General features: G+C 40.8%; 1 long non-coding RNA gene and 9 other non-coding genes across 10 annotated transcripts; 9 read left to right on the forward strand and 1 right to left on the reverse strand.

Annotated features, from left to right (window-relative positions):
• Nucleotides 1–3,956: 3,956 nt before the first annotated feature.
• Nucleotides 3,957–6,020, reverse strand: LOC119794110. Its single transcript, XR_005282182.1, has 4 exons — nucleotides 6,005–6,020; nucleotides 5,860–5,924; nucleotides 4,428–4,522; nucleotides 3,957–4,308 (listed from the first exon to the last, which is right to left on the reverse strand). It is a non-coding gene; the product is annotated as an uncharacterized LOC119794110 (long non-coding RNA).
• Nucleotides 6,021–33,379: 27,359 nt separating this feature from the next.
• On the forward strand, nucleotides 33,380–33,461 carry trnal-uag. The gene has a single exon. It is a non-coding gene; the product is annotated as a tRNA-Leu (tRNA).
• Nucleotides 33,462–34,389: 928 nt separating this feature from the next.
• trnal-uag lies at nucleotides 34,390–34,471 on the forward strand. Its single transcript has one exon. It is a non-coding gene; the product is annotated as a tRNA-Leu (tRNA).
• A 930-nt stretch (nucleotides 34,472–35,401) lies between these two features.
• Nucleotides 35,402–35,483, forward strand: trnal-uag. The gene has a single exon. It is a non-coding gene; the product is annotated as a tRNA-Leu (tRNA).
• A 928-nt stretch (nucleotides 35,484–36,411) lies between these two features.
• trnal-uag lies at nucleotides 36,412–36,493 on the forward strand. Its single transcript has one exon. It is a non-coding gene; the product is annotated as a tRNA-Leu (tRNA).
• A 1,938-nt stretch (nucleotides 36,494–38,431) lies between these two features.
• Nucleotides 38,432–38,513, forward strand: trnal-uag. The gene has a single exon. It is a non-coding gene; the product is annotated as a tRNA-Leu (tRNA).
• A 926-nt stretch (nucleotides 38,514–39,439) lies between these two features.
• On the forward strand, nucleotides 39,440–39,521 carry trnal-uag. The gene has a single exon. It is a non-coding gene; the product is annotated as a tRNA-Leu (tRNA).
• Nucleotides 39,522–40,449: 928 nt separating this feature from the next.
• On the forward strand, nucleotides 40,450–40,531 carry trnal-uag. The gene has a single exon. It is a non-coding gene; the product is annotated as a tRNA-Leu (tRNA).
• A 7,411-nt stretch (nucleotides 40,532–47,942) lies between these two features.
• Nucleotides 47,943–48,024, forward strand: trnal-uag. Its single transcript has one exon. It is a non-coding gene; the product is annotated as a tRNA-Leu (tRNA).
• A 1,936-nt stretch (nucleotides 48,025–49,960) lies between these two features.
• Nucleotides 49,961–50,042, forward strand: trnal-uag. The gene has a single exon. It is a non-coding gene; the product is annotated as a tRNA-Leu (tRNA).
• Nucleotides 50,043–72,089: the final 22,047 nt, after the last annotated feature.

A 72,089-nucleotide genomic window follows, 5' to 3' on the forward strand; every position in this document is an offset into this window, starting at 1 on the left:
TGAAGACCAATAAAAACAAAGGATTTATAGAAATGTTGGCCAACTGAAAAGTATGAACAAGAAAAGTATGAGCATGTACAGCACTCAGTATTTAGTTGGGCCTCCTTTGGCCTGTATTACTGCAGCAATGCGGCGTGGCATGGAGTCGATCAGTCTGTGGCACTGCTCAGGTGTTATGATAGCCCAGGTTGCTCTAATAGTGGCTTTTAGCTCTTCTGAATTGTTGGGTCTGGTGTATTGCATCTTCTTCACAATACCCCATAGATTTTCTATGGGGTTAAGGTCAGGAGAGTTTGCTGGCCAATTAAGAACAGGGATACCATGGTCCTTCAACCAGGTACTGGTAGCTTTGGCACTGTGTGCAGGTGCCAAGTCCTGTTGGAAAATGAAATCTGCATCTCCAAAAAGTTGGTCAGCTGCAGGAAGCATGAAGTGCTCTAAAACTTCCTGGTATGTGGCTGCGTTGACCCTGGACCTCAGAAAACACAATGGACCAACACCAGCAGATGACATGGCATCCCCAAACCATCACTGACTGTGGAAACTTTACACTGGACTTCAAGCAACGTGGATGAAGTGCCTCTCTTCTTTTCCTCCAGACTCTGGGACCTTGATTTCCAAAGGAAATGCAAAATTTACTTTCATCAGAGAACATGACTTTGGACCACTCACCAGCAGTCCAGTCCTGTTTCTCTTTAGCCCAGGCAAGACGCTTCTGACGCTGTCTGTGGTTCAAGAGTGGCTTGACACAAGGAACGCGACAGCAGAAACCCATGTCTTTCATACGTCTGTGTGTGGTGGTTCTTGAAGCACTCACTCCAGCTGCAGTCCACTCTTTGTGAATCTCCCCCACATTTTTGAATGGGTTTTGTTTCACAATCCTCTCCAGGGTGCGGTTATCTCTCTTGCTTGTACACTTTTTTCGACCACATCTTTTCCTTCCCTTCGCCTCTCTATTAATGTGCTTGGACACTGAGCTCTGTGAACAGCCAGCCTCTTTAGCGATGACCTTTTGTGTCTTGCCCTCCTTGTGCAAGGTGTCGATGGTTGTCTTTTGGACAACTGTCAAGTCAGCAGTCTTCCCCATGATTGTGTAGCCTATAGAACTAGACTGAAAGACCATTTAAAGGCTTTTGCAGGTGGTTTGAGTTAATTAGCTGATTAGAGTGTGGCACCAGGGGCCATCAATTTTGAACCTTTTCACAATATTCTAATTTTCTGATATGATGAATTTGAGATTTTCATTTGTTGTCATTTGTAATCATCAAAATTAAACAAAATAAACATCTGAAATATATGAGTTTGTATGTAATGTATGAATATAATATACAAGTTTCACTTTTTAAATTGAATTACTGAAATCAATCTACTTTTTCATGATATTATAATTTTATGACCAGCACCTGTAGTATCAACAGCATGCTGAGTCAAGATGGTAGGTTTTGTTCCAATGTCTGCGATGATTGTCCTTGGTGGAATCAGTACATCTTGTTCAGACTCGTTCTTCATAATGACAGGAACTGTATATGGGGAACTATTTGGAAGAGTAACCAAGCAGTTCTGAATGCAAAGACCTCCAGGGAGAGGTGAAACAGGATGTTCAATGATGCCCCATTGGTCTGTGTGCAGAGCCCTCTAGAACAATGGTGTGGCCTGCAGGAATGAGAACTGGGTTCTTGCTCATCAGTCTCACAACACCGGCACTGCCCCTCTGATTCTGTTGATGTTTTAATTTTAGGAGCTTCAGTACGGCTTGGTATCCCGGGGCACTTGGCTGGAAGGAGGTGAAATCAGTGTCCACATACTGTGTGTATAGGATCTCGAGAGTGTTCATGCCAATTAGCACAGAAGACAGACTTCCTGGACACACATCAGGAACTACGAGTGCAAGTGTTGTCACTGCAAATTCAGACCCCAAAAATTATTTGGGAAATGTCACTGTTGTCTCCATGTAGCCCAAGTATAGTACAGACTGACCAGCAGCACCTTCTACTTCAAGCAAGTTATGTAATGGCTTGACTGGTTGATCACTGAGGTTTTTGTTGTAGAAGGAAATCGGAATCGTAGTCACTTGAGACCCTGTGTCCAACAGGCAGCAGCAATCACATCCAGCAAGATTCACCATGGCTGTACATTTGGATCCAATAAGCCCTTCTGGTAACTTAACTGGATTCCTCTTCACAGTTGATTGTAAAACATTTGCATACTGAGCAGTCTTCTTTTCTTTGGGACAGGTTTGGTCCCCGTCTGTCCCCCAACAGGAACCAGGCTTAGTTTAACGGATGCTGGCGGAAGTTAGTTTGTTTTTGGGCAAAGTGTTTCTTCTTTCTTGCAACCAGAGTGGGATTCGGCTGATTCTCACACTGTGGACGTATATGACCATCCTCACCACATCGGAAACAATAGCCAGGTTTGGGCTGAGATAGGGCGCCATGACGTGTTGGCTGTGCAGGGGGTTTCTCTGGTTTACCAGGCCGTTTACCGAAGTACTGAGGTTTTAAGTGATGGTTGGTCAGAGTTGGCTGGTTGGCAGTCAATAATTTCAGCTGCTGTTGCACATCTGCTAGCTGCTGTGCAAGCTGCTGGGTGATGCTGGTTAGGGCAGCTACTGCTCCTTGCTCTTCACGGTCCGTGGTTGCATACTGAGCATTGGTGGCTACTTTGTGTCGGGAGGACCCTAGATGTTGCTTCATTCGAAGGGTTTTTGCAGCTTCTCGATCCTCTTCAGTGCGCAAAAGAAGCAATAGTTCAGCAAAAGTAGGTGGTTTTGCCTTCTTCTGCTTTAGCTGGAGCTCAGCAATCAAATTGTCATCCCAGCAGCCCCGACAAAACTGGCTTAACAAATGTTGATGGATGTTGGTCTCCAAAGCTCCCCCTCTCTTCACAGCTGCATTAAGAGAAACTTGAAGCCGTTGGAGATAGGAAGACGGTTTTTCCCCAGCATTTTGAAAAGTGTCCATAAATTTGGCGTACAGCTCGTCACCATCTTGAACAGTGCCAAATGCTGAGTCAAGCACATCCAGGTACAAAGCAGGTAAGGTTTCAGAGCTCAAGTTTTTAACTAGGTCTGCAGCAGGCGGTAACAGGCTGTCAACAATTTTTCTTGAGCGTTGGAGATCGGACATGGAAGGGTCCTTTAGAAGTAATTCTAATGCAGACCTCCAGGTTTCAAAGTCTGCTTCATTAGGAGGTCTAGGGACTCGTCCTGAAAACACTCTGAGTCTCTGGTGGTGTGGTGTAGCATCATCACTTTTCACAATGTGCTCTACAACATAACGCTGGACCTCAGGTGGGTGGATATCCAGGTTGGAAATGGATGGTCGTGGCCCAGGTTGTGAAGTAGTACCTGATTGGTAAGTAGATGGCTCCTGTTTCATGCTGGGCACTGCACTGCCTGAAGAAGGACCAGGGGTTGGCGATGGTACAGCTGATGGCTTCACCCAGGGCTCCATTGACGGGGTAATATCCTCTGTGTCCTCTTTCATCGGTGGCACCGGCTGGAGCGAAGCAATGGAGTGACCAATCTGAGTCATCATGGCCTTCAGCACATCCCCATATTCTTTCCCAGTCAATTTGGCTAAGTCCTTCATTTCAGACATGTATAATAATGTTTTATATTTTGCTTCATGCGCCGCACAGACTGTTGCTAAGTCAGAAATGCAATATGTTACTGTTTGATCAGTAGAAACCAGTGTGTGTGGCAGAGATGGTCCTAAAGCTTTGATAGCAGCACCGGAGGAAAACTCTACCACCAATGTTGCATCAAACTCTGAATCAGGTGCAGAAATAATTTCATGGTGTTCAATTGAACCGTACGATTTCAGAAAATCAAGGGCTTCTTCTGTATCTTCTTTCACTTGTATGCCTTCAACTAGTACAGCATTAGGGATTTTGATACCACACTTAAGAAAGATATCCATGATGCAAAAAAAAAAAATGACCAAAAAAAAGATGACTATATAACCTAAATTAAGCACAAATCAACATTCTCCTGGCTAGCTCGCCAACTTGTAGCATTTCTTTATCCAAATGCCGATATAAGGAATGAATAAAATAAAAGTTGTAATCATAGGAATATCAGAAGTCTAAGTTCAGCTCTCGGAGAATGTTGAAGATGTGCTCAATGAGACGCCACACAGAATTCAGGTGCAAAAATTGGTGTAATATATGAAAAAGGAAAATATTTACAATATTTACAGTTGCACACAAAAAGTACAAACAAGACACTTCAATTTTTCTAAATGAACAAATACATAATTTGTAATTAAACTGTGGTCTGCAATTTCCACTTCATATAGTCCCACAAAACTGTATTATTGTAACAAAAAAAGGTTGAAAAAAGATTGTGAACCAAGGATTGAATGATATTGAAAGGTAAGTAAATGGCTGTATGTGGGTTGAGAAAAACGAGCTGCAGTGCCTCCTACCACACTGATGGGAGTTGCAGTCGCTTCTTTCCAGGCTGAGGCACGAGGCCTGTCTCTAGCTCGCCACCCAATATATGGGAACAAAGGAACCTGGCCTGTATAAACATGACCAATAATTAGCACAATGATTAAAAAATGCTTAGTTCCTAATTAATATCAAACATTTATATAGTCATCTACATGTACATGATTTATCTTAACCCCTTGAACCCTACGGACCCACCGGCGGGTCCAGCTGCTACATGACCTCGTAATTTTACCAAACCCCCAGTATTGATGTAAAAAACATATTTGGCACAGTTTGGTGACATTTATGGATAAATGTGCCAAAATGGCCTCTCCGCCTAAGAAATTTCTCACTAATACCATTCTAAAATAAATATGATTCATCTGATTGAGTCCAAATTTGGTATATTTTTACACAACATTTAGATTTAAAAGTCTGTACTACTTTTTTGTGCTATAAATAATATTTTGGTAGTGTTTTGCAATGTTTATTTCAAAGAAAATTTTGGCGAGGTTCAAAAAATACAAAATATTTTGTATTTTGTCCCTAATATTTCAGGCAGGGTCAAAGCTACAATGGTGCTGACACCAGAAAACCATTCTATGACATCTTACCATTACAGACGTACCAAAAGTTTCTTCTTAAATCTAATAGCTTTGAGGCTATAAGTTATTTACTTTTGTGTGTTTTTGTCAGGCAGAAATTTATTTATACACCCTTAGGGTATAAGAGGTTAAAATAAAAATATACAAAACAATTATTCGAGTACTCTTAACAATTCTTTACCATAATAAATGGTTTCATACATAAGTACACTTTACAAATGCATTTCAATATGCCTATATAGGTTTTCAACCAATAACCGTAAAATAAGGTTATTGTTAAATAATTTAAACCCAGTTGGTCAAATGAAAACAAAAACGGGCTAATGCAACATTACAACTGTGAAAGCTAGGCAATACCAAAAGTTTCTTCTTAAATCTAATAGCTTTGAGGCTATAAGTTATTTACTTTTGTGTGTTTTTGTCAGGCAGAAATTTATTTATACACCCTTAGGGTATAAGAGGTTAAAATAAAAATATACAAAACAATTATTCGAGTACTCTTAACAATTCTTTACCATAATAAATGGTTTCATACATAAGTACACTTTACAAATGCATTTCAATATGCCTATATAGGTTTTCAACCAATAACCGTAAAATAAGGTTATTGTTAAATAATTTAAACCCAGTTGGTCAAATGAAAACAAAAACGGGCTAATGCAACATTACAACTGTGAAAGCTAGGCAATATAGTTGTTAGCCATGATTCTAGAAACAATGGAAAACAATATAAAAGTGCAGCTAGCACCCATGCTAAGCTAGCACTATCAACACTGGGTGTTTAGCATTAGCATGCCACAACAAACAATTTAACACTCACCAGTTCCGGTTTTAGAGAGTCTCACAGGGCTCAAAAATACATCAACCCTCGGTTGGTAGAAGTTTCTAAAAGTTGCAAGGCATACCAGTGAGTGTTATAGCAGTTAAGATAGAAAAATATGACTTTAAGTCGGCTAATTGCCTACCTGCAGCAGCTCCATAAAGACACCAGCCCATGCTACATACAACAGTGAGCGGCCATACTTGTTGAAATCTCACCGGAAGTCTCGTGGGAAAATCTCGCGAGATTACAGACTTAGTGCCTGACAGAGTAAGTTTAGAAACGGGAAATAAAGGATAAGCCTTAAAACAGCTTGGTTACACAATCTCCTGGTCAAAGCTTCTAATTCAGTGAAAGGGTGGAATCAGAGTAAAAAAATATCCATGCCCAGGAGGAGGGGGTCACTCCAGTGGCTGGAAGTTGAAGGGGGTTTTGCTGGGAACTGGGCTTCCATTCGGCTGGTGTTTGACTGTGAAGGACCATTTCCAATGGCTGCAACTGTAGATCAAAATCTGACAGCTTATGGTGCCAGTCTGTGCTGCAGTTTGAACTAGGCGGTCACAGTCTTGGTTCTGTTGTTTTCTTTTGAGTAATCAGCCTTAATTTGCTCCATGTTTTCTGGTTATATTTCAGGTCTTAGGTTTTTATTTGTTTCCCTCTGTTGCTCTTTTGTGTTGGTCTCCTTCTCCCTAGCTCCTTTCCAGACTCCTCTCTTCACACCTGCTCCCAATCAGCTTGTTAGTCCTGTCTTTGTTTCAGTCTCCCATTAATACTCTCCTTGTAATTTAGTTTTAGTTTTTTTTCTTTCATTTATATTCAAGATGCATCAAAACTTAAACTGAATTATTCCTACAATCTGTAGTCTTTTGTTGTTTTTTTCATCCATTTCCACAAGATGAGAAATCAAGACAAATAGGGAAAACAAACTGTGTGCAATGACTAAAAACTAAATAGGTTTTCACCTCTCACTCTGTCAGCAACAACCTCAAGCCAGTTGTGAAATCTCCACAAACAGTTTCTGGGACCCTTGGAAAGGGATGTATTCCTCTAACATTTTGAAGTGAGCTGTTTTAGATTTCTGTTGCTTGCAACATTTGTCATATTTCATCACTTTTCACTCACCTTTGTCCACAGATTTTTCTAGTGGGAAATGGGTTATCTTAGGTTTAATCTAGCATGGCTTTATTATTATCCTGTATCTTTTCCCACCTTTTCTAGGGGATTGAAGATTTTATGGCTGAACACAACTGAGAGCCAAGAGTATTATAGACATTTTTTAGGATTGTGTAGGGATTCCTCTTCAATCACATAGAGCAGGTGATTTTGTACAATTTCAGACAACTATTAAACTGGAGGAGAGCACAAGCACAGACACCAGTAGGTACACAATAGACAGCTGATAAATTAGTTGAGCCCAGATTCGCTCTTAAAGGTTATGACCAGTTATTAGTAATACCTCATCATAGATTGCTGTGTATGGCTGTATGTTGCAGTTCTCTGATGTGCGTTTGCACAGCTCAGGCTTGCTCCCTGCTCTTTTCATTTGGTCATGCAGCACACTTCTCTTGCTTTTGACAGTTCTTTTTGTAACTGTTTTTGGCAGCATATCACAGGAAAAATGCATTCCCTCCGGTGTCAATCTGAAGTCAAGTAGCAGGTAATGTGCAGCTTGGAACTGGCTTCTTAAATATGATGAAATGCAGTGAAACACACGGTTCAGATGTTCCCTACTTGTAATTGACTGCAGATAAAAGCAATCGTTCTACAACAACAGTAATATCAAAGAGGACAATTCACTCACAACAGGATGAGAAATGTCACATGCAGTTAAAAGCATTATCAGAGGCTGATATTAAAGCAACAATGATGGTGTCTTGCACTCTTTTCCTTTCTTTTTTTTCCTTTTTATAGCTTGTGTTCATGTAAAAGCTTCTATTATAATTATTTACTCAAAGTGGGGCTATACCACACATAGTAGGACACTGTATTATGCAACCATATAAATACTTCAAATGTGATCCTTATCTTTCCAGAAAAGGTACACTGTTTTAATCTTTCCCCTCAAATTTTAATTGATGAACAGATGACTTAGCAAATGCCTATATTTGATCCTTTTTTCAACATTAAAGTCAAACATGCACTCTGTTCATTGCACACTTCATAACTGATCAGTGGTGCTAAATAAAACATTGTCTTTCTTCGGCATAGATCATGGCGTGGTAAAGCAAAATCACTCACCCATCTTTAGCCTCCTTGTGGTTTGTGCTGTTGAAGATTCATTTCCTTTTATTGCTTGTTTAAAATAACTACTCATTCAATATGTCTGTTCATTTTCTGTGTAAGTCAGCTAGAATTACATTAAAATGCTGGACCGGTTACTTAGATGGTTTTAGATTCAACCTTGTACTGGAACAATTTGATTCCTGTAGCTCTTAAAGATAAACAAATTTGTTCAGTTGTCTTTTTATCCCTTTTTGCATTGTGTAAAATAACTTATCCATTTATTTTATAGGATTCTAAGTTATAATATTTTGACTGTCAAGTAGAATGTGGTAACTTATAATACTAACTGAAAGTAAACTTTAAGATAAACGTTAGATAATGACTTAATGTTTTCTACTTGACCTTAAACATTGGTCTAAGTGTTATTTTAAGCAAAAAGTAAAACGGTGTAGTGAGTTAAAGGTTGAAATCGAGTTAGAATGAAGTCCTATTATTTCAGCAAACAAGACAGAAGAAAACAAAACACTAGATAATGTATGTATATGTATGGGGTTTAAATAATATCACAAATCAAGTAAATCTGTCTGAGTTTAAAGTTCCTGGAGATGACTCAGGGCTGGACTGGGAACAATTTGTGGCTTTGCAGCAGAGACAGGTCCACCTGATATTGATGAAAGGATGGTAAAACCCAGGAACAGTAATCACCTTTTCTTGTGACAGTGTATGAACACTGTTTATTAAGTGTTTCTGTTTAATTGATTGAGACTTACAGCGCCACCCCCCATCCCCCCACCCAATCCTGTTATCCTTTAAAACCCCTGCATCCGACACCACTGTCCCCTAAGCCTATAGCAGCATAACTATACCGATAGCTCAGGATATCCTGGAGAAGAAGTAGAATGTCTGAAACAAAGTTGTGGTGTAACATGTCACATCTAAATTCAATGCTCACCACATGCAGGAGTATACGTTTTTTGTACCGTATTCCTACACAAACAAACCCCTATCACTGCCACTTCATTGAGCAACTGATGTGCTGACGAGTTTAGAACCTTGAAACAGATAAATATAATGTTATGATTGATAATTTCACAGTAAATAGATGTATAGATCCCAGCAGGAAGGGGCCACATTGCCTGAATGTCAACCCTGCGCAAATGCACGGATATACAGTCTCTCAGGGAAATATAATTGCATTAACATTCTTCATCATAAAGAATGGAGAATGACTTTAATGATATATGCAGTAAAAGAGTCTGCACATCTATAGTTGTTTAGTGTGGCACGGTTTCTGCCATCCTCCTTAAAGTTGCTTAGTGCCAGTGAAAGTGATAAAGACCCCCTCGGGCCACTGAAGGGTCATTCAACTAGTTATATACTTGTTCTTTCTCTTCTTATTATTTGATGGCCGGGGCATAAATAGCATAAATATATTAACAACATATTATTGTCATATTGTTTATAACTGTAACATTGTGTCTACTTTGTAAGTTGCTTTGGATAAAAACATCTGTTAAATGCATAAACATAAACAGTTAATGTGTGTTACCACCTAAGCTCCTTAGGCAGTTTGTCTCACTGGAATTTATTGAAAAGTTTTAAAGTAAAGGGACCTACATGCAGATGAGTTCTACTTTTTTATTTTACATGAATTAGCCTGTCTGTTATGAGCTACTTAGTTCGGTCCTCTAAAAATCCAAATAAAAACATAAAGGATAAGTAAAAACTGTGTGACTGGGAGTTTTACTTTTATAGGACAAATTTATTTTGCAGTTTTTTGCTGCACACACTAGATTATGCGTGCATATTGATAGGTATAAACAGAATAACTGTTACAGGGCAGATTGTATCAGTTATTACAAGTTAGGGTGCCATATTGCTTTGATTGATGCAAAAGAATATCAATATACACTATATGTGAAGGCTTTCCAGCCAATTTCCATATTATTTCATTGTTTTATTATGAAAAAACATGATTTCACAAGTGTTCCAAAATAAATATCCAGCAGATGTGCATTTATCCAAATAATTGTGCAGCGTGGTACAGAATGAAGCTGTCTCCTCTACACATCTAATTTGAAAGTCTGCTTTATTTTACTCTACAAAGAGCCAAAGATGAGTATATTAGAATCAGAGTTCGCCACACACGTATATCAGCTTCACAGTTTATATGTGTCCTCATTCTCTGAATGACCGAGAACACACAGTGTCACTTCGAACTTCTTCACCAACATGTTCACAATAAACCATAACTTTTGCATATATTCTAGACACAGGAAAATCATGAACTTCTTCACCAAAATATAAACAATAAATCGTATTCTTAGCTAATAGTGCAGAACAGTTTCATTAACCTTCTATTGCACATTTTCTCAAATACTTTCACCAATCATATTTAACAAACATTTTCAACTGACTCAAATATCTGTTAATCAGATCACTCATTCCCTAGTTAAGATCATTTACTCAGCTTGACAAACTACTCCCGAGCAGAGGCTCATTGTTTCCTCTCCAGCCCCGCGTTCACTCACGGTAGCTACGACCCACGCTAACTATAAGCTAACAGCTTTCAGTCGGCTGAACAATATTCACAACAATGCTACAAATCAGCTAAGATCATTCACTCACGTCGGACATATTCACAAATCAGCTACACAGTTCCCACCCTCCCTTCTTCCGTGCAAAGAGCCAAAGATGTGTATATTAGAATCAGAGTTCGCCACACACGTATTTCAGCTTCACAGTTTATATGTGTCCTCATTCTCTGAATGACCGAGAACACACAGTGTCACTTCGAACTTCTTCACCAACATGTTCACAATAAACCATAACTTTTGCATATATTCTAGACACAGGAAAATCATGAACTTCTTCACCAAAATATAAACAATAAATCGTATTCTTAGCTAATAGTGCAGAACAGTTTCATTAACCTTCTATTGCACATTTTCTCAAATACTTTCACCAATCATATTTAACAAACATTTTCAACTGACTCAAATATCTGTTAATCAGATCACTCATTCCCTAGTTAAGATCATTTACTCAGCTTGACAAACTACTCCCGAGCAGAGGCTCATTGTTTCCTCTCCAGCCCCGCGTTCACTCACGGTAGCTACGACCCACGCTAACTATAAGCTAACAGCTTTCAGTCGGCTGAACAATATTCACAACAATGCTACAAATCAGCTAAGATCATTCACTCACGTCGGACATATTCACAAATCAGCTACACAGTTCCCACCCTCCCTTCTTCCGTGCAAAGAGCCAAAGATGTGTATATTAGAATCAGAGTTCGCCACACACGTATTTCAGCTTCACAGTTTATATGTGTCCTCATTCTCTGAATGACCGAGAACACACAGTGTCACTTCGAACTTCTTCACCAACATGTTCACAATAAACCATAACTTTTGCATATATTCTAGACACAGGAAAATCATGAACTTCTTCACCAAAATATAAACAATAAATCGTATTCTTAGCTAATAGTGCAGAACAGTTTCATTAACCTTCTATTGCACATTTTCTCAAATACTTTCACCAATCATATTTAACAAACATTTTCAACTGACTCAAATATCTGTTAATCAGATCACTCATTCCCTAGTTAAGATCATTTACTCAGCTTGACAAACTACTCCCGAGCAGAGGCTCATTGTTTCCTCTCCAGCCCCGCGTTCACTCACGGTAGCTACGACGCACGCTAACTATAAGCTAACAGCTTTCAGTCGGCTGAACAATATTCACAACAATGCTACAAATCAGCTAAGATCATTCACTCACGTCGGACATATTCACAAATCAGCTACACAGTTCCCACCCTCCCTTCTTCCGTGCAAAGAGCCAAAGATGTGTATATTAGAATCAGAGTTCGCCACACACGTATTTCAGCTTCACAGTTTATATGTGACCTCATTCTCTGAATGGCCGAGAACATACGGGGTGGTGAACTCTGCTGGTCAGGGTTCGACAGTGACTACTGTTCAATAACTAATTTCAAATAACAAAACAACCTGTACTTATTAGAAAATAATTTCCCTAACTCTGAACATAAACGGCATTAAATGTATATTATATTTAACATGTGTTTGATTATAGGTTAGGTATTTCAACCCACTGATGAATCTGTATGCCACAATTGCAGCTTTTATTTATGACACTTGAAAAAACTCTGATTTGGCTCTGCAAAGACAAGAAATCACATTGAACAATCTAGAAAGAGATTCCTAGAATATTCCTAGATACAGAACATGAAAAACCTGCATTGTTCTCTTCTTTCTGCATAAGCTGAAATTAAGATGCCAGCAAGCTATTGTGTAAAAACCTTTTTTTATTACTGATCTATCCGCCTGAACCTGATGAAACCTGCAACCATGTACTCATATGGTCTCTAGCTGAAGAAGATGTTTCTATCTTCATTAAGGGCTGATGTTTAAGTCGGCAAAAAGGTGAATAAGTTACGATTTTGTGTGAATGCGTTTGTCTTTCTGCTCCTCCTGCCTGCTGAGTTTCTGCTTCTTAGCTGTCATCTACATCTCTCTGTCAAAATCCTTTAAGAGGCTTTCATGCCAATTGCTTCCTCTCTGTCAGAACTTTTGATTGTAAAGCTCTCACCCTGTGCCAGTCTATCTTTGCCTCTGCAAATTTAGAGAAAAGGGTAATCCGAAGAAACAATTCCTGATATGAGGAGGGAACCAGGCCCTGGACCTTGATGCCTGAGATGCAAATAGCTATGTCCAAAAAATGACTTGAAGCACTAAGAACTCTAAGTGCAAGGCCGAAACATGAGAGGTCTAAACCGATAAAGTCATTGTGTGAACCTCAACTGTGATATATTTGTATCCATTTTTAGTAAAAATACTAGGAAATATCTTAGACTTAGACAACTTTATTGTAATGTTGTATACATAGGTTGTATACAAAATGAAATTCAATTTTGTACAGCTTTCAGACAGTAAAAGAACAGCAGCTTAGTAGTGAATGAACATTGCCATTCCATGAAGTGCAGCAGTAATCAAATGTAAACCGGGTGGGAGAAAAATCATGGTGCAAAATGCATTGATATGGAAGTTCAGAGCATTGCAAAGACAAATATATATGTAGAAATGCAGTAGTAGATAGTAGTAGAGTAAGCTGCATCTGCTTGTTATAATTCAATATCTTAGATGTAAGGCACAGAAAACAGGCTCCAGCTTTTCACCTTTGGGATCCATGAAACTGCACAATACAAGGTATAATGATGGCAATATTATTCTCCAAAAGCTTCTTGTTAAGTGTAAACCAAAGGATGAAGTCATAGCATAAAATATTTTCAGTCTAGCAGATGATACATTTGTTTAATATATATATATATATATATATATATATATATATATATATATATATATATATATATATATATATATATATATATATATATATATATATATATATATATATATATATATATATATGTTACATTTTCAGTTGTTTTCATTTTTCTTGCAATTAATATTTCAATTTTTTTGTCAAATTTCTATTTTTGAGATCAAGTGGAATGGAACTAAATTTACTCCGTAGATTTCTTTGTGAAATAATGCAAGACCTAATTTTGCTGTTACAGAAAATACTATCAAATAAAATACTGCTGACTAAAATATTTTCCAGCATACAATGAGTCACAAGATATGAAACAAAATATTCTAGCTAAAGAACCTGGCTGCTGTATTATTATATATAATACTGTTGGAAGTGAAGTGACAGGAAAGTATATCATATCAAAATGTGTACAAACATCAGTGATAGCAACAAGCTTGATACAGACCTAAAGAAAAAAACAACTGCTTTTGAGGAAAAGAAAAATATCATCTCCAGGATTAAAGGACTAATGTCTAAGCAGGATCTTGAAAAGCTACTTCCTATTAAATTCAATTCAGTTTATTTATATAGCACCAATTCACAACACATGTCATCTCGAGGCACCAGATCACCAGTTCTACACTTCCTACATTGTCAATATTTGTTAGAATTGATCCCGGCAGCGATGTCTTCACAGGTGTGCCTAAAAGTGGATCAGACAGCTGCAGATGATCCAGAAAGCTGCTGCCTGCATCCTCACTAGAAATGAGAAAGAGGAGAACATCATCACAGTGGACATTTCTAAGGGTCAGAAAAAAAAAATGTCAACCACAGGTAAGTATTAGAGCGTAGGATTTATATTCTGGACGAAAGTGTTCTTAGGTACTTCAGTTGAGCTGAAACCAGAATGAGGCTCATTGCAGTATTTCACAAGATCCAGAACAGTCATGCTTTAAATGTATGGCCTCTTCACCAGAGTTTTTCTGCCAGGATCATCCTACATTGTTATTTTGTAGCTGCGCTCTAAACATTGTCCAGATGCTTTGCATCTGTTTAACATTTGAAGTTACTAAACTTTTAAAATGGTTATCATCCACCAGACACTGTTGGTTTCTGTTTTTTTTATTTGCAAAACTTTCTGCTGTAGAAAGTTTTGTTTTCTCATGGAAGTCATTTTACTCTTCGATATTTTGTGTTGTTATTTTTACCAGAAAATGAGCGAAGCTGAACAGAGACTTATTTAACATGCTAGTGTCTGGAGAAATTGCTATCACTGCATGATCAGTCGCTCGTTAGAGCATTGATGGTGAGGTTACAAAGAAAGCAAGCCAAGTCCCTGACCTCAGAGCAGCACCATGACCTTGCTGGAGGAGCTTGAGGAAGTCTGCTAGCTACTTTAGGATGCTACTGATTATCTTATTTGGAGGGTCATGTGCCATATTCAAATTACACTGTTTCACACACAAAAGTTCACACTTGCCTTATAGAGACTTAACATTTACTGCAATTCATATTGCATTCCTTTCTAGCCTAATTATATCCCTTACAAAGACACACCTGACCTTAAAGCTAATGTAAACTCAATTCACACCTGAGTTCTAAACCTAACCTAACAGGAGAACGTCCCCCATGGGGACCTCATGTTGGTCCCCACAAGTGCCTGTTAGTTCCCACAACTTAGCATATTCCTGGGGAATCGTCCCCAGGAATATCATAGATGATACGATTATGTCTAGGAGGAAGAGAATGATGGGGGCCAATAACACCAATTTAACCAAATCAAACAATTAAAACCATTCCTTGGTTTCTGTAGTATTTGTAGTCTGTTGCAGTACAATACTTTCTAAAAGAATACTACCTTATATTGTATTTTTTGTGTATTAATTGTAATTCAAACTCTATTTTTGATGCTGCTGGAATTTTCATTTTTCTAAGGGAACATTATTAATAAATATTCTGTCTGTCTGCCTCTCTGTCTATTTAGGACCCAACTGTTATGAAATGTTATGTAATGAATGGAGAACTTTTGCTTCTTCGGTTTCTGACTTCCAACACATTATTAGAGGTACTAGTTCATAGAAATAAAGAAAAAAAACTACCAGCAGAAGTATCGTAAAATATTTAAGAACAGCATTAAGACTCAATACAATCTTTACACGTGTTGCTTTCATGATTTTTCTTATACAACATCGTTATGTGTTTTGTTTTATTTCGTTTTATTCACATAAGCCTAATGATAGCCCTTTTTAAAATTAGTATTTATCATATAACAATAGCCTATATTATAGACACACAATGTTATGAGGTATAATCACATGTTAAGAACTTCCCCGTCCTGCTCATTCAGAGCTGTGAATTGAACATGTTTGGGATTGGCTGCTTGGAGAGGATGCTAGTGTTCATTGTTCGCCACTTCTTCAACATTATTTTGAATGTTATTGTTTTGAGTTTTACAGTCTGATATTTTAAGTTATGGCTCCTCCAACATCAACGGATTGTTGGTCACCTCCCGCTGTAAGGGGTATACCGTATTTGGCTAATGACTATCTCATGGCTAACACTTTCGACGACTGGCATGATGCTCACGTACTCCATCCCACAACAGCTGGCTCTCAACAACCACTGCATTCCTTCGTGCATTACAGCCATCAAAGAACATGGACTTCAGCGCCGTCCACATTACATCCACAGAAGTTCCCGTCGAAAGTTTACTTACCATCAGTCTGACCAGCCCACAATTAACATTCCATCTATCTGGACGGCGGTCGCCCATTTCCCGCATCATCAGAGTAGTGCCGCTTTTGGCGCTAAGAACACTGGAAACATGATCTCAGCATGCTCAGCTGGAACAACGCAATGTCTGACTGGAAAGCTGTTGTGGATTTCAGTGTACTACTGCCTCTATAGATATTCATCATAACATAAACACTTAAAATAGATATTTTAATACACAATCCCCCACAAACAAAGCCTCCTTCCTACATGACCACATCACGGACAAGGGATTACACTTCATGCAAAAACGCCTAGCATTTAACTGTAAACCCCCTCTCTCCTTGACAATGCTCCTCATCTACCAGCCCCTCAAACCCGATATGGCTTTCATCTCAGAGATAAATGACCTTCTCACAACACTCTGCACCACCTATGTCAACATTATGATACTTGGAGATATTAATATTCATGTAGACAATCCCTCCTGTCATTTTGCAGCTGAGTTTCGGCAAATATTGGACTGCCTCAACCTTCAACAACATGTCAATGGCCCCACACATTCCAGGGGGCACACAGTAGACCTGGTCATGTCCAACTCTGCCCCCATTAGCAACCTTCTAACGTATGATCTGGGTGTGTCTGACCACAAGACCATCTCAATGGAGCTGTCTCTCCTTTCCCCACAAATCAAACTCAAAAGTCAAATCTTCTATAGAGACCTGGAAAAAATAAACTCGGACACCTTAACCATTGACCTCCAACATCTCTTCTCTGCTGATTTTTCTTCAGTCACCGAGTTGGTTGATCTCTACAACCAATCTCTGAGCAGTCTCCTAGATCTCCATGCCCCTGTAAAAACTAGAACTGTCAGCTTCTTACGCCCAGCCCCATGGTATACCTCCAAACTATGGCAAATGAAAAAAGCTGGCCGAGTCCTTGAGCGGCGCCATAAGGCCTCAAGACTTACTGTTCATAGACAGGCCTACCGTGAACATCAGAAGTCCTATGCAAGGTCCTTGAGAGACGCACGTACACAGTTCTATTCTAACATTATCAACAACAGCCCTGGAAACTCCAAGCAACTTTTCTCAACCATAAATCACATTCTGCAACCGCAAACTCACTTTCAAACAGAAGACACAGAAGAAAGGTGCAACAACTTTATCACTTTTTTCAGCAAAAAAAGTAAATACCATCCACTCCATACTACCCAGTTACTCCACACTGCCTATCCAGACTGCTGACCCACCACATGGGATTTTCCAACATTCCTGCTGTTTTTTGGTCATCTCACAGCAAGAACTTGAGGACATCATCAAAAGGATGAAACCTTCTACCTGCGCCCTGGACCCTTTCCTAACAGTCCTGGTAAAATCCATTTTCCATACCATAAATCCCCTTTTCACCCAGGTCATTAACTGCTTCCTCCAGTCCAGCCAGGTTCTATCAACACTGAAAACTGCTATCATTAGGCCAATTCTCAAAAAAGCCACCCTTGACCCAGAAGTCTTTGCCAACTACAGGCCTAAGTAGTTTCTGCTCGGCTTCAGGACCATCTAAAACAAAATGACCTGTTTGAAAAATTTCAGTCAGGTTTCCACAAGGGCCACAGCACAGAAACAGCCCTGGTCAGGGTCACAAATGACATGTTGATAACAGCAGATGCTGACCCGTCATCTCTTCTTATCCTTTTGGACTTGACTCCAGCATTTGACACTGTGGATCACAACATCCTCCTCCAACGATTAGGCTCCATTATCGGAGCCTTTGAGTCTGTCTATGACCTATTTTCATCATACCTCACTGGAAGAACTGAGTATGTCACCTTGGGAAAGGCAAAATTCCTGGCTCACGACGTCACCTGTGGTGTCCCTCAAGGCTCAGTGCTCGGTCCCACTTTGTTTAATCTGTACATGCTCCCTCTTGGCCATGTCATCACCCAGCATGGGGTTTCATACCATTGCTATGCTGATGACACTCAGCTTAACCTCAGGACAAGCCCAACATCCTCTGCTCCTCTGCCATCATCATCTTTGACCACCTGCCTGGAGGAGGTAAAGGTGTGCACAACTTCCTTTAGCTTAACTGCTCCAAGACTGAAGCCAATTCTATTGGGCACTTCACAACAGGTTCAGTCATCTGACATCACCAGCATCACCTTCTCTGGACAAACTTTTCCCAGGGTCACAAATGACATGTTGATAACAGCAGATGCTGACCCGTCATCTCTTCTTATCCTTTTGGACTTGACTCCAGCATTTGACACTGTGGATCACAACATCCTCCTCCAACGCTTAAGCTCCATTATCGGAGCCTTTGAGTCTGTCTATGACCTATTTTCATCATACCTCACTGGAAGAACTGAGTATGTCACCTTGGAAAGGCAAAATTCCTGGCGCACGACGTCACCTGTGGTGTCCCTCAAGGCTCAGTGCTCGGTCCCACTTTGTTTAATCTGTACATGCTCCCTCTTGGCCATGTCATCACCCAGCATGGGGTTTCATACCATTGCTATGCTGATGACACTCAGCTTAACCTCAGGACAAGCCCAACATCCTCTGCTCCTCTGCCATCATCATCTTTGACCACCTGCCTGGAGGAGGTAAAGGTGTGCACAACTTCCTTTAGCTTAACTGCTCCAAGACTGAAGCCAATTCTATTGGGCACTTCACAACAGGTTCAGTCATCTGACATCACCAGCATCACCTTCTCTGGACAAACTTTTCCCAGGGTCACAAATGACATGTTGATAACAGCAGATGCTGACCCGTCATCTCTTCTTATCCTTTTGGACTTGACTCCAGCATTTGACACTGTGGATCACAACATCCTCCTCCAATGCTTAAGCTCCATTATCGGAGCCTTTGAGTCTGTCTATGACCTATTTTCATCATACCTCACTGGAAGAACTGAGTATGTCACCTTGGAAAGGCAAAATTCCTGGCGCACGACGTCACCTGTGGTGTCCCTCAAGGCTCAGTGCTCGGTCCCACTTTGTTTAATCTGTACATGCTCCCTCTTGGCCATGTCATCACCCAGCATGGGGTTTCATACCATTGCTATGCTGATGACACTCAGCTCAACCTCAGGAAAAACCCAACATCCTCTGCTCCTCTGCCATCATCATCTTTGACCACCTGCCTGGAGGAGGTAAAGGTGTGCACAACTTCCTTTAGCTTAACTGCTCCAAGACTGAAGCCAATTCTATTCGGCACTTCGCACCAGGTTCAGTCATCTGACATCACCAGCATCACCTTCTCTGGACAAACTTTTCCCCTTTCAACATCTGCCACTAAACTGGGTGTTAAAATGGACCCACATTTGACCTTTGAGGCTCACATCAAACACCTTTGCAAGACCTCCTTCTTCCACCTCAGAAACATCGCCAAACTTCTTCCCAAGCTCACTCGTGCAGATGCAGAAAAGCTTGTCCACGCTTTTGTCTCGTCCAGGCTTGACTAATGCAATGTGCTCCTCATCTGGATCCCTGAGAAAATACATCAGAGGCTGCAATACATTCAAAACAGTGCTGCTTGGATCCTGATGAGGGTGCGCAAACATGACCATATCACCCCCTTCCTCAAATCACTTCACTGGCTTTCTGTCTCACACAGAATTGAGTACAAGGTCTCCCTCCTTACCCACCAGTCTATCCATGGTGATGCCCCACTATAACTTAAGGAACTTCTCCCCCCACAGACCTCAACATATAACCTCTGATCTACTGCAACATATCTGCTGAAACCACCAAGGAAGAAGCTTCGTTAAATGGGAGATCTGGCTTTCTTTTCAGCCTCTCTCAGGCTGTGGAACACTTTCCCTGGCCACCTGAGGACCCCACAGTCTGTGGATGCTTTTAAACGTGGCCTTGAAACCCACCTTTTTAGGAGACCTTTTAATTGAACTCTTACCCCCTTTTTTTATTGTCTTTGATTATTTTATCTTTTATTTTTCTTTTATTTCTCATGCTCTCCATGTAAGGCTTTTTATTTAGAACTTACCTGTTTTACTATGTAGCACTTTGGGATTTGTTTAAATATAAAGTACATTACAAGTCCAAAATATTATTCACATAGGCTTGACTAATAGGTCGGACCTCAACAAAGTACTCCCACTGAGCATGGAGAGGCTGGTTGGATAGAATTCTGATGGAACAGAGTAACTAAGATAAATTAAGACCAGTTTATTGCTCCTAACTTTGTAAATGATTTCCAACTGCATTTAATAGGCATGATGTAAGAGCTGGACCTCCTGGGCTAACCCCCTGGTGTTTGGTAAATAGCCCCAGATCAAAATTAAACTGTTATAATCAGAGGCAAACTTAATTCACTAATGGTTAATAATTGTGTATAGTATGCATCCTATTATCATCCATGCCATCCTTTCATCCTCTCTCGCTTATCCGCCAGGATCACGGTGCCTTTCTCCAGCAGTTTATTGGAGAAAGGCAGAGGACACCCGTGACACTCTGAAAAACAGATTTTTCATATCAATAGGACTTTCATGGTTAAATAAAGAAATGTATTTAAATATGATATGTAATTTTTCCCTCTATTAGTTGAGCATTGGTGTCCACTGGATGCAAAAGGAGACCTGAAGATATGCAGCTCCAATGTAGAGCAGTACCTGTAAAAGTCAAGTTGATGTACTGACATACACAGAAATGTGTTTCGCAACTAGTCGCTATGTTTTCTAGCATTCTTAGTGCATTGCGGGAGAGTTTTCCAAGACTGTTCAAGATCTTTTTTTTCCCCAAGTATTTCAAGAAACAAGTCATAAATATGATACATATAGAGCTGATCATTTCCAGATCAGCTTATGACATTAAAGAAAACATTTACCACTCATAGTCCACATAGTCAAGTAATGAACCTTTAGACAAGGGTTCCACAGTTATGGTCCACAAGGTCTGATCTTGTGGACCAGTTTAAGTGTTAGTTCATGACCCTGTAGTTAATATTCTGACATACAGTACTGCACAAAGCTGTCCTGGTTTTGGTTCTGTTCAAGTTTTATCTTTTCATTAGTTTTATTTTCACTTTGTGTTATTCTAGTTATCTTTGATTGTGTCAGTCTCATTTTCCTTACCTCCCATCTATAATCCTCTGGTCACACCTGCTCTTAATCTGCTGATTAGCCTGGTCTTGTTTCTCTCTCCCATATATGCACCTCCCGCTCAGTTACTTTTGCTGGATTGTCATCAATTCTTTGCATCCTTGTTTTGAGTATTCCTGGTTCTCAGTTTTTTTTTTATTTATGTTTTTGGATTTTTGGTTCTGTTACCCTTTTTGTGATTAAATCTGCTAGTAACCACCTTCAGCTGCAATGTCTACATTTGGGTCCTGTCAAACCTCCACCCCACCCTGATACAAAGCAATGTCAAAGGAGGATAATCAGGTTTAGGGCTAGAAGAGATGTATAGACCTGCATTATCAATATAGGTTCCACAAGGGCAATGGAAAACAACCTTTATGTGTACAAAACCTAACTGTCTTAATAACATAGCATATTCTTGAGAAACTGAACGTATACTGTCCCCACGATGTAACAAAATGACCCTCACACAGGTTGTCTACCCTAAGAGAAAATCCTGCTACTCTTTCTGTGAGAGTTCCTTAAAATTTTCTCCCAAAACACAGCAATAGAGCGATGCTGAATGATGGATGGTTGAGCGACGAGTCTAATGGTTCTCTCTCAGGTACATCTAGGGCAGTGGCCGTGTTCTGTCAGATAAGCATACCCCACAAGACCCGCATACATAGTCAATATGCATACACAATACGTCAGGTTTGCGTTTATCCCTTTATTTTTATACTAAAAATAGACTTTAAACTACCTTAAAAGGTGTGTATCTCTTTAGCATGTACAAAAAAAATCAGTTTAAGGTGAGATAGCATGTGATTAAAAAATCACCAAAAAGTAAGTAATTAAATTGCTTTTTTGTACATGACTAAAGGGATACATCCAGTTGAGGTAGTTAAAAGTTCATTTTGTGACAAAACTAAAGGGATAAACTAAAGGGATTAACAGGTATTGACTATGTGTATGCTGGTCTGACCGGGTGTGCTGATCTGACACAATACTGGTCTAGTGGTTATGGCATAGAGCTTGGAATCCAGAGCTTCTGAGTTCAAGCCCCACTCCCACAGACTGCCACTCTGGGTCTCTGAGCAAAGACCCTTAACCCCACACTGCTTTAGGGTGCCGCACAATGACAGCTCCTCAAGGGAATGGGTTAAATTCAGAGTTCATTTCGTTGCTCTGTACTCATGACAGTAAAAGCTGAAAAAAAATATATATATCTTGAGCTTGTGTGTAAATTTTGCCTCTGTATGCATAATCTGCAGTAATTTTGTCACTGAGCAATCACAATGCTGGATGGATTACTTTTAGTGTCTGTGTGTGTTGATGTGTGGGTGAATCCCCCTTAGGGAGGTCTAAATCTTGTCGTCAGTCTTTTTTATGATGATTAAGACTATTGATTATTTGACACCTTAGAGGACAGAATCATTCTTATCGTTTACTTGCACACATAGGTTTATACTATATCACTGTGACATGACCAAAGATTTTTTATAAATCCTTGTGTTTTGAATATTTGTGTTTCAATATGCAGTATATATTGCTTTTATTTGCTGTAACTCGTCCCAAATCATGTAGTTATACCTTTTTATAACAATATATGCTTAAAGAAAATATCTTTAAAAATTAGTTATTGCTCAATTCATCCTTTATCTATAACTGCTCATGCTCGAGGCAGGGCTGGTGCCATCCATCTATGTATTCATGTAGTTCAGTTTATTCTACAATTGGTTGTAAATGGTGTGATAGGGTGGTGGTGGGTTACTAGGTGGTGTGAGGGAGGAAATGTAAGCTTTGGTGTTACCCCTGATCTGAGCACTGCTGTCTGGCAATTTTTGTTTAGTAGACACAGGTCTTGGTCTTAGCACTGGCATTTCCTTATTTGTTTTTTGGTTAATGAGGAAAACAATAGGGTGCAGGTGGATTGCCTTATGCGATGGTTGGGCCTGGAGGAAGTTTGATATGTTTTGGGTGTTGTCTGCTCCATGGTTATGGGGCTTTGACCCATTTCTGTTAGGAATCCAGTTTGTGTGGGTTGTTTTTGTGTTCTCTTTTTCCACCACTAGATGATGCCCTGTCCTCGTTTGGGCCTCCTCGCACACCTGTGGCTCGTTGGGTCATCACCAGAGGATTATTTGAGCAGCGGGCTGTCACTACCTCGACGCCAGAGTGTTTGCCAGTATTGGGGACTCTAGCCAAACTGAGTCTAACCTTTAGCCTTGTCTTTCTAAGTCTAAGCTTGCTTTGTCTTTGTTCTCCAGCAGGAAGCCTTCCTGATCCACTGGATAAGCCTGGACCTTCTACCCCCCTGGAAAGATAAACTGAGTCACAATTGAGCAAGAGGAAACCTCCACATGATCCGTTCAAGTCCTCTTCAGGAAAACCTGGTGACAGTCCGCTCCATTGCTCCTTTGGATCCAACGTTAGTCTGCCTGTCCACCCTCCAACGAGTTCTTTCATCTCTTGATAAGCCCCCACAAACTGGATCCAAAGATCAACCAAGAGTTCCCCTAACGTGTCTCTCCTGCAAATTACAAGCCTCAGTCTTTTTTCCTACGGGCCCTGAACTGATCAATGTGATCTCCCCTTCAGAGTTTCCAGTTCTGGTTCACCAGTCCGCTGAGGTCTAACAGTGTTACCCAGCTGTATATCTCTCAGTCAGTGTTTTTGTAAACCACAATAGACCTGTTAACTTTTTCCCTTGGCTTCTGAGTGTGTTTCTGCATGTGGGTCAGATCGTTAAAGCCCATCATGACAATTTCTCCCTTTGGCACCATATACAACTTTATCATAACAACTTTGGCCACTTCATCTGTGTTGCTGGGAATCACAGGGTCACATAATAATGGAATCAGTAACACAGTTTTTATTAAGCAATGCAGTAATCTAATAATTTTTAAACCTGTAATCTAAAGTGGTGCGTTACTATAACTCGATCTGTCAAAACACACTCTTTCTGCCGCAGTGGGAAAAGATTTTAGTGCAAAGAGGAAGCAAGAGCTGACATGGTGAAATTTTTGACTCTGATCGGCTGAGGGGACCTAATGTGGGGTGGCAAATTCAATGACAACATAAACAGGAAGTGCTCTGTGATGTTGAAGGTTAAATGTATGAACCCTATTTATTTCTGTTATTAAGTGCTTGAAAGACACTAAATTGATTTTCAAGCATTTTTTCCCTTCTAAATATTTTCAGTGTAATTTAAGGTGAAATGTGTCAACATGCAAAAATATCAAGCTCCAAAAGACCAACTTTGCTTTACTGTTATGTTTTATTACAAATATGAAATATAGCTTACATTAATGGGCAGACACTACAGGCCTTTATATCCACATGCTCACATATAAACTCTAAAGCTTATGTTTTGTTGTGGTTTCTTGCAGGTGTGAAAGCAAACTTATTAGGGTTACTCTGTATTTTCGAGTTGTTTTAGTTTATTTCCTTCCTCCCTTCCTTTCTCTCCTCCCTTTCCCTGGGATATATCCCAAAATGTATCCCAAAGCCACTTCTAATTAAGTTTCATACACAAATACCAGGGGGAGCCTTATGTCAACAGAATGACAGAGTATTAGGCTAAAAATATTCTATTTCGAGAATAAAGTCGTAACATTACGAGAATAAGGTTGTACTATTACGAGAATAAAGTGGTAACATAACAAGAATAAAGTCCTAACATTAGGAGAATAAAGTTGTAATATTATGAGAATGAAGTCATCACACCACTACCCGTCTCAGAAAGAAAGCTTCGAGCAGCAACCTGAGTCCGGTCCGACATTCTTCCAGATTTTATGCTGGTCCACTAAAAGATTTCCTTATTTGTCAAACCAGAGCGAAAGCATAACGTCCCATGATACTCAACATTCCTCACTTTAGGGAAGAAAGTGCTTCTTGTAAGAGTTGTCATAAAATACTTGTTTATCGTAATTTTAGGACTTTTTTCTCGTAATATTCCGACTTTATTCTCGTAAGTTTACGACTTTATTCTTGTAATGTTAAGACTTTATTCTCGTAATTTTACAACTGGTTGTCAGTCCTTCGGCAGGTTCGCACACCTTTCTAAGGAAATGGACTGTACTGTAAAACCAGGTAAGTGACTCACTAAGATTATCATCTTCTGTCAGGTGATTGTATGTCACTTACCTGTGTTTCTGTGCCCAATGTGTCAGTGAATGGGCGGTGCCCCGTCCCCCTCCTGCAGACGTCGCGAGATGCACATCCACAGCAGTGCTCGTCTGATCTGTCTATGTTTTCGTTTTAATGAACGTTTTGACTGGCTGTCTCACCTTAAATACTGGGTCCATCTGCCCCCTTTTCATGACAGAAATATGTCATCACAAGTTCCACATGAGATCAAAAGCTCAATGGAGCATAAATGAAGAACGCAATGGACCATATGTGAAATGTATGCAATTTAGTTTTTATAAGAGACAGTAAGGGGGTAGTGACTTTCACTTGCACTGTAACTAGCTACTTTGAGCTAAAGCGATACGCTTGTGCTCTGAGAAGGTTGCAAGTACCCGGTTCAATCCCAGGTGCCCAGAGTGGGCTCTCCTCATCCTCTGCAGCAAGCACATGCACTTTTGTGCCCTTTTGAGGAGGTGTTAACAGTCCAGGGTGTCTGTGATGTGCATCCCCAGGAATTTGATGCTGCTGACCACCTCTACAGCTGAGCAGTTGATGAGCAGTGGAGCGTGGTTAGGCCCATTTTTTCTGATGTCAACGATGAACTCCTTCGTTTTCTCCACATTCAGTCTCATCACCAGCCCACCAGCTGCTCCACCTATTTCACTAGAAGATGCTGTTTTTTAAGCTGGCAAGACATAATACACCCACATGCACATTTTCAAATAGCTTATTGATTCTGAGTTTGTCATTGCTTATCAGCATTTTTCAACAGTAAGAAAAACTAATCTTTCTCAATGAGTAATCAAACCTGCATAGTTTTTTTTTGTTGCTATAATTGTTTTAATAGGCATATTTACCGTGGCATTATTTTCATAAGCTGATGCAGTGTTAGAACAATTATTTGAAGCCAGAGTTTCATTAATTATTCACAGAGATGTTGGGTGAAAATGATGTCTCATCCTCTGTGCACCACTTTATTACAGTCTGAGCCTGATTAATTCAGGCCTCGCCGTTTACACAATTAACTCACATGGTTGTCATTAAGGAATGAAGATGCTCTTTTCTGCATTGTTTAAGCTGGGATAAACTGTTCTCATCTGACAAAATCAAATCCCTGGCAGAAAATTTGTTCTAAAAAATGCACAGTGACAGAAGGATGTGGTACCTCTTAAGGTGATCCCTGCGTTAAAATGGTGACTCGACCTTAGAGTAGAAACAGCAAATACATTTTCATCTCTTTATTTTATGTCAAGTCTTATAATAAAATCCTTCATTAAGCTTTGTCTTCTGATCACTATCTTCCCTGGACAGCAGTGATCTGATTAGCATTCCTAGAAAACTTACTGGTCTAAGGTAGTCTGTTACAGGTCACAGAAATTACCAAAGGACTTCTTTTTAATTACTTATACAATTTGGTCCAAGCAGAAAAATAAAATAAAATAAAATTGGGTCTGACCAAAACAGCTTTTTGTAAAGTCCAGAAAACAGAAGACCTTGAATTCAACCAAAGCGATAAGAGTCATTTTAATAGGTATTTGGATTGGGAAACTGCTGCAAGTCAGGAGGGATTCACCAGAGTCAGCGACTGAAACTTCTGGAAGGAGATTGTACAGTTGAATGACCAGACAGAAACAGAGGGAGATGCCTCTAATGTTGTAATCCGCTTCACTAATGGCGCTGTCACACCTTGACAATTTAACCAGCGTATGATGACATCTCTGAATCTTTTAAAATGCTGGCATAACCTAAACTTTTACGTTTTTTTTTTTATTATTCTGGGCGTATACATATTCATAACTGAGGGGGGCAGCAATGTGCCCGGAGGTGCCTGGCCTGCATTAAAAGCACAAGAAGAAGATTTCCACCATCAGCTGATCCCACATGCCAAACTGCCATCACCTCCCGAACCAGGGACAGACCAAGTCCCTTCGCCACTGTTGAACTCTTCTTCTTTTGGCTCTATTAGCACAGAGTCAAAATGATGAGATCATGCTGATGTTGGAGGAAAGCTAGCATGAGCCTTGCCAGATCCTCCATCAATTGTGGAACGTCTGATCATCATGAAGTCTGGAGAAATACCCCCTTTCATACCAAAACGCTGCCAATACGCTATTATACCTCTGCATACATTGATATGCATTGGAGATAAGTTTTTGATAAGTTACAAATAAGTTATGCACAAGATACTGAGGTTTTGTATAAGCTAGACGCCATGAGTAAAAAGTAACTTACCCTTCACGTATGTCAACAATCAGATAACTTAGCTGTAACCTTTGGATCATGTATGAACATACACTGGCATACGTCAAGAAAATTTTGAGCTTGCTCCAAATTTCTTGATGTACTTGCTATATGTGTTCCAACGTATGCCAACGTTTGTTCCAAAGTTTTAGTACATCGGCTGAAACTCTGGCTAAATCGTCAAGATGTGACAGCACTGTAACCTACTCAGAATTTGAGGAAAAATTGTGAGAGTTTCTGTAGATGCCGGTAGGTGTGTCACATCACTGGTGAACCTCAGAGGATTCTTCAATCTGTCCAGGCTGATTTTAATTCATTATTTGACAGATACTCAGTTGTCCAGGGAAATGCACAGGGTGAGATCTGTGAGGGCAGAGACAAGCAGAAAGATCAAAGGGACAAACCAGAGTTCGAAATCTGAGAGCCAATCCAGAGTCAAAGCCATGTGATCCAAGATCCAGAGACAATCCATAGGGCAATCCAAAAATGCAGATGCATTGCCCAAGAATACAATTACATTGAAACCTGAGTTAGAGCTTGAACATTCAATCCTTCAATTGCATCCAACGCCACAGTACTGAATATTGAATAAGACCAGCAATAGTGCCAGGAATCATGACACGTTTGCTCTCAGCAGTGTTGTGCCTGAACGCGTTCATTGAACGAAAGTTCATGAACTCGTTCATATTTTGGGCGAAAGTGAACTGAACTTACTGTATTACTGCCTGATGAACGTTATTGTGCACTCGTTCATTCTGGTGTCTGTGAACGGCACATTCTCTCAGTTCAACTTCGTTCAATAGGTTGCCAAATTTCTATAGAGCCCTCCAGGCGAAACCCCGGCTAAATCACACCGTAAACAGGCCTTAATATGTAGCGGGAAAAACACCCAATCTGGCAACACCAGCTACCAGTGTCGTAGCCTACAGCCGCGTGCGTCATCAAAACAAAATGCAGCGTGGAAGCCACAGCAGCATGGAGGCGACCGTGGAGGCGACAAAGCAGCAGTATGATCACTTAAAACAGTTTTATGACCAGGTGGTCGGTGAGGATGATGGCAACGATCTTACATTTCTCTGCAAACTTTGCCCGCCGGCTTTCAGTAAAAAAATCCGCACTTAAACCTGCCTGGTATAATTTTCCAGGATTCCAGTATTCCTTTTAGTATGTACTGAAATGAAATTTCAAATGGAAAAAATGATTAAAATTAAAAAAAACATTTGCACCTTAAAGACTACTTTCCTGTTTTTCTTTTAATAATTCCTCATAAAAAAGACCATTCAAGCAGCACATTTTTCCTGATGTTTTTGAGAATATACTGTAGGGGTGAAAGCTGCAGCTGCTACTAGTGTGAAGTGAATGGACAGCAACAAAGCATTAAAGCAACAATGGGGAAATCTGTCCCCTCAATGCTAATGTAAACCCTGGTTGGATAAGGAATCAAAACTGGATATGAAGATGAAATCTGACGCACAGTTTCAGTGTTACAACTGATAAAATAATTGCTGTCTGTGGTTCTACAGTAGGCTATGGTGTAATTGAGCAATATATGAAAAAAAAAGAACTATGAACTAGTTCATTTTTTGGGACCGTGAACTTAGTTCAAAATTTTGAATTATGAACTATGAACTGAACTAGTTCATTTTAAAATGTGTGAACTGAACTTTGAACTAGTTCACGTAAAGAGAACTTTCCCAACACTGGCTCTCAGAAATCCTTTTGGATAAATCTGAAAATCTTACAATTAAATAAGGTTTGTCCAAGCTAATGAAAAATATCTCACAATCTCTTGGAAAATATGATAATTGTGGTTCCCATGTTGGACACGATATAATCCTGCTTCAGAACTTTAAAAATTAGACAGGCTGTATGCCTGATTTGAAGTGTCCTTTACAGGGACAGGGTCTAGAGTTCTTTAGAAATTTGGCTCAGATTCCTCTGAATGCTGTCCTGAACTTATAACTTCAAAATAACTTCAAAATGTTCTTTTAGGAAGTAGCTTGTAATATTTACCTTTTGAGTAACATTTTGTTAATGTTTTCCACTGGACCTTGTGATCACAAATTTCTCACATACACACAATGCAGTTATATGCTATTCGCTAGGAATAGCATATAAATACCTCAGCAGCTTTAGCTCCCACTTCTGTAAGCACTAACATTCATATTGTAATCCTGGCACTAATCCAGACCCGTCCCTCTTGGAATCAAATTTTTTTTGGTTGTTTTGGATCTTTGACATTTGTTCATTATTTTTTGGTGGGAGGTCCTACCTTATTTAGTCATAGTACCTGTTTACCCATCATGCATAAATGCAGTATCCTACCTTAAGTCCAGAAGTGTTTCTACAGTGATTTTTTTTTAAAAGCCTTATTTAAAGGTATAGTGGAGGATTTTCGAGAATTTTTTTAAAAGACCATCCTCTCCATTTAAAAAAAAAAATTCACATGCACAACCATGTACCCACTTCCAAGAGTAAACGCCTATTAAACACGTGCAAGAGCATTCACGAGCCCATTTCCCCCTCGAGCACACTGTTTAAAAGTTGCTGTTTGCATAGCTCATACAAGCTTACTATCCAAAAGAAGATTTGCAATTGTTCCTGTTCCTTCCATGTCAGACTCGTCAACGCTAAGTGAAAATAGAGACGAGCACATAGGACGGTTTTACGTAAACATATCACCAGAATGATTGACAATTAAGAGGACCACTTATTTTGCCAAAGTTTTAGTATCCTCTACTATACCTTTAATAACAAATTTAGCAAAAAAGCACCAGACACAAAAATAACATTTTGCCAAAGTTTTAGTATCCTCTACTATACCTTTAATAACAAATTTAGCAAAAAAGCACCAGACACAAAAATAACAGAGAACGGAGTACTTTGAATAATCCCATCAACACGTCTTCCATTGAGGAAGCAGAGCCTGGGGGCTCCCATCTCTGTTGCTGAAGTCACTGAGGTGGTTAAAAAGCTCTTCGGTGGCAAGGCTCCAGGGGTGGATGAGATCCGCCCTGAGTACCTTAGGGCTCTGGATGTTGTGGGGCTGTGTTGCAACATTGCGTGGACATCAGGGGCACTTCCCCTGGATTGGCAGACAGGGGGGGGGGGGGGTCCCTTTATTTAAAAACGGGGACCCGAGGGTGTGCTTCAACTACAGATGAATCACACTCTTAAGCCTCCATGGTAAGGTCTATTCCGGGGTTCTGGAAAGGAGGGTCCGCTTACTGAAGCGACCTGACCCCGGATAAGCGGAAGAAGATGGATGGATGGATGGATGGATGGATGGATGGATGGATGGATGGATGGATGGATGGATGGATGGATGGATGGATGGATGGATGGATGGATGGATGGATGGATGGATGAATATGCACCTTTAATGTAAGACTTCTTGTGTCTACACAAGCTCTGTCCTTTAAAGTTATTTTGCATCTCCTTATTAAGTCATATGGAGATCAGCTAAACATCCTGCAGATATGTCATTTGCAGTGTTCCAACTCACTATCCAAACAGTAAAAGTATTATTAGTAATTACTTTGAAATTATTTTTCTTTTTTCATATGTGCTTTTATTTGTCTTTTAAATATTTCTATTTGTACATAATTTCATATTTTTGCATGATGAGATTGTTATAAAATATTGATAAGTTAATACTTACTCAGTACTCAAGTAGATTTCTTACCAAATACTTTTTACTTGAGCTAAAATATTTTATACGTATTACTTCTTTCTACTTCACAAACCTCTGAATATTTGTAGTTATGGTTCTCAGGTTGTCTGATTGTCAGACAGGAGATCATACAGGTGAATGATGACATTATGACAGATTGACAGACTGCTTCTATGAGCTAGACTGGTAAAAGTCCTTCAAATCAGGACAAATACAACTTGAAAACTTGTGAAGTGGGTGACGAGAGATGTGCTAAGCAGGATGATACACTATTGATGATAATTGGTCACAGGTGGATGGGTGAGCAATCAGACGCTGCCAGCCAGCCACGCCTAGAAGGAAACAGAAGCAGACAGGGAGTATTATCACAGTCTAACATATAGGTGCATTATTTTACTTTCACAGGGTGACTTTAAAAGAAAAGAAATTGAGAAAAAAGACTGAGTAAAGCATCAAAGCTTTACATCCATTTATTTATATACATGTACATCTTTAAAGTCATTTCTCTGGATACTTTTACACTAAAATGTTTATTTTTTTTATCCTATAATAAGGCAAACCAAGTTGGCATTGAGGTTTCTGCTGACCGCAATGAAGGAGAGGAACAAGCTATGAATCACTATTATGATCCAAAGTGTGAACACACATACACCCTTACACCTCTGTCTTTGTGTGGCCTTTCCATTGCCTTCCTCTCATTTCTGATCTATCTGTACAGGGCCAACTGTGACCCTTACCATAAGCAAAACCATTACTTCAGACCTGTAAATAACCCTAAACTCAATTCACACCTTATTCCTAAACATGAGTCCTGACCTAAAACAGCTGTTCCCCTCATGGGGTCCAGGCATTGGGCCTCAGAACGAGCAGTCAATTCCCACAATGTGCTATTTTTCCAGAAAATGGGTCCCATATTGTATCAAATACAAGAACACCCATATAATCCATTTTACCCAGGCTCTATGTAAAACATTACAATCCTTTCTGACAGTGATGCATAAGAAAAGGAATGAATGGTCTTTGCTCTGTACAGCACCTGTAGTTCTTCCAGGCAGATTAGGGAGACAACTCTCAGACATGACTGAGGATACCTTGGTTAATTTTTAGGACAAAAACGGAGGGGGAAACTATAAATTACCAGCTAGTAAAACCTCAAAATAATCATATAAAAGAATTTTGGTATGCTTACAGGAAATATAGCGCTAATCCAGATTGAGGTCAAGTGTAACGAAGTGAAGCCAAATGGAAATTATGTAAAAAGATGGATTGTCCAACAAGGAGCCATGAGATCAAAGGCAACAGTCATTTTCTCATCCTCAAATCACATACAATGAATTGTACCTTCTTGCTGTGGTTTCAGAGCTTAGGTTAAGGATTACATTTCTGCTGTCATTACAAAAGGATATTGACAAACTGAAGATATCCATCTCCAGCCTTCCTCCTGGAAACCAAAACCCATGAGAACTGGAGCTCCACCAAGAAACCTTAGTGTGAACCTTTGAAAGCCATTGATGGCCATGTCCTTTCCAGGCACAATCACAATACTGGGATCTACTATGCAAGAGGGTGTGCAGATTCCTTGCAGAGGGTCAGCAGAAGAGGGGCGGCACGGGGGGGTGGGGTGGTGGTGGTTGTGGTGGTGGTGGGGGGGGGGGGGGGGGGGGGGGTAATGTCTAGCCATCACTCCTAGATATGATATAGGCCTGATGCTTAATTGCTAATTTTATTCATCTTTCTAACTCTGCCCGGCTTCTGGATAGACTGTTTGGTCCCAGCCATCACTGCCTGATTATTTTTAGGTGCTTGGTGTGAAAATATTCTAGCTTTACTTATGGTGTGGGTCACGTTAGGCTGCTGTGTGAACTTTGCCTGAGTCCTAAGATGCCAGTTTACCCTTGGTCAATAACCACTCTTTATAAGGGGTAACAATTTAACTGATTGTCAAGCATGACATGCACTATAGAGCAACTACTTAAATACATTGTGAAGCATCGGCAGTACAACATTTTACTACTTACCTGGAGTAGCTAAGGTATTGTATCACATTTTGAACAACGGTCTTTGAAAGTTTTGCAGTATCTGAGATTATCAAAATGTGAGATGGAAAAGATAGGCACCTTCGGTAGTGTGGCCGAGTGGTCTATGCCGCTGGATTTAGGCTCCAGTCTCTAGAGAGGTGTGGGTTCAAATCCCACCACTGCCAAATTGTGTTTTTGCCTAACTATGTTGTTGCGTCTCAAGAAATGCTTTATAAAAACTTGCCTTATAATTTCAGACGCTTCAACAGCACTACCCTCACATTTTGCCAAATCTTGTCTTTTCGATTGTCCTCTCCCTTTTGCCTTTCAAGTTGCTGAAGGAACTGAAGGCTTAACATCTCCCATCTGTACAACTCTGAAAGACTTGCTTGACATTAAAAAAACAAGGACATTGATGGGGAGCCAGAATAATTCAATAGTAAGTTGGTTTGAAAAGCAATGTTGCTACTCTATAACTTTTCTGCTGGCATGGTTGCAACACAGATCTCTGTATTTTGGCCATTTGGACTTCCATTGCTAGCTTTTATGAGGAGCCATGTTATTGTGTTTGGTCATTAATCAATCTGATCATGTGGTATGTTGAAGGGAATTAGCTCAAATGGTAGAGCACTCCCTTTGTGTGTGTGAGATGGGCTTGACGCCTGCATTTCCCAAATAGCCTATAGTTGCTATGTTCCAGAATGCTTTTCAAAGCCCTGATGTGATGAACTGAAGGTAGAAGATAGCAAAATGCAGAAACACTTTGTAAGATGCAAAGTGAATGCTTGAAAATGTCCTTGACATCCCATGGTACTTACTTGGTCAAAGGACCTTTAATTTAAACCCAAAGTAAATACAGATCTGCTAATCATTGAATTTTTTATTTTGATTACAAGTTATTGTAAGACTTGATTGTGCATTTTTCACTGATTGTCAAGTATGACATGCACTATAGAGCAGCTACTTAAATACTTTGTGAAGCATCGGCAGTACAACATTTTACTACTTACCTGGAGTAGCTAAGGTATTGTATCACATTTTGAACAACGGTCTTTGAAAGTTTTGCAGTATGTGAGATTATCAAAATGTGAGATGGAAAAGATGGGCACCTTCGGTAGTGTGGCCGAGTGGTCTATGGCGCTGGATTTAGGCTCCAGTCTCGAGAGAGGCGTGGGTTCAAATCCCACCACTGCCAAATTGTGTTTTTGCCTAACTTTGTTGTTGCGTCTCAAGAAATGCTTTATAAAAACTTGCCTTATAATTTCAGACGCTTCAAGAGCACTACCCTCAAATTTTGCCAAATCTTGTCTTTTCGATTGTCCTCTCCCTTTTGCCTTTCAAGTTGCTGAAGGAACTGAAGGCTTAACATCTCCCATCTGTACAAATCTAAAAGACTTGCTTGACATTAAAAAAAAACAAGGACATTGATGGGGAGCCAGAATAATTCAATAGTAAGTTGGTTTGAAAAGCAATGTTGCTACTCTATAACTTTTCTGATAGCATGGTTGCAACACAGATCTCTGTATTTTGGCCATTTGGACTTCCATTGCTAGCTTTTATGAGGAGCCATGTTATTGTGTTTGGTCATTAATCAATCTGATCATGTGGTATGTTGAAGGGAATTAGCTCAAATGGTAGAGCACTCCCTTTGTGTGTGTGAGATGGGCTTGACGCCTGCATTTCCCAAGTAGCTTATAGTTGCTATGTTCCAGAATGCTTTTCAAAGCCCTGATGTGATGAACTGAAGGTAGAAGATAGCAAAATGCAGAAACACTTTGTAAGATGCAAAGTGAATGCTTGAAAATGTCCTTGACATCCCATGGTACTTACTTGGTCAAAGGACCTTTAATTTAAACCCAAAGTAAATACAGATCTGCTAATCTTTGAATTTTTTATTTTGATTACAAGTTATTGTAAGACTTGATTGTGCATTTTTCACTGATTGTCAAGCATGACATGCACTATAGAGCAGCTACTTAAATACATTGTGAAGCATCGGCAGTACAACATTTTACTACTTACCTGGAGTAGCTAAGGTATTGTATCACATTTTGGACGACGGTCTTTGAAAGTTTTGCAGTATCTGAGATGATCAAAATGTGAGATGGAAAAGACAGGCACCTTCGGTAGTGTGGCCGAGTGGTCTATGGCGCTGGATTTAGGCTCCAGTCTCGAGAGAGGCGTGGGTTCAAATCCCACCACTGCCAAATTGTGTTTTTGCCTAACTATGTTGTTGCGTCTCAAGAAATGCTTTATAAAAACTTGCCTTATAATTTCAGACGCTTCAACAGCACTACCCTCACATTTTGCCAAATCTTGTCTTTTCGATTGTCCTCTCCCTTTTGCCTTTCAAGTTGCTGAAGGAACTGAAGGCTTAACATCTCCCATCTGTACAACTCTAAAAGACTTGCTTGACATTAAAAAAACAAGGACATTGATAGGGAGCCAGAATAATTCAATAGTAAGTTGGTTTGAAAAGCAATGTTGCTACTCTATACCTTTTCTGATAGCATGGCTGCAACACAGATCTCTGTATTTTGGCCATTTGGACTTCCATTGCTAGCTTTTATGAGGAGCCATGTTATTGTGTTTGGTCATTAATCAATCTGATCATGTGGTATGTTGAAGGGAATTAGCTCAAATGGTAGAGCGTTCCCTTTGTGTGTGTGAGATGGGCTTGACGCCTGCATTTCCCAAGTAGCTTATAGTTGCTATGTTCCAGAATGCTTTTCAAAGCCCTGATGTGATGAACTGAAGGTAGAAGATAGCAAAATGCAGAAACACTTTGTAAGATGCAAAGTGAATGCTTGGAAATGTCCTTGACATCCCATGGTACTTACTTGGTCAAAGGACCTTTAATTTAAACCCAAAGTAAATACAGATCTGCTAATCTTTGAATTTTTTATTTTGATTACAAGTTATTGTAAGACTTGATTGTGCATTTTTCACTGATTGTCAAGCATGACATGCACTATAGAGCAGCTACTTAAATACATTGTGAAGCATTAGCAGTACAACATTTTACTACTTACCTGGAGTAGCTAAGGTATTGTATCACATTTTGAACAACGGTCTTTGAAAGTTTTGCAGTATCTGAGATTATCAAAATGTGAGATGGAAAAGACAGGCACCTTCGGTAGTGTGGCCGAGTGGTCTATGGCGCTGGATTTAGGCTCCAGTCTCGAGAGAGGCGTGGGTTCAAATCCCACCACTGCCAAATTGTGTTTTTGCCTAACTTTGTTGTTGCGTCTCAAGAAATGCTTTATAAAAACTTGCCTTATAATTTCAGACGCTTCAACAGCACTACCCTCACATTTTGCCAAATCTTGTCTTTTCGATTGTCCTCTCCCTTTTGCCTTTCAAGTTGCTGAAGGAACTGAAGGCTTAACATCTCCCATCTGTACAACTCTAAAAGACTTGCTTGACATTAAAAAAACAAGGACATTGATGGGGAGCCAGAATAATTCAATAGTAAGTTGGTTTGAAAAGCAATGTTGCTACTCTATACCTTTTCTGATAGCATGGTTGCAACACAGATCTCTGTATTTTGGCCATTTGGACTTCCATTGCTAGCTTTTATGAGGAGCCATGTTATTGTGTTTGGTCATTAATCAATCTGATCATGTGGTATGTTGAAGGGAATTAGCTCAAATGGTAGAGCACTCCCTTTGTGTGTGTGAGATGGGCTTGACGCCTGCATTTCCCAAGTAGCTTATAGTTGCTATGTTCCAGAATGCTTTTCAAAGCCCTGATGTGATGAACTGAAGGTAGAAGATAGCAAAATGCAGAAACACTTTGTAAGATGCAAAGTGAATGCTTGAGAATGTCCTTGACATCCCATGGTACTTACTTGGTCAAAGGACCTTTAATTTAAACCCAAAGTAAATACAGATCTGCTAATCTTTGAATTTTTTATTTTGATTACAAGTTATTGTAAGACTTGATTGTGCATTTTTCACTGATTGTCAAGCATGACATGCACTATAGAGCAGCTACTTAAATACATTGTGAAGCATCGGCAGTACAACATTTTACTACTTACCTGGAGTAGCTAAGGTATTGTATCACATTTTGAACAACGGTCTTTGAAAGTTTTGTAGTATCTGAGATTATCAAAATGTGAGATGGAAAAGATGGGCACCTTCCGTAGTGTGGCCGAGTGGTCTATGGCACTGGATTTAGGCTCCAGTCTCGAGAGAGGTGTGGGTTCAAATTCCACCACTGCCAAATTGTGTTCTTGCCTAACTTTGTTGTTGCGTCTCAAGAAATGCTTTATAAAAACTTGCCTTATAATTTCAGACGCTTCAACAGCACTACCCTCACATTTTGCCAAATCTTGTCTTTTCGATTGTCCTCTCCCTTTTGCCTTTCAAGTTGCTCAAGGAACTGAAGGCTTAACATCTCCCATCTGTACAACTCTAAAAGACTTGCTTGACATTAAAAAAACAAGGACATTGATGGGGAGCCAGAATAATTCAATAGTAAGTTGGTTTGAAAAGCAATGTTGCTACTCTATAACTTTTCTGATAGCATGGTTGCAACACAGATCTCTGTATTTTGGCCATTTGGACTTCCATTGCTAGCTTTTATGAGGAGCCATGTTATTGTGTTTGGTCATTAATCAATCCGATCATGTGGTATGTTGAAGGGAATTAGCTCAAATGGTAGAGCACTCCCTTTGTGTGTGTGAGATGGGCTTTACGCCTGCATTTCCCAAGTAGCTTATAGTTGCTATGTTCCAGAATGCTTTTCAAAGCCCTGATGTGATGAACTGAAGGTAGAAGATAGCAAAATGCAGAAACACTTTGTAAGATGCAAAGTGAATGCTTGAAAATGTCCTTGACATCCCATGGTACTTACTTGGTCAAAGGACCTTTAATTTAAACCCAAAGTAAATACAGATCTGCTAATCTTTGAATTTTTTATTTTGATTACAAGTTATTGTAAGACTTGATTGTGCATTTTTCACTGATTGTCAAGCATGACATGCACTATAGAGCAGCTACTTAAATACATTGTGAAGCATTAGCAGTACAACATTTTACTACCTACCTGGAGTAGCTAAGGTATTGTATCACATTTTGAACAACGGTCTTTGAAAGTTTTGCAGTATCTGAGATTATCAAAATGTGAGATGGAAAGGATAGGCACCTTCGGTAGTGTGGCCGAGTGGTCTATGGCGCTGGATTTAGGCTCCAGTCTCGAGAGAGGCGTGGGTTCAAATCCCACCACTGCCAAATTGTGTTTTTGCCTAACTTTGTTGTTGCATCTCAAGAAATGCTTTATAAAAACTTGCCTTATAATTTCAGACGCTTCAAGAGCACTACTCTCACATTTTGCCAAATCTTGTCTTTTCGATTGTCCTCTCCCTTTTGCCTTTCAAGTTGCTGAAGGAACTGAAGGCTTAACATCTCCCATCTGTACAACTCTAAAAGACTTGCTTGACATTAAAAAAACAAGGACATTGATGGGGAGCCAGAATAATTCAATAGTAAGTTGGTTTGAAAAGCAATGTTGCTACTCTATAACTTTTCTGATAGCATGGTTGCAACACAGATCTCTGTATTTTGGCCATTTGGACTTCCATTGCTAGCTTTTATGAGGAGCCATGTTATTGTGTTTGGTCATTAATCAATCTGATCATGTGGTATGTTGAAGGGAATTAGCTCAAATGGTAGAGCACTCCCTTTGTGTGTGTGAGATGGGCTTGACGCCTGCATTTCCCAAGTAGCTTATGGTTGCTATGTTCCAGAATGCTTTTCAAAGCCCTGATAGCAAAGATAGCAAAGAAGATAGCAAAATGCAGAAACACTTTGTAAGATGCAAAGTGAATGCTTGAAAATGTCCTTGACATCCCATGGTACTTACTTGGTCAAAGGACCTTTAATTTAAACCCAAAGTAAATACAGATCTGCTAATCTTTGAATTTTTTATTTTGATTACAAGTTATTGTAAGACTTGATTGTGCATTTTTCACTGATTGTCAAGCATGACATGCACTATAGAGCAGCTACTTAAATACATTGTGAAGCATCGGCAGTACAAAATTTTACTACTTACCTGGAGTAGCTAAGGTATTGTATCACATTTTGGACGACGGTCTTTGAAAGTTTTGCAGTATCTGAGATGATCAAAATGTGAGATGGAAAAGACGGGCACCTTTGGTAGTGTGGCCGAGTGGTCTATGGCGCTGGATTTAGGCTCCAGTCTCGAGAGAGGCGTGGGTTCAAATCCCACCACTGCCAAATTGTGTTTTTGCCTAACTATGTTGTTGCGTCTCAAGAAATGCTTTATAAAAACTTGCCTTATAATTTCAGACGCTTCAACAGCACTACCCTCACATTTTGCCAAATCTTGTCTTTTCGATTGTCCTCTCCCTTTTGCCTTTCAAGTTGCTCAAGGAACTGAAGGCTTAACATCTCCCATCTGTACAACTCTAAAAGACTTGCTTGACATTAAAAAAACAAGGACATTGATAGGGAGCCAGAATAATTCAATAGTAAGTTGGTTTGAAAACTAATGTTGCTACTCTATACCTTTTCTGATAGCATGGCTGCAACACAGATCTCTGTATTTTGGCCATTTGGACTTCCATTGCTAGCTTTTATGAGGAGCCATGTTATTGTGTTTGGTCATTAATCAATCTGATCATGTGGTATGTTGAAGGGAATTAGCTCAAATGGTAGAGCGTTCCCTTTGTGTGTGTGAGACGGGCTTGACGCCTGCATTTCCCAAGTAGCTTATAGTTGCTATGTTCCAGAATGCTTTTCAAAGCCCTGATGTGATGAACTGAAGGTAGAAGATAGCAAAATGCAGAAACACTTTGTAAGATGCAAAGTGAATGCTTGGAAATGTCCTTGACATCCCATGGTACTTACTTGGTCAAAGGACCTTTAATTTAAACCCAAAGTAAATACAGATCTGCTAATCTTTGAATTTTTTATTTTGATTACAAGTTATTGTAAGACTTGATTGTGCATTTTTCACTGATTGTCAAGCATGACATGCACTATAGAGCAGCTACTTAAATACATTGTGAAGCATTAGCAGTACAACATTTTACTACCTACCTGGAGTAGCTAAGGTATTGTATCACATTTTGAACAACGGTCTTTGAAAGTTTTGCAGTATCTGAGATTATCAAAATGTGAGATGGAAAGGATAGGCACCTTCGGTAGTGTGGCCGAGTGGTCTATGGCGCTGGATTTAGGCTCCAGTCTCGAGAGAGGCGTGGGTTCAAATCCCACCACTGCCAAATTGTGTTTTTGCCTAACTTTGTTGTTGCATCTCAAGAAATGCTTTATAAAAACTTGCCTTATAATTTCAGACGCTTCAAGAGCACTACCCTCACATTTTGCCAAATCTTGTCTTTTCGATTGTCCTCTCCCTTTTGCCTTTCAAGTTGCTGAAGGAACTGAAGGCTTAACATCTCCCATCTGTACAACTCTAAAAGACTTGCTTGACATTAAAAAAACAAGGACATTGATGGGGAGCCAGAATAATTCAATAGTAAGTTGGTTTGAAAAGCAATGTTGCTACTCTATAACTTTTCTGATAGCATGGTTGCAACACAGATCTCTGTATTTTGGCCATTTTGACTTCCATTGCTAGCTTTTATGAGGAGCCATGTTATTGTGTTTGGTCATTAATCAATCTGATCATGTGGTATGTTGAAGGGAATTAGCTCAAATGGTAGAGCACTCCCTTTGTGTGTGTGAGATGGGCTTGACGCCTGCATTTCCCAAGTAGCTTATGGTTGCTATGTTCCAGAATGCTTTTCAAAGCCCTGATAGCAAAGATAGCAAAGAAGATAGCAAAATGCAGAAACACTTTGTAAGATGCAAAGTGAATGCTTGAAAATGTCCTTGACATCCCATGGTACTTACTTGGTCAAAGGACCTTTAATTTAAACCCAAAGTAAATACAGATCTGCTAATCTTTGAATTTTTTATTTTGATTACAAGTTATTGTAAGACTTGATTGTGCATTTTTCACTGATTGTCAAGCATGACATGCACTATAGAGCAGCTACTTAAATACATTGTGAAGCATCGGCAGTACAACATTTTACTACTTACCTGGAGTAGCTAAGGTATTGTATCACATTTTGAACAACGGTCTTTGAAAGTTTTGTAGTATCTGAGATTACCAAAATGTGAGATGGAAAAGATGGGCACCTTCGGTAGTGTGGCCGAGTGGTCTATGGCACTGGATTTAGGCTCCAGTCTCGAGAGAGGTGTGGGTTCAAATTCCACCACTGCCAAATTGTGTTCTTGCCTAACTTTGTTGTTGCGTCTCAAGAAATGCTTTATAAAAACTTGCCTTATAATTTCAGACGCTTCAACAGCACTACCCTCACATTTTGCCAAATCTTGTCTTTTCGATTGTCCTCTCCCTTTTGCCTTTCAAGTTGCTCAAGGAACTGAAGGCTTAACATCTCCCATCTGTACAACTCTAAAAGACTTGCTTGACATTAAAAAAACAAGGACATTGATGGGGAGCCAGAATAATTCAATAGTAAGTTGGTTTGAAAAGCAATGTTGCTACTCTATAACTTTTCTGATAGCATGGTTGTGTCATGTTTGGCTTGACGTGTTTGGCCCACATGCTGAACACACTCGGAAACAGGCAGATCTTTGAGGGTTTTTATTGGAAAAAAATGCAGAACGAAAGGGGATTCTGCAACCGCAGACCGAAGCTCAGCACAGGGAGCCGGAACCAAGGAACGTCTCAGAGCGGGGAGAGCCGGACCGGGGAGAAGGCGGGTTGGACTTAAAGCTGGCCAGGTGGAGGAGAAGGCGATCGTCCAGGTGACCTGAGAGCTGAAGCCAGAGAGGGTCCGAGCAGCACCGGGGAGATCCAAGCAACCAGAACAGCGGGGGAAACCTGAAGGAGGTCCGTGAGGGTGGGGGGACCTGTGAGGGGAACCGACTCGGAAGGAACCGGGGGTACCACTCAGAGGAGTCCACCATGAGAGGAATCAGAACACGAGGGAGGCACCACTACGGTAACACTCAGGCGTCCTTCCGCTGTCTGAACGCAGTTCTTATAGAGCACCCCGGTGCTGCAGAAACAACCTGCTGGTGTGCGAGCACCAATCAGTCAACCAGGAACACCTGTGGAGAAGGCAGAGGCAGCAGAGTCCTGACACCACCCCCCCCTCAAGGGTCGCCTCCAGGCGACACAAAGGAGGATGTTGAGGGACGGGAGGAGAGGAAAGAGTCAATAAGGGACTGGTCAGGGATGGAGGATCCAGGGAGCCAGGACCGATCCTCGGGACCGCGACCAACCCAATCCACGAGGTATTGGAAACCCCTACCTCGTGGACGGGAGGCCACGATACGTTGGATCTGGCGTCCATGGTGGTCTAGGGTGGGCGGAGGAGGGTCGGCTGGGGGGCACAAGGGACTGGAGGAGACAGGCTTAATCTGAGACACGTGGAAGGTGGGGTGCACACGGGAGTGAGACGGGAGACGAAGACGGACTGTGGTGGGACTGACAATGGAGATGATTTCATAGGGGCCAGTGAAACGTGGGGACAGCTTGCGGGAGGTAGCTCGGGAGGGAAGGTCTCGGGTGGATAACCAGACTCGCTGACCAGGGAGGTAAGTGGGGGCTGGGACCCGCCTCCGGTCAGCGAACCTGCGATTCTGTTCAGCAGTGTCTTGGAGAGCTTGTATGGTCTGGGTCCAAAAGTGCTTGCAACGGTTGATGTGGTCCTGGACGGAAGGCACAGCGATCAACCTATTGTTGTCGGGTAGAAGTGGGGGCTGATAACCCAGAGAGATCTCGAAGGGGGAGTGACCGGTAGCAGTGGAGACGTGACTGTTATGGGCATACTCAATCCAGGGGAGGTACTTGTTCCAGTCCGTGGGGTTCTTGGAGGTGAGGCAACGGAGGGCGGTCTCCAGCTCCTGGTTCATCCGCTCTGTCTGACCGTTGGTCTGCGGGTGGTAGCCGGAGGTCAGAGTGTACCGGGCACCAAGGGCCACAGCAAACTCCTTCCACACCCGCGAGATGAATTGGGGACCACGGTCAGACAGAATCTCTTGTGGGATACCATGGAGGCGGAAAACATGTTTCACCAGGAGCTGGGCCGTGAGGAAAGCAGAGGGGAGTTTCCGGAGGGGAATGAGGTGGCAGGCCTTGGAGAACCGATCGACAACTGTGAGGATTACCGTCATACCTTGTGAGGAAGGGAGACCGGTGATGAAATCCAGGGCTATATGGGACCAGGGACGTTCAGGGATGGGCAGGGGCTGGAGGAGGCCAGATGGTGGTCTGTTGGAGGGTTTATTTTGAGCACAAACAGGACAAGAGAGAACGAACTGTTTGATGTCCTGGGACATAGTGGGCCACCAGAAACTGCGGGCGAGGAGCGTTCGGGTGCGATGGATGCCAGGGTGTGCGGAAAACTTCTCGGCATGAGCCCATTGGATTACACGGGATCTGACTGAGGAGGGCACATAGGTGCGATTTGGAGGACCGGTTCCGGGGTCAGGGTCGGATGGGAGTGCTTGGGTAATGAGGTCCTGTACCTCCCACTGGAGAGCGCCGAGCACACAGGAGGGTGGCAGGATAGCGACCGGTTCCTTCACAGAGTCGGGGGGAGAGTAGAGACGGGACAAGGCGTCGGGCTTCAGGTTCTTAGAACCAGGGCGGTAGGAGATTGTCAGGTTGAACCGGGAGAAGAAGAGGGACCAGCGGGCCTGCCGGGGGTTTAGCCGCTTAGCTGTCTGGATGTAGGCCAAGTTCTTATGGTCGGTCCAAATAAGAACTGGTTGCTCGGACCCCTCTAGCCAGTGACGCCACTCCTCCAAAGCGAGCTTTATGGCTAACAGCTCCCGGTCTCCGACGTCATAGTTTCTTTCGGCAGGAGTCAGACGCCTGGAGAAGAAGGCGCACGGGTGAAGCTTCTGATCCTGATCCGATACTTGGGACAAAACAGCTCCCACACCAGTGTCAGAGGCATCGATCTCAACAATGAATTGCTTCAATGGGTCGGGGTAGATCAGGATGGGCGCCTGGGAGAAACGGGACTTGAGATCGGCGAACGCCGAGTCGGCCTCGGAGTTCCAGGAGAAGGTGACCTTGACAGAGGTGAGAGCATGGAGGGGGGCTGCGATCTGACTATAACCCCTAATAAAGCGTCTGTAAAAATTAGCGAACCCCAAGAAGCGCTGAAGCTCCTTTCGGGTCTCGGGTACTGGCCAGTCGAGCACTGCCTTGATCTTATCGGGGTCAGATCGTACCCTACCCCCTTCCAGAATGAGTCCCAGGAAGGCAATGGAGGGCTTGTGAAACTCACACTTCTCAGCCTTAACGTAAAGCTTATTTTCCAACAGGCGTTGGAGGACCAGACGGACATGCTTGTAGTGTTCAGTTGGGTTTCGTGAGTAGATAAGGATATCGTCAATGTAGACGAACACAAAGACGTTGAGGTAGTCACGTAAGACGTCATTTACCAGAGCTTGGAAGACTGCCGGGGCGTTGCACAGACCGAAAGGCATTACCTGGTACTCAAAATGCCCAAGGGGAGTCTTGAAGGCTGTCTTCCACTCATCTCCCCGGCGGATCCGCACTAAGTGGTAAGCGTTACGTAAGTCCAGCTTAGTGAAGATAGTGGCTGACTGAACCGGCTCAGAGGCGGAGGAGATCAGTGGGAGGGGGTACTTGTTTTTAACAGTGATAGCGTTTAAGCCCCGATAATCAATACAGGGACGGAGGGAACCGTCCTTCTTAGACACGAAAAAGAACCCTGCCCCAAGTGGAGAGGATGACGTGCGAATTAACCCCGTGGAAAGTGACTCCTTAATATATTTCTCTAGGGCTTGACGTTCTCCCAGAGAAATATTGTAAAGGCGACTGGACGGCAACGGGGCACCCGGAAGGAGGTCTATGGCGCAGTCGTAAGGGCGATGTGGAGGGAGCGAGCTAGCCTGCGCCTTATTGAAAACCTGTCCGAGGTCATGATATTGTTCCGGCACCAGTTTCAGAACATCGGGATCTACCCGAGTGCCAGGCGCAGGAGGGGCCTGAGAGGAGGGAACAGCCGATTGAAGGCAGTTGGCATGGCAGCTGGACGACCAGGCTTCCACCCGTCGGTCAGCCCAGTCAATGTGAGGGTTGTGGCACTGTAACCACGAAAACCCAAGTACTAGTGGAGCCTGCTTAACGGGAAAAACGAAAAAGGAGACAAGCTCTCTGTGATTACCTGAAACAACAAGTTCCAGGGGAACCGTTCTGTGGGTAATGCGGGGGAGTTCTCCCCCGTCCAGGGCCGAAACCTGGGGGGGAGAATCTAACGGAACCGTCTCAATTTTAATTTGGAGAACTAAGGAGCGATCGATCAGGTTAAAATCACACCCAGAATCAACTAGAGCGGACAGTTGGAACGTGTCCCGACCAGAGACAATAGCAGCAGGTAAGCAGAGTCGCGGAGGAGAAGACAAAGGAAGCTTAGGTTGGTCCATCGATCTCTCCGCTAAAACCGACGGACCTGGTCTTTTGGGCGCTCAGGGCAATCCCTGATGAAATGCGCAGGAGAAGCACAATAGATGCAGAGCCTAGAGCTCATGCGTTGCTGTCGCTCATCCGGAGTCAGCCTAACCCGGCCTAATTGCATGGGCTCTGGGGGAGAAGGAGGTGCTGCAGCGGGTCTAGCCGGTAGCCGCTCGGAAGGAGCTGGCCGAAAAACAGGTGGCCTATCGGAGCGACTCTTACCCCGCGCCCGTAAGCGGTTATCTAAGCGCACAGCTAGCGCGATGAGTTCGTCTAGCGTGACCGGCTGTTCAAGGCGAGCCAGTTCGTCCTTAAGGGACTCATCTAAAGACTGCAGGAAAACAGATCTTAAGGCTTGCTGTTCCCAGTCAGCCGCCGCCGCCACCGTACGAAACTCGATAGCGTAGTCAGCTACCCGTCTGCCCCGCTGTCGTAAGGAGAGAAGCCGCATAGAGTCCTGAGCCTCATCAGACTCAGCAGCAAAAACCATCTTAAACTCAGAAATAAATTCATTAAACGTACAGCCGAAACGCTGACAATCAGGGAAACGGGATTCAGCCCATTTAAGGGCTCGGCCCGATAAAAGCCGTAAAATAAAAGAGATCCTGGTATGATCAAGGGCAAAGGTTCGAGGGGACCGATTAAACACTAGAGAACACTGAAATAAGAACCCTCCACAATCTCCAGCCTCACCAGAATATTTCTCAGGAGTGGGGGAGGAGTACTCGGGGACGTCCGGTGACGTCATGATTGACGCGGCCTCGGGGGAGGGGTCAGGGGACGCGGAAGCTGCTGGCTGCAGACTAGCATTAAACATGCTAACCAGCTGGCTCATCTGGGCAGCTAAGCCCTGTAACTGATCCTGTAAACCAAAAACAGAAGCTTCTAAACCTCGAATCTGATCCTGTTGAGCTGTTACAGCGTTCCCGAGTGTACTCGCTGGGTCTGACTGGCCTGAGTGTTCTTCTGTCATGTTTGGCTTGACGTGTTTGGCCCACATGCTGAACACACTCGGAAACAGGCAGATCTTTGAGGGTTTTTATTGGAAAAAAATGCAGAACGAAAGGGGATTCTGCAACCGCAGACCGAAGCTCAGCACAGGGAGCCGGAACCAAGGAACGTCTCAGAGCGGGGAGAGCCGGACCGGGGAGAAGGCGGGTTGGACTTAAAGCTGGCCAGGTGGAGGAGAAGGCGATCGTCCAGGTGACCTGAGAGCTGAAGCCAGAGAGGGTCCGAGCAGCACCGGGGAGATCCAAGCAACCAGAACAGCGGGGGAAACCTGAAGGAGGTCCGTGAGGGTGGGGGGACCAGTGAGGGGAACCGACTCGGAAGGAACCGGGGGTACCACTCAGAGGAGTCCACCATGAGAGGAATCAGAACACGAGGGAGGCACCACTACGGTAACACTCAGGCGTCCTTCCGCTGTCTGAACGCAGTTCTTATAGAGCACCCCGGTGCTGCAGAAACAACCTGCTGGTGTGCGAGCACCAATCAGTCAACCAGGAACACCTGTGGAGAAGGCAGAGGCAGCAGAGTCCTGACAGGTTGCAACACAGATCTCTGTATTTTGGCCATTTGGACTTCCATTGCTAGCTTTTATGAGGAGCCATGTTATTGTGTTTGGTCATTAATCAATCCGATCATGTGGTATGTTGAAGGGAATTAGCTCAAATGGTAGAGCACTCCCTTTGTGTGTGTGAGATGGGCTTTACGCCTGCATTTCCCAAGTAGCTTATAGTTGCTATGTTCCAGAATGCTTTTCAAAGCCCTGATGTGATGAACTGAAGGTAGAAGATAGCAAAATGCAGAAACACTTTGTAAGATGCAAAGTGAATGCTTGAAAATGTCCTTGACATCCCATGGTACTTACTTGGTCAAAGGACCTTTAATTTAAACCCAAAGTAAATACAGATCTGCTAATCTTTGAATTTTTTATTTTGATTACAAGTTATTGTAAGACTTGATTGTGCATTTTTCACTGATTGTCAAGCATGACATGCACTATAGAGCAGCTACTTAAATACATTGTGAAGCATTAGCAGTACAACATTTTACTACCTACCTGGAGTAGCTAAGGTATTGTATCACATTTTGAACAACGGTCTTTGAAAGTTTTGCAGTATCTGAGATTATCAAAATGTGAGATGGAAAGGATAGGCACCTTCGGTAGTGTGGCCGAGTGGTCTATGGCGCTGGATTTAGGCTCCAGTCTCGAGAGAGGCGTGGGTTCAAATCCCACCACTGCCAAATTGTGTTTTTGCCTAACTTTGTTGTTGCATCTCAAGAAATGCTTTATAAAAACTTGCCTTATAATTTCAGACGCTTCAAGAGCACTACTCTCACATTTTGCCAAATCTTGTCTTTTCGATTGTCCTCTCCCTTTTGCCTTTCAAGTTGCTGAAGGAACTGAAGGCTTAACATCTCCCATCTGTACAACTCTAAAAGACTTGCTTGACATTAAAAAAACAAGGACATTGATGGGGAGCCAGAATAATTCAATAGTAAGTTGGTTTGAAAAGCAATGTTGCTACTCTATAACTTTTCTGATAGCATGGTTGCAACACAGATCTCTGTATTTTGGCCATTTGGACTTCCATTGCTAGCTTTTATGAGGAGCCATGTTATTGTGTTTGGTCATTAATCAATCTGATCATGTGGTATGTTGAAGGGAATTAGCTCAAATGGTAGAGCACTCCCTTTGTGTGTGTGAGATGGGCTTGACGCCTGCATTTCCCAAGTAGCTTATGGTTGCTATGTTCCAGAATGCTTTTCAAAGCCCTGATAGCAAAGATAGCAAAGAAGATAGCAAAATGCAGAAACACTTTGTAAGATGCAAAGTGAATGCTTGAAAATGTCCTTGACATCCCATGGTACTTACTTGGTCAAAGGACCTTTAATTTAAACCCAAAGTAAATACAGATCTGCTAATCTTTGAATTTTTTATTTTGATTACAAGTTATTGTAAGACTTGATTGTGCATTTTTCACTGATTGTCAAGCATGACATGCACTATAGAGCAGCTACTTAAATACATTGTGAAGCATCGGCAGTACAACATTTTACTACTTACCTGGAGTAGCTAAGGTATTGTATCACATTTTGAACAACGGTCTTTGAAAGTTTTGTAGTATCTGAGATTACCAAAATGTGAGATGGAAAAGATGGGCACCTTCGGTAGTGTGGCCGAGTGGTCTATGGCACTGGATTTAGGCTCCAGTCTCGAGAGAGGTGTGGGTTCAAATTCCACCACTGCCAAATTGTGTTCTTGCCTAACTTTGTTGTTGCGTCTCAAGAAATGCTTTATAAAAACTTGCCTTATAATTTCAGACGCTTCAACAGCACTACCCTCACATTTTGCCAAATCTTGTCTTTTCGATTGTCCTCTCCCTTTTGCCTTTCAAGTTGCTCAAGGAACTGAAGGCTTAACATCTCCCATCTTTACAACTCTAAAAGACTTGCTTGACATTAAAAAAACAAGGACATTGATGGGGAGCCAGAATAATTCAATAGTAAGTTGGTTTGAAAAGCAATGTTGCTACTCTATAACTTTTCTGATAGCATGGTTGCAACACAGATCTCTGTATTTTGGCCATTTGGACTTCCATTGCTAGCTTTTATGAGGAGCCATGTTATTGTGTTTGGTCATTAATCAATCCGATCATGTGGTATGTTGAAGGGAATTAGCTCAAATGGTAGAGCACTCCCTTTGTGTGTGTGAGATGGGCTTTACGCCTGCATTTCCCAAGTAGCTTATAGTTGCTATGTTCCAGAATGCTTTTCAAAGCCCTGATGTGATGAACTGAAGGTAGAAGATAGCAAAATGCAGAAACACTTTGTAAGATGCAAAGTGAATGCTTGAAAATGTCCTTGACATCCCATGGTACTTACTTGGTCAAAGGACCTTTAATTTAAACCCAAAGTAAATACAGATCTGCTAATCTTTGAATTTTTTATTTTGATTACAAGTTATTGTAAGACTTGATTGTGCATTTTTCACTGATTGTCAAGCATGACATGCACTATAGAGCAGCTACTTAAATACATTGTGTAGAATCGGCAGTACAACATTTTACTACTTACCTGGAGTAGCTAAGGTATTGTATCACATTTTGGACGACGGTCTTTGAAAGTTTTGCAGTATCTGAGATTATCAAAATGTGAGATGGAAAAGACAGGCACCTTCGGTAGTGTGGCCGAGTGGTCTATGGCGCTGGATTTAGGCTCCAGTCTCGAGAGAGGCGTGGGTTCAAATCCCACCTCTGCCAAATTGTGTTTTTGCCTAACTATGTTGTTGCGTCTCAAGAAATGCTTTATAAAAACTTGCCTTATAATTTCAGACGCTTCAACAGCCCTACCCTCACATTTTGCCAAATCTTGTCTTTTCGATTGTCCTCTCCCTTTTGCCTTTCAAGTTGCTGAAGGAACTGAAGGCTTAACATCTCCCATCTGTACAAATCTAAAAGACTTGCTTGACATTAAAAAAAACAAGGACATTGATGGGGAGCCAGAATAATTCAATAGTAAGTTGGTTTGAAAAGCAATGTTGCTACTCTATAACTTTTCTGATGGCATGGTTGCAACACAGATCTCTGTATTTTGGCCATTTGGACTTCCATTGCTAGCTTTTATGAGGAGCCATGTTATTGTGTTTGGTCATTAATCAATCTGATCATATGGTATGTTGAAGGGAATTAGCTCAAATGGTAGAGCACTCCCTTTGTGTGTGTGAGAGGGGCTTGACGCCTGCATCTCCCAAGTAGCTTATAGTTGCTATGTTCCAGAATGCTTTTCAAAGCCCTGATGTGATGAACTGAAGGTAGAAGATAGCAAAATGCAGAAACACTTTGTAAGATGCAAAGTGAATGCTTGAAAATGTCCTTGACATCCCATGGTACTTACTTGATCAAAGGACCTTTAATTTAAACCCAAAGTAAATACAGATCTGCTAATCTTTGAATTTTTTATTTTGATTACAAGTTATTGTAAGACTTGATTGTGCATTTTTCACTGATTGTCAAGCATGACATGCACTATAGAGCAGCTACTTAAATACATTGTGAAGCATCGGCAGTACAACATTTTACTACTTACCTGGAGTAGCTAAGGTATTGTATCACATTTTGAACAACGGTCCTTGAAAGTTTTGCTGTATGTGAGATTATGAAAATGTGAGATGGAAAAGATAGGCACATTCGGTAGTGTGGTCGAGTGGTCTATGGTGCTGGATTTAGGCTCCAGTCTCGAGAGAGGCGTGGGTTTAAATCCCACCACTGCCAAATTGTGTTTTTGCCTAACTTTGTTGTTGCGTCTCAAGAAATGCTTTATAAAAACTTGCCTTATAATTTCAGACGCTTCAAGAGCACTACCCTCCCATTTTGCCAAATCTTGTCTTTTTGATTGTCCTCTCTCTTTTGCCTTTCAAGTTGCTGAAGGAACTGAAGGCTTAACATCTCCCATCTGTACAACTCTAAAAGACTTGCTTGACATTAAAAAAAACAAGGACATTGATAGGGAGCCAGAATAATTCAATAGTAAGTTGGTTTGAAAAGCAATGTTTCTACTCTGTTACTTTTCTGATAGCATGGTTGCAAAACAGATCTCTGTATTTTGGCCATTTGGACTTCCATTGCTAGCTTTTATGAGGAGCCATATTATTGTGTTTGGTCATTAATCAGTCTGATCATGTGGTATGTTGAAGGGAATTAGCTCAAATGGTAGAGCACTCCCTTTGTGTGTGAGAGATGGGCTTGACGCCTGCATTTCCCAAGTAGCTTATAGTTGCTATGTTCCAGAATGCTTTTCAAAGCCCTGATGTGATGAACTGAAGGTAGAAGATAGCAAAATGCAGAAACACCTTGTAAGATGCAAAGTGAATGCTTGAAAATCTCATTGACATCCTATGGTACTTACTTGGTCAAAGGACCTTTAATTTAAACCCAAAGTAAATACAGATCTGCTAATCTTTGAATTTTCTATTTTGATTACAAGTTATTGTAAGACTTGATTGTTAATTTTTCACTGATTGTCAAGCACGACATGCACTATAGAGCAGCTACTTAAATACATTGTGAAGCATCGGCAGTACAACATTTTACTACTTAGTAGTTAAGGTACTCCAGGTAAGTAGTAAAATGAATCTGATCATGTGGTATGTTGAAGGGAATTAGCTCAAATGGTAGAGCACTCCCTTTGTGTGTGAGAGGTGGGCTTGACGCCTGCATTTCCCATGGCTCTGGGTTTTGGCTGCAGCCTCAAAAGAGGCGTGGGTTCAAATCCCACCTCATGAGCCTCAGTGATGACTCCTGCTATAACACAGTGCATGAATGACAGACAGTGCCACTCCACCCTTTCTGTACCTTCTCATGTGACCTGCTGCCATGAGCGACAGTCCATGCCCCTCTGCAGCACTGACACCAGAACCTGGCTGTGCTCATTTCCCGCCTTTATACACCAGCCAGAAGTGTTGGCACCTCCACCAGCCAGGTTTTTGGTAACCTTAAAATAGACCAAATAAGGCTCAAAATAAAAACACTAAGAATAGGTCAAACTTGACGTATTTTTTTAACCTTTTTTCCTGTGTTTTGGATCGATTTCCTTTGACACATGAAAGTGTATCACATTTGCTCCTGCAGATTTGGATGTGTGCGACTTAAACAATTTTACTTTTTTTACAGTGTTAACCCAAACATAATTGAGGATGTACATGTTAAATCTGTTCATAAAAGTTGTATTTCAGAAAAATAATTGTTACCTATGCTCACACTCAACGATTGTTTCATAATTGTAATGACAGGCGAAACAATCAGTTAATCAGATTCATTAAGCCTTCTTTTAACAGTAATCTAAAAACTTTCCTTTATAATAAAGCTTATAGTTAGAGGGGCTCAGGTTGTCCTATTTAGGTATGGTTATGCTGCTAAAGGGCTTAGACTTCTGGAGGACATAGGGACTCCTATTTCATCATACTGCTTCATTCTATCTCTATTCTCCCACTCTGCAGAATCTGTTAGTTCAATCTCTAACGTTCTGCTCTCTCTGCTTTTTCTCATAGTAGCTTTGCTTCGTATGTTCCTGTTTGGCTGTGACTCCATCCAGGAGAGAAATATCAGCTGTGCTGCTGCCATCAACCCCTTTGTTTATAGATGTTGGAGATCGGCCTGTTTTTTATTTTAGTCCAGTTTCGCTGACTATGACTGGCTGGATGTTCTCCCTTCATCCTCTGACATGGGAGCTGGCTCGGGGCTTGTTTGCCTGGCTGTGTGTTCCTGGACTTTGCCGCCTTTTACAGTTGCATTTTGTATCTCTATTTCTGTTTCCTTGAACCCCAGTCGGCCTTGGCAGATGGCCCCTCACAATAAGCCTTCTTCTGCCGGAGGTTTTTTCCAGTTAAAATTTAGTTTTCCTCTTCACTGTCGCTACAAGCATGCTTAGTGTGAGGGATTGCCTTTGAGTCAAAGAGTCAATGCAATCAGCTGGTTTTTCTTAGATAGAAAACTTTGAATCAATTTGACTGTAGTGAACTGTAAAGTGCCTTGGGATGGCACATGTTGTGATTTGGCGCTATATAAATTAACTGAATTGAATAATATGATGGTCCTGCGCTACTTCATCAGGCTTTCGAAGCACATCCTTATGGGTTACGAGAAGCTTCTCATTACAAGGTTTATGGATACTCTCTGAGGATTACTGTAAAGGTGGAATATGGCTGAACAGGCTTGTGACTAGCTGAACAGTCTGATGATGGCTTAACAGGCTGGTGACAGTTAAAACAGACTGAAAACAGGGAAAGACAGCTCTTGCAAAAAAGCAGAAGTGATCACCTTCATGAAGGTTAGGGGACAATCTGGAGGAGACTGACTTATAGATGCAAGTATTAATAGGCAGAGTGGCAGCTCAGATGAATTAGAGTGATTGGGAGAGAGACAGGTATATCTGTTCACTATGATTAACAGGAGTGGAGCAAGGGAGTGAGTGGGAATCAGCCAGTCAGTTAAAAAACAACCAAACTGCCACACTGTTTAAAATGATGACTAAACCTTAATATACTGAAGGTGCAGTATAATCTATCAATTTACAAAACTATCCCCAATATCATTGGGATATCTGACAAGACAGTAAGCTGTCTTGTAAGTAAGCTGTCTGAGGCACTCAAGTGCAATTTAGAATGGTCTAAAATTGTTGAACAGATTCATTTAGTCCAAATCAGAGGCATGACCTTGACTGGATTTCTATGCTTTAAAGTCTGCTGTGCAGAGGAGTTAATGCAATTCTGCAAGGAACAGTGCTCCAAATTCCCTCCACAGTAATGCAACAAGGCTTTCTCACATTTACTACCAAAATAAAGTTAGTTTTGCCATGATTGACCACAATCGGTAGGCTAACAATTGACCTTAAAAGGAAAAATCCTGTTTTGATTTTGTTCAGATCAGATCAGAATAAAAATCAAAAAAAGGTTGAGAAGTAAGATTCATTTGAGGAGAACTGGAACACAGCTCTCAAGAACAGATCAGGGGAAAGGGAATAACTTAGCAGCTAATTTTCAGGAACCATCATAAAAAGCATAGGTTGTGGATTAGAGTGTAATTTCAGGGACGCTGTGTCCTCGGAGAAGAGAGAGCTATGTGGATGGAGGGGTTTATTAAAATTCAGGTGGAAGACATATTTCTATCTGACATTCCAATATTTTTCTTCACAGAAAGTCATTTATAATCATTCTTCTTCTGCAACTAGATTATCTGCAAAGAACTACTTGAATATTACAATTCTGTGTCATTTGAGTTGAGTTGAGTTAAATATTCTTGTCTAAGTGAGAACCAAGTCTGATCAAACAGCGTCAAACAGGAATTAGCCTCTTTCAAGTTAAGTCTAATAGACTGTTTCTGTTTGCAACTGTGTGCAATAACATAATTGCAGCTCCTGAGAGTTAGTGCAGGGGGATAAAATGAAAAGGATGGATGTAAGGAAGCCTGGATGCATTTAATCCAGAGGCACTGGGGTTACAGAGGGCTTAAAAAGAGCAGACTTTGAGTACTTTCACACTGCAGCTCAGACTGTCCCTGACAAGGCATCTCACTGCCTTGGTGTGCAGTTCATCTATTTTTTCCCTCAGTGCATTTATATGGATGTCAAATGGATGCAGAAAGCTTTGAATCCATAGTAAAAAAAATGAATAAACTGATAGATAGCTCCTCCAGCTATCTACAATAAAGACTTCACCACAGGTATCATTTTGGACAGGCTTTTAGTTTCCATTAAAGCAACCTCTGCTTCACTTAATTAACAAAAGTATTTACAAAAGAGCAGCATATGATTACACCTGGTTAAGAAAAAAAATGCAAACACTTGCTGCCATTAATAAAGTGCTGGTCTGGGTATCTGGACAAAACTTTCAGAACTTGTGATCACATGTTCCTCACATGTGCACCACATAATCATACTTTTCTCCTTGTGAGTATGATTTTTACTGTGTGTAACATCCTTTTTTAATTTTTTAAAATCCAAGTATTTGTCTGTATATTTTATTGTTACACAATTTTATGTTTTATTGTAGACATATTTGAGAGTATGTCATTGAAGAGGCATTACAGCATTAGTTTAATAATGATATTGCAGCCTGTGGCCAAATCACTGAACTGCAACTCTGTGCTGTTTTTTCTTATAACTTGCTCTTGTACTTAGCAAGGTTTGTTTTTTTTACTTTACCTGTAGCTGCTTTAAAACTAAAGTCTGGTCAGCAAGGAATGATCAATGGATGATTATCTATTCCTAATACTGATATGTTCTCTGTGATTTAATGAAATTTAGCGTTAATCAATAAAAACCCGAAAACAATAATTTTCATCGCAATCACTGAGTCCAGGAGCGGCCATTTATGCCTAAATACACTATATTGCCAAAAGTATTTGCTCACCCATCCAAATTATTGGAATCAGGTGTTCCAATCACTTCCATGGCCACAGGTGTATAAATTCAAGCACCTAGGCATGCAGACTGTTTTTACAAACATTTGTGAAAGAATGGGTCGCTCTCAGGAGCTCAGTGAATTCCAGCGTGGAACTGTGATAGGATGCCACCTGTGCAACAAATCCAGTCGTGAAATTTCCTCGCTCCTAAATATTCCACAGTCAACTGTCAGCTGTATTATAAGAAAATGGAAGTGTTTGGGAACGACAGCAACTCAGCCACGAAGAGGTAGGCCACGTAAACTGACGGAGCGGGGTCAGCGGATGCTGACGCGCATAGTGCGAAGAGGTCGCCAACTTTCTGCAGAGTCAATCACTACAGACCTCCAAACTTCATGTGGCCTTCAGATTAGCTCAAGAACAGTGCGCAGAGAGCTTCATGGAATGGGTTTCCATGGTCGAGCAGCTGCATCCAAGCCATACATCACCAAGTGCAATGCAAAGCGTCGGATGCGGTGGTGTAAAGCACGCCGCCACTGGACTCTAGAGCAGTGGAGACGCGTTCTCTGGAGTGACGAATCGCGCTTCTCCATCTGGCAATCTGATGGACGGGTCTGGGTTTGGCGGTTGCCAGGAGAACGGTACTTGTCTGACTGCATTGTGCCAAGTGTAAAGTTTGGTGGAGGGGGGATTATGGTGTGAGGTTGTTTTTCAGGAGCTGGGCTTGGCCCCTTAGTTCCAGTGAAAGGAACTCTGAATGCTTCAGCATACCAAGACATTTTGGACAATTCCATGCTCCCAACTTTGTGGGAACAGTTTGGAGCTGGCCCCTTCCTCTTCCAACATGACTGTGCACCAGTGCACAAAGCAAGGTCCATAAAGACATGGATGACAGAGTCTGGTGTGGATGAACTTGACTGGCCTGCACAGAGTCCTGACCTCAACCCGATAGAACACCTTTGGGATGAATTAGAGCGGAGACTGAGAGCCAGGCCTTCTCGTCCAACATCAGTGTGCGACCTCACAAATGCGCTTCTGGAAGAATGGTCAAAAATTCCCATAAACACACTCCTAAACCTTGTGGACAGCCTTCCCAGAAGAGTTGAAGCTGTTCTAGCTGCAAAGGGTGGACCGACGTCATATTGAACCCTATGGATTAGGAACGGGATGTCACTTAAGCTCATATGTGAGTCAAGGCAGGTGAGCAAATACTTTTGGCAATATAGTGTATAATAACCTCTCCCTCCTGCCATCTTCCAGCAGTGACGTCCCGGTGCGGTAAGCCTAGTGCCATTCTCCCCACTTTACAAGCAAAATCAATGGGAACTACTAGACACATCTGCAATCAACAACAATTATTGAAGATTTCCAGAGGACTTCACCATTGAAATTCACCAGAGCTATAGTTCAACTGACAATGCCCACGTGTATGGCAGCTGGATGTTGGAATACATCGGGCAAAAGTGAAAAAAAATAATAATTTCACCTTTCTGATTCCTGATCCTCCACGGACGGGTACGTCGTTGGATTTCCAACTTGAAGAGGGAGGATTTACCATTGAACTTCTGGCCAGAGAAAAAACAGGTAATATGTAGCCAACATTTGGAAGAAGAATGTTTTCAAGATGACTTGGATAATAGCGCGTTGAATTTGAAATTCAAGGTGTTTTTAGGGTAGATATTTTACAATATGAGAATTTATTTTAAACATTCATTTTAATCAAAAATGAACCAAATAACATGAAGAATAACATATTTGAAGTGATTATTAAAAAAGGGCAGAATAAAGGTTAAATTACATTAAGTTTACAAGTTTACAATTTGGTATCTTTCTGGCATAACTGAGAGAGAGAGGAAGAGAGGGAGAGGAGATTATCTTCTGGCTGTATGGGGAGTTATACATTAGTCTGCTTGAGTCGTTTAAATTCAATAGAAATCGACACTGATGTTCTATGGTTAGAGCATCAGATTGATTTAGTCTGCAAAACTGAGGAAGAAGAAAACATTTAAAGTGGCACTGGCTCATTAGAAGTAGTACTATAAGCCTGCAGATAAAGTTACGGTTGCCTATAAAATCTTATTAGTGCATTTGATTGTATCCCATAACATTGTCCTTTCTCTCTAGAGGCTCATTATGTGTGCTTAGTGTGCAATTAGCATTCACAGAACTGACTGGGGCTTAACAAGAGCAGACCAGAGTGACAGGCGAACTCGCTACAGCTGGGGATCCATGTGCTGCTATGGAACAGGCCCTGTTAACGGTGGCATCGTTAAAGGACATGCTGTAGAGCAGAGCTCAGGTCACAGCCACACATTTTTAGAAAGGATGGCAGGGTAGATTTTTGAGCATTAGGAAGAATAAATAGATTGTTTAGTCTTTTTTTCCAGTGAATAAATTCAATTTTCAACATTGAGAAGTCTGTAGAGTCTGAGATGTAGATTTTAGACTTGATGCAGTTTGAGCAGAGGACAGTCTGACTTTGAGAGGCCTTCTCTATGAACATCTGGTTTTGGAAAGAGGGTTTGACAGTCAGTTATTTGTGCATTTCTGTGTTTAGAAATGAAAATATCGACGGCAGAAATAAAATTCAACCCATCTTTACATTACAGTGACTAGATGTCCCCAATTTCCAGAGACAGTCCCCATTTTGGACCACCTGTCCCCAGTTAAAGCTGTCCCCGGAAATATCCCAGATTTTACGGTTGAAAGAGTGCTTCAGCATGTTGTGCGCAGGAACAGCTGTTAGCTAGCTGGTCGGCAGCTGTGAACGTATGGATGAGGAGCAGAGCGCAGCGCTACACCGAAATCCCACATCCTCCGTAACCCCCCCGTTCCAGACCGCCTACGCAAAGCCTACTGCCTCCGCTGTTCCTCGCGTCTTGCTCTGCTCCGACTTCCTTGGGGCTCAAGGAGAGCAAGCCTAACTCTATTATTGTTATTATTAAATTCATAGGAGCAAAACAAATTAAGGCTTAACATAATTAAAACTCACCATCAGCATCCATCACATGTTTCTGCCCAAACATTTATTTTCGTTGTGCATCTTAGTAATAGGGATAATTAGGATCATACAATATTGTTTTTTTTCTCTATCTCCAAACTCAGCATCTTTGCATCCCTGTCTGCGATAAGAAGGTCGTTTTTGAAGTTGTGAGATGCGCTCTTTGAAGTTGTGACTGGATTTAATTAAACTTTTAAGCCTCTTAGTATGAAATAAATATTTCGATCGAGATGAGAAAATTGCTTCATGTTAAGTTGAAATACCAATAGTTTGCATCCAATAATTTAAATAAACGGTCTTAGTTTTTGGGAATATATAAGAATGATGCTCTAATTTTATAGTTATCGATGTCGTTATGGGATTTTGATTATGACTGTTTTAGATAAGTGTAAGATTGATAGAAGAAGAAGAAAATTGGAAGTCCGATAGAAGATTGAATGAGAGTGGAGGAAAAATCTACTTAGAAGAGTAAAACAGAAAGCAGGTACAGGTCAGCAACAAATAGAAGGTGGAGAGAGAAGAAGGCAGAGGAGACTAAATGACCAGATGGCACTAATAAACACTATCAATTGATTAATTTGATCAATCTTAGGAAATAGGAGAGGGACATTCCTGTATTTTACACTTGATTTTTGTTGTTTAGACATTAATAAATAAGTAAAAATGGATAAAAGCATCACTGTCTCCATTTCCTATTTTAATTCTGTTTATATTTATATATTTTTTTCTACGAGCTGGAAATGACCCTAGATTTGATTTCAGAAATCTGGTCAACTTATTTTATATAACACTGAACACAAAGTTCTGAGTCAAGAAGGGAATGGTTAGCTTGTTTTTAGATGGTAAAAACCCAATAAGTACCGTATTTTCACGACTATAAGGCGCACTTAAATGTCTTTTTTTTTCCTCAAAATGTGCGGTGCGCCCTTCGGTGCGGTGCGCCTTATGTGTGTTGTAACTGCGACTTTTGAGAACACCTCATTGAGGAGATGATGAAAGAGTGGCTGAATGTAAGGAGACCAGGTGTTTTTTTTCCACTCATCACCATTGCTGTTAATATGTAACTCCATGCGTGCCCATCTCACAGCTGATGTGAAAAACATGGGGAAACAAATTAACCCTGTGCTCGCTGTTCAACCGCTCGACATCGGTGTGAACCGGACCCAGCAGGTGCAGCAGAAGCAGCGAGTTTACATGCAAAGTCAATGGTTGACGCGCGTATAGGTGCAGCAAAAAGCGCGTTTTGAGCAGCAGCCGCAGCGCCTCGGGAGCGTTTAAGTATCTGACGCACCGCCAACGCGCTGCTGCTGCTCGAGATGGAAAAATTGAAGTTTTGCTGCTGGACGCGCCGCATCAACCAATCAGAGAAGCTGATCTTGGAGCTGACAGCGAGACAGACACAGCGCTCTGATGACTTTAACGCAAATGAAAAAGGCTGGAGATGATGAAAGGCAGGTGTATGTGAGGAGACCAGGTGGTTTTTTTCCACGCATCACCATCGCTGCGTGCCCATCTCACAGCCGATGTGGAAAAAAAAGGTGAATCAAATGAACGCTGTGCTCGCCGTTATCCCGGGGGGTCTGACAAAGGAACTTCCACCGCTCGACATCGGTGTGAAGCGGCCATTCAAAGTAAGGCTGCGAGCGGCGTGGGAGCGATGGATGACAGACGGAGACCACAGTTTCAGGATAAGTGGAAGGCAGCGCCGGGCAATTTACGCCACCGTTTGCGGATGGATTGTTGATGCTGGGACTAACGTGTCTGCTGGCTCTGTTGTTCAAGCTTTCGCAAAAGCCGGCATTATTTCTGAGGAGCTGCGCTGCACGGAAAGTGACTCTGACAGCGAAGAAGGGGAAACTGTCATGTCTGATTTAGCGCAGCTGTTTAATTCAGAAACAGAGGATGATGACTTTGATGGGTTTGATTAATACTTTGTAATAAATACATGAATAAAGCACAATCATACTCAGTTTTGCTCCCGCTCTATTTTTCTACCTGAAAACTTAATTCAACAGCAGCCTCTGGGCCGGGTCTCCTCCTCTTCACCGCGGCGGCTGGCAGGTGTTTTTTCATCTAAATAATCTAAATCTTGCAGCTATATTTGCTGTGATCAGTGGGAATAAAGTAGTTTTAATATGTTTTTCAGTAAGAAAGGCCACCTGAAAACTTAATTGCAGTCAGTTCATCCAGATTATCTATTTCTGTCGGAGGCGCTCAGACCCCCACATACCAGCGGTGCACCGACAGCAGAAATCCATTCAACAGCAGCCTCACCACGGTGGCTGGCAGGTGTTTTTCATCTAAATAATTTAAACTGCAGGCACCAGGATACCGGTAATAAAAGCGAACATATTCCGTCGGCAGGTTTCAGGATTTTAAGTTAATTTAGGAGTGATCACAGCGCTGTGTCATCTGCGATGTGTCTGACTCACGGCCAGCTCCCAGGTTTGATTAGTACTTTACAATAAATACATGAATAAAGCACAGTCATACTCAGTTTTGGGCCCGCTGTATTTTTAAAATACGCAGTAGAGGTATTTAAAGGTAGTAGAGGACATGTACCTGTATATATAAAATGCGCCCTATAGTCCGGTGCGCCTTATGTGTGTGTTAAATACAGAAATGGCACACATAACTGAGACTGCGCCTTTTAGTACGGTGCGCCTTATGGTCGTGAAAATACGGTAGTTAGAATTTTATGAGGAAATGTTTTCCAAAAAAGAAAATGAAAAGAATTCACTGGACTTTGTTTCCACGTTTGAAGACATTTCTCTTTCCATCCAGGAAGCTTTTTCAATTCAAAATGGAATAGCGTTGACAAGGCTCGATGTTAACCATCGCCCGATCTCCCGGGGCAAGTAGTATTTATTGTTGGGAGAGTACAAATTTGTTCGCAAAAAAAAAAATTTTATTTATCACTCAAAATGACTTTAAAATCACCGACAACCCAGAAGTGTTGCCGGCGCCATTTTTGTTGTTTTGTACACATTCTAGCGTAAATTTGTAAAAGGCGCATGATTTGAAAAAGCTGGGTGATTTTCCGCCAGATGGCGTGATTTTTGTCCACCTAGAGTTAATTTTGATGTAGTTACCAAAACGACAAACAAGCTAGAAGCTTTATTGTACCTGTGTTTCTGTATCATTGTATATGCATAATCCATCAAAAATCACCTACATTCGAAGAAAACGACCCAAAAGCGTTTTCGGCGCCATTCTTGTTGTTTTGTACACATTCTCGCGTGATTTGAAAAAGCCGCATGATTTTCCGCCAGATGGCATGATTTTTGTCCAGGAATTGGTGCGAATCAGACACATTTTTTTCGACTTGGCAGGCAAATAAACAACAAGGCAAAAAAAATTTAAGTAAAGTAACACACCCACCACCTATTTTACCCTCCAACCATTTCACCCACCACCCACTTAGCATAGGAGATCCTCTTTACCCACCACCCATCCTCATCCATTCACTAAACATTTTCCAAGCACACAATAGTTTAAAGCAAAGTTTGTTTTGAAAAGAATGTGCAGGAAGGATTGAAAAGCATGTTAACATGGTAATGTAGGCTTGAGTTCATTATCTGACGCATGCAGATACACACCAGGAACCTGGAAACTTAAAAAATAGGAACTATATTTATCAAACATTATACTGGGCAAGTAAAAATTGTTTCTGGGCCCTAAACTCAACCCCTGGTTGAGTTTGAGGTTTTATACAGTGGCTCAACAGAGAAATGTTAATTTCCCTCAAAAATTAAATGCTTGACTTGGACTTTGGAAAAAAAACATCTTATTTAATCCTCCAATAATTTTCACCTCCGTCCCATAATGACTAAACAGAGCCTCACAGTTTTGCGAGCTGTGAAGAATTTAGCATCAGGCAGTGACTTATTCCACTCAGTTAGAGACTTTGAAGGCTTGCGTGGTCAGCATCATAATCCCTATAGTCACAAGTCAAGACATAACTCACTTTTCAGAGGAAAGAGGATGAGTTTACAGTTTGCATGATTGTTGATGGAATTAGAGCCATTACTCTTTTGGGAAAGTAAAAAGTGAGACAGTGCCAAGTGCAGCTCTGTCAGATCCATCTTCACGGCGTGAAACTATTAACTGTCCTGCAGGAATATATAGACCTGCTGTCAGACATCCAGCAAATATGTATCAGCATGTCCCAACGATCAAGCAAGCATCAACAACATTCTGCAGCAAGAAACCAATCAGTTCCTGTCTCTGTTTCTGTTCTGAACCTAAAGTGATTTTTCTCTCTCCTTAGGTCTTCAGAAATCCGAGTGTTCTGCCCAGAATCGATTTATATGGATCCCAGAGAGAAGATATAGTCTGTCTCTTCATTCTCCTTAGGCTCACGTGTTTCTCAATATAAGAAATGAACAGTTTGTGTTCCAAGGATAGATTTTTAAATGTATTGAGTTCACATTCTTGCAACCACCAATTACTGTGATCACCTGGGGTTAAAATGAAATGATGACAAACAACTCATAAGTTTCATCAGCAGATGAGAAAATGTGGGGAAGATACTGAGTGGCTGTGTTAAAACTAGTATGAAAAAAGTTACTTTAAATGACTTTAAGGTCTTCATCTTTTCAGTTATCCATTATTGACTGAAAGGATAAAAAAACACACACACACACCTACACACCTTTGCTCATTCACTGATTACATATACCATTGATAAGATGGAGCCCCAGGTGGTGAAAGAGGTGAGAGCACAGAATCCCAGTATGCTCCTCGCTCACAGGGCTTCACCATGCAGCTCTGTTTGAGTAGGACTAGACAAAGACTCATCTCCTGGGATTGTTTTATTACAGTATGCTCTGACGTGAACTGAATTGAATGTGTCAGAGTGTTGGTTTGACTTTGTGCAGGTGGTAAGATAGTCGCTTCTGCTTCCATTAAATGAAACTTTTGAGTGCAAAGTTATGGAAATCACTTGTAAGGTAGGAACACTGACCTAACATGATGTGACTTTCTTCATAAAAATATTCCATGTTATTCACATGTGAAAATCCCACATTAAACCCATGTACCACATGTGAAAATAACATGTGGTATGCCCGTGATGCAGAGATGTACGCTATTGGATCACACTGAAAAGTTGTGTGTGTTTTGGAAAGTTTCTTGTTAAAAGCACATGTGATTCACATATAATCCCTCTTTGGAACACATGTATCATTTGGAAAGCATGAGAATCACATGTGAAACCCTATATCACATATTTTACATTTTGTTCCCATTTGTGCATCTGAATCGCATATGCTCATGTGATTCATAATTTCAATGGTTAACCTCTGTTATCATGTTTCACGTGTTGCTGGGGAAGATTCTCTGTTATCCAGGTCATAGTCAATCTAAAAAATGAAAATTAAAAACAATCCACTGGACTTTGTTTCCAAGTTTGAAGACGATTCGTTTCTCATCCAGGAAGCTTTTTCAATTCAAAATGTCAGAAATAGCGTTGAGTTCGAGGTTTTATATATTACCCCATCAAAACATTGTTTTTGATTTGAAAACATGCAAAAGGAAACGGACGAATGGGGGTTGTTTGGCTTCTTTTGTAAGCCTGCAATGCCCCATACCCATCTAAGTTCTGAAAGGGGGGCCTTTAAAAGGGATTGTTAGCCTGGCTGAATAGGCAAGTTCCTCCGCTCTGTACAGGAGTGGACATTTGACAAAAGTAGATTCATTGATTTATTTATATTTAAGAATTTTCAGAATCATAAAAAAAACATCCTAACACTATTTAAAAATGAGAATCATTGGTTGTGCATCATTATGACAAAAATGACAATGATCATATGTGGAAATGTGACCCATATAAGATAGATGGGAATGACAAGTGAATTAGTGAAATTTATTGTATATTTTTAGCGTTAATTATTTTAATTCTTTATGCAGGTTATTCTAAAATTGTCATTTACTGTGATTTAAGGCCATTCATCAGAAATTATTTATTTACAGCAAATGATTTGGGTTTCTAAACAGCTTTGTCTGCAATCTTCGACGTCCGACATCCAGGGATTATGTAAAGTACGCTAGTTTAGAGACGAGTTCTTCCTCATTTTCTGTAGAGATAATCACTACATAGAACCAACAAGAAGCTGCTTGATTTAAACACCTTGTGCTCAAACTGTAAGTGTAGCTGTTAAACAAAAACAACAGGACGGATGGGAAAGCCTGGTAGACATTTAAGCCTGTTTTATACTCCATGCATTGAATTGTTGAAATATAAACAGTGACAAAATCACACTGTCTACGTTTTGCACATGGACTCAGTGTGCCATCACAACACCTAGACGCTCACATCTGACTTTTTGTAACTGGCTGTTCCAGTTCACAACAACAGCAGACCGAGAACGGACAAAGTCCCTGGATGTTGTTCTCGCCTCTCCCTTATTACCCAGCATGCATTAGAGCAGACTTGTCCGTTCTCGAAATTGACAGCTGTCCCAGCATGCACTGCGGCAGCAGCGGCTTACAGGTTAGCTAAGTATTAAGCTAAAAGTTGCTATTGCTCTATAAAAGTATTTTTAAGGACATGAAAGGTGACAATATTATACTTCTAAGCGTCACTATATGGCCCATTTACTGCATAATTTTTAAAAATTTCCGATGTTGACCAGCGGTGCTCCGAGGCTAACTGCTGCCAGTTAATTTGGTTTTCGATTTTTATCTGGCTGTATTCATTATTATCCCCCCACTAAATGAAACAAGTAAAAATGTATTATTATCTAGAGACTATTAATAACAGGAGGAGATGCAGCTCCAGACTAGCAGAGCGTACTCAAGTTCTTGTCAATTAAAAAAAAAGGCCACACACTTTTCTCTCAGAGATAAAACATTGTTTTAAGGACAAAAGTACTACAGAACTAATGTTTGAAGTTTTATTCAGTTTTTTTATTTATAAAGAGGTCAAAATGTCTTTTCTGCCTCATGACTTTACTCTGAGTCTAAAACCCAAAGCTAAAGGTGGAAGTTAGCTTCTCCAAGCTAAACCTGATTAAAAAAAACAAGTTACTAACGGATAATGGCTCTGATTCCCCCTCTCTGGTACTGTAGGAATCAGCGAGTGTTTAGTTTGGGCTGTGATGTATCTCTACCTCTGTCTCCTTGAACGCCAGTCGGCCTCAGCAGATGGCCGCTCACACTGAGGCTGGTTCTGCTGGAGGTTTCTTCCTGTTCAAAGGGAGTTTTTCCTCTCCACTGTCGCTACAAGCATGCTTAGTGTGAGGGATTGCTGAAGAGTCAATGAGTCGATGCAATCAACTGGTTTTCCTTAGATAGAAAACTTTGAATCATTTTGACTGGATGATCTGGTTGAACTGTAAAGTGCCTTGAGATGACATGTGTTGTGAATTGGCGCTATAGAAATAAACTGAATTGAATTGATAGTAAGGATTCTCTAACTCACTGTATGCATCAGGCTGTGTTTCAGCTGTGGCTGTCGTGATTCGCTGCAACCCGGCCTCCTGCTGAGGGTCTGGAGTAATTTATGCCACTGACTCCTTCCCTCACCCAGTGCACGAATGAAACGCTGGTTCACCTTTTACTGCAGCATAGTGGCCTGAACCAATCATGCCCCTGTTCATCCATTACCTGAATCCCACTGAGGGAGGCGCTGTTTCACCTACTTACATAATACCAATAAACGAAGATAAGATGAACACAATCTGGAGTAGATGATTCAGCAATTATTTATAAGATTTTCAGCTGTGATGTAGAAATTGTCTTTTTCATGAGTAACAGAGGAGTCAGGATTAATCTAAAAGTCACCTTAGTGTCATATTTTTTCTCTGTTGGATAATGTCTCCCACCCCATGCATGAATCTGTTGCAGAACTGGAGAGCTCCTTCAGTGACAGACTGCTGCACCTTAAATGCACCAGGGAGCGTTATCACAGATCCTTCCTCCCAGCAGCTGGAAGACTCTATAACTCTCACTGTTCCCAACAACCTTAATAAGTTGTTATATTCAGGCTGATTTTATACAGTTTCTACCTTAGTCAGTTAAATAACATGCTGCTGTCATTTTGCTCATCTCTGATGTTGTTTCTATTTTTCCAAATATCCATTACTGTAAAAATGTCCATAGCTGCATATTGGTTATTTATTCTCCAGTTGCACAGTATTTATATTGTTAAAATACTTTACAGCACAGTTTTTTTTTTTCATTTGTTTATTTTTTAACTCTTCACTATTATGTTATTCTTATAAACTTTTCTAAGGTCCACATTTGTGTGACCATTTTGTTCTACAATATTTTTGCTGCTGTTAACACCAGAATTTCTCCATTTTGGGACAATAAAGGGATTTTCTATTCTATTCTATATTTTTTAATCTAAGACGACCTTATTTAAAATAAGTTTTTGTTTGTAGGGAACATGAATGTTTTTTTAAGGTGTATGATTAGATCAGTTAATGTAAATATATCTACTGTAATTATAAATTTAAAGTAGCAGAAAATACAATTTAAGCTCTGTAAATAGCTTAATATGTGATCCAAGACGTTCATTTTACTGTAAAACTAAACTGCAGTTTAAGGTTTTGAATTATTAGCTGAACTAATCTGTTTAATGTACCGATTCTGCTGATTTAATTTACTAAAAAGAACAGCTGTTCTCATCTCCAGTAAAATCTGGGAATATTTTTTAACTATTCAGAGGAAAGTATCGCTGTTGGGAAATCAGGTGAACAAATTACCAGTTACTAACCTAATCAAATTAGCTTTGTTGCCTTTTGCAGTGCTCTGTTCTTTTTTTACATACAGTATAAAGGAAAATTGGGGATTGTGCAAGTGAAGGATTTGTACAAGTCACTTTGTTTGTTCACATCACTCATGGTTTCTATTTACAGCCTGAAGTGACTGATGCTTGCCACCAGTCCAGGTTTCGATCTGCTCAGAAATGACTCATCGCTTGCTGGAGGGTTTGGACTTTCATTGTTCTCAGAACCAATTAAAAAGCAGCTCGCAGAGAAAAAGCCACCTCATCTGATATAATCCATCATGGTAAACATTACCTGCACTCTACCTCCAAACACCACTGTATTCACGCAGGGGATGATGATCGTATCTCGGGGCGGACATTGTCCACAGTACCTCTTTGTTCCCACCTGCACTGCAATTTACCCATAACTGGGGGAAAGAGTGAAAACAAACAGCAGCCAGTGCGCTACATTCAGTGTGTTTGTTAAAGGCCTTGGAGATGTTATTGATAAAAAAGCATTAGTGAAGCACTATGTTGCTGTAAGCTCATGCTCATTTCCTCAAACTTGCACCAGAGCAGAATATTGAAACTGTGTTCAAATCTGTGGCTCGTTCCTTCTGAAGCATGAATGGTTTGGAAGGAAAGAAAATCTACGTATATGCTGGTGAAGATTCTCAGTCATTAAATTCAATACAGTTTATTTCTATAGCGCCAATTCACAACACATGTCATCTCAAGCCCCTTTACAGTTCACCAGATCATCCAGTCAAATTGATTCAAAGTTTTCTATTTAAGGAAAACCAGCTGATTGCATCGACTCACTGACTCAAAGGCAATCCCTCACACTAAGGCAAGGCAAGGCAAATTTATTTGTATAGCACAATTCAGTACAAAGATAATGCAAAGTGCTTTACATGATTAAAATACAGGAAGATAAAACAGAATCAAAGCTAGTAGGAAAAAATAAAAAATAAAATAAAAAATGCAGAAACAAAAAAGAATATTAAAAACAGTTGGACTAAAGAAAATATGTTTTAGTTGAACTGTTTAACTAGAACAGTCGAATGCAATCCTAAACAAATGTGTTTTTAGTCTTGATTTATCTTTATAGTCATTCCAAAAAAGCTAAAAAGAAACAATCCAATGGACTTTGTTAACAAGTTTGAAGATGTTTTGCTTCCCATCCAGGAAGCTTTTTTCAATTCAAAATGTCAAAATTAGATTTGAGTTCAAGGCTTTGTCGAGCGGACCAAAACAAAGCCTTGTTTTGGCTTAGATGATATGCAAATTGACGAATCGGCCCGCCCCTTTGGAATGGGGGTCGTTTGATTGTTTGGTTTCTTTGTTAGCCTGTAATAATTGAAACCTGTCTATGTCTGTGATCTCAGATCAGAAATGTAAAAAATTCACGAAAACCCTCCACAATACCTTTAACTCTTGGGTTAGAAAGATCTAATCCTGTCTGTCACTGCAAAGAACTTGTTTCTTCCAGATGTGTCACAAGTTTACAAAACTTGTGAACCTTCATGTTCCTCAACAAGTCTTGTCATTTAGTAACGAGAAATGTAATTCAGAAAATCTTAATAGGTAATCAGTTAAACACTGCAGCTGGAATTAACTGCTTATTCAGCTCGGAACAGGATGAGGATCTTTTAAACATTTAGTGTCTCAGCGTTCAACACAATTTGCAATAAAAGCTGACACTGCAGTCACCATGGCTCTCATTAGCAGGAATAATTACTGAGAGACTGACCTTTGTTTTTAAGTGGACACAGAGAACCAGAGGTCTAAAGGTTAACTGACAGGATTAAAGCAAGTTTAATTTTTAAACATATGTTTATCATTAGATCTGGCAACGACTGAACACAACAAACCCAGTAATAGGTGAGAGGGTCAGGATTAGAGACATGTTTTCAGCCACAGGAAACTAGTGTTTTGTATGGCCACATAGCAGGGGGAATATACATGTTTTAAAGAAATGGTTCCTTCTTCTGTTTCTGACCTAATTGGCCAGCTATTACCTTGTAGAAGAAAGTTCCCTGAAACAGGAAGTAGATTAAGAACTAAAATCACTAAAATAATGATATCACCTTTCCTGAGTTTTGATCTAAACTTAGAAAGATCCTTATAGTTGTAGCAAAGGAATCTGCTATGAGAACTGACCATGAGAACTGACATATACAGGAGAAAAGTGAACCAAAACAGAATATCAGGGTTTCAAAGTACCAGGATAATTCTGCAAAACACTGTTTTAGTAAAACACTGCAGCTACTGTAGGAAGTACTAAGCAGTGAAGATTACACCATTTTTCTAATAAACCATGAGTTCACGCATTGTTAAGAATTGGCCCCTAACAACTCAATAGTTTGGAAACTGACAAAACTTTACACCACAATTGTGTAGCTGTCATTTCTCACGTGTATATCTGCTGAAAAACTGCAAACTGTAGAGGTGTATGAAGGGAAATTTGTTCCAATATGTTTGAAAATATGATTGAAAATAATGACCACTTAAAAAAAGGACATTAGAGCATGAGTCTTCAACATTTTCCAAGATGGTCCTATAGTAGCTCTATTACAGATGGATTAATGTAATGAAAGTATTTCCTCCCTGGGGTTATTAAAGTATTTCTGATTCTGATTCCTGGTTGATGGGAAAGGTGTTGTGAATGAAACGGTGCCCAGCCTGAAAGAGCTCCTGTGTATCTCTGAATGTGTGCATTGATGACTGAAAGACATCTTCTGCCTCCTACAGTGTGTTGAATTCTTGTGTATTTAAAGACATTTCAATTAGAAAAAAAAAACTTTCAGGACCCCCATGCAGTACCTCCGTGGACCCCCTAGGCGTTGTGGACCCCCTGTTGAAGACCTTCGCATTAGAGGAAAAGATAATTTGTTTAAAAAACAAAACTCAAAAACTTCTATATAAAAAATAAGGTTTGCTTTTGACATGTATTTTTGTATATTTTGTTCAGTTTATTTTCCAAATCGGAATTTGTTTTATTGCTAATTTTATTTTTTCAAAACTTTTTTTTTTAACTAATTGTGTTTTTTTTCGATTTTGTATTCAGATTTCTTTTGCCTTTGTTCATTTTTGCAAAGAAAGACTAAGTTTATCTGTTTTACAGATTGCAGCCTTTATACCTCTGGGTGGCGTGTGCGGAGACCAATAGAAATTTGTCTGCTTTACTTGAACACTAGCAACAGCATTTCTATTGGTCTGCACACAGACCAGACAGAAGTGTACAGTAGAGGGTGAAATTTGTTGAGGGGATCTGAAAAGACAGTAATTTGTAAAATTTAGTCTCTCTTTTTTTAAGTCTAAAGAAAATCTTAAAAAAAGCAAAATAAAATAAAATAATAACAATCTATAAAAATGTTTTATAAAGTATATTTATAATATAAAATCTAAATAAATAAAAAAAGAATAAAACAAAATCTAACCCTTGTGAATTTTGGTTTATGTTACAAATCCCTTTCAAAACCTTTGTTTCATACTGACAGGTTTTTCAAGGTTCCGTTTTTTGAAATGCATTTTCTTTTCTGAATCACAACTATTCCATTTTACGTCACGCTTATCCCAGGCGGGGTCATGAGGGGTGCTGGTGTCTATTTCCAGTTGTCTACAGGCGATAGGCAGGGTCCACCCTGGACAGGTTGCCAGTCCATCGCAGGGCAACACAGAGACGAACAGGACAAACAACCATTCATGCATAAAGGAGAATTTAGAGAAGCCAATTAACCAAACAGTCATGTTTTTGGACTGTGGGTGGAAGCCGGAGTACCCGGAGAGAACCCACACATGCTCAGGGAGAACATGCAAACTCAATGCAGAAAGACCCCGAGACGGGAAATGAACCCGGAACTTTCTTGCAGCAAGGTGCTACCCACTGCGCCACTGAGCAACCCATCCTTTGCTTTCAATAATACTGAAATAAATTTCTCTCCATACCAGCTGTAGCAGAACTACTTGCAGGAAATCTGCTCCTTTTATCTGCAACAGTAAAACCCCGAGGTGGCCGAGCAGAAGAATGCTTTGGTTTGCCACCTGACTGTGTTGAGAGACACCATCTGTTATTGGAATATTTATGTGTTTCACAGAGCAAAGAGGCTACAGAAAGTGTTAGCCCACATTTGAATATTACATATTCAGATAACGTTGTAGCATGTGCTGCGTGCTGCATCTGTGTGAGTGAAATGTGTGGCTTTAGGGAAATCGTGTCTTTTTCTCTGTTTTTAGCGAGTAATACAGAAGTTTTCACTGACCTTGCAGATTGGCGGAGGAGACGAAGGAGCACTGGTATTTAGGAACTAAACAGTGCCTGAGGGCCAGTCATTTACAGTGTCTGACTGTGAGGGTGCGTGTCAGTTCACCCATCTGTTGTGCTCACCCTGGGGATGAGAGCACCAGATTCTGATTCCCCCCACACACTGATACGAGGATGTAGGTGGGGTGTTGCTCATAGTAACAAAAGCACAGATGTGTTTATAAAAATCAGTGATAATTGAATATCTCTGCAACATCTTGAGATCGTAAATAAGACACAAAAGCCCAGGAGCTTGTACTGTTCTGCACAAAACATCTCAGTTTGTTTTTCAATCGTGCCAAGCAGATATAATGATGCTCCATCCTCCCAGGATTAATTTCCTCAATATTTAAGCAAATATAAACAAACAAGCATCATCCTTCCCCA

The sequence above is a fragment of the Cyprinodon tularosa genome, unplaced genomic scaffold (genome assembly GCF_016077235.1).
Source record: "Cyprinodon tularosa strain WSP-4 unplaced genomic scaffold, ASM1607723v1 ctg468, whole genome shotgun sequence".
NCBI lineage: Eukaryota > Metazoa > Chordata > Actinopteri > Cyprinodontiformes > Cyprinodontidae > Cyprinodon > Cyprinodon tularosa.